The sequence below is a fragment of the Microtus pennsylvanicus genome, chromosome 13 (genome assembly GCF_037038515.1).
Source record: "Microtus pennsylvanicus isolate mMicPen1 chromosome 13, mMicPen1.hap1, whole genome shotgun sequence".
NCBI classification, from domain to species: Eukaryota; Metazoa; Chordata; class Mammalia; order Rodentia; family Cricetidae; genus Microtus; species Microtus pennsylvanicus.
Genome location: NC_134591.1, coordinates 74,923,370 through 74,994,929, shown reverse-complemented (window position 1 = coordinate 74,994,929; position 71,560 = coordinate 74,923,370). Strand labels below are relative to the sequence as shown.

General features: G+C 42.4%; 3 protein-coding genes across 4 annotated transcripts in view; all 3 read left to right on the top strand.

Annotated features, from left to right (window-relative positions):
* The window catches only part of LOC142833354 (arylacetamide deacetylase-like 4), an 86,120-nt gene extending 78,541 nt beyond the window's left edge, over positions 1-7,579 (top strand). The window contains exons 3-5 of the mRNA XM_075944635.1: positions 4,101-4,317; positions 5,189-5,252; positions 6,805-7,579. Of these exons, the coding sequence (XP_075800750.1) occupies positions 4,206-4,317; positions 5,189-5,252; positions 6,805-7,579 (951 nt within the window). The 5' untranslated portion in view covers positions 4,101-4,205. The remainder of the gene's footprint in view (positions 1-4,100; positions 4,318-5,188; positions 5,253-6,804) is intronic.
* A 13,745-nt stretch (positions 7,580-21,324) lies between these two features.
* On the top strand, positions 21,325-33,096 carry LOC142833939 (arylacetamide deacetylase-like 4). Of its 2 annotated transcripts, none has more exons than XM_075945832.1 (5): positions 21,325-21,492; position 22,118; positions 28,803-28,973; positions 29,734-29,797; positions 32,287-33,096. In XM_075945832.1, exons 1-5 carry the CDS (start codon positions 21,325-21,327, stop codon positions 33,059-33,061), a joined length of 1,179 nt encoding a protein of 392 aa, XP_075801947.1. In that variant the 3' UTR covers positions 33,062-33,096. The 2 variants fall into 2 exon arrangements, with proteins under 2 accessions (XP_075801947.1, XP_075801946.1); XM_075945831.1 differs by having other exon boundaries at positions 28,803-29,018.
* Positions 33,097-42,907: 9,811 nt separating this feature from the next.
* Positions 42,908-56,721, top strand: LOC142833907 (arylacetamide deacetylase-like 4). The gene is made up of 5 exons (XM_075945783.1): positions 42,908-43,075; positions 46,341-46,557; positions 49,587-49,650; positions 55,009-55,814; positions 55,969-56,721. Exons 1-4 carry the CDS (start codon positions 42,908-42,910, stop codon positions 55,781-55,783), a joined length of 1,224 nt encoding a protein of 407 aa, XP_075801898.1. The 3' UTR covers positions 55,784-55,814; positions 55,969-56,721.
* The last annotated feature ends 14,839 nt before the right edge of the window (positions 56,722-71,560 follow it).

The following is a 71,560-nucleotide window of genomic DNA, read 5'->3' as shown; positions in this document are numbered from 1 at the left end:
AAAGTGCACAGCCAGGCTGTCTCATAGGCATCGCCACTGTGTTCACACTGCCTCAGGAGCCCCTTGGGAAACTTCTCTGTTCCTCAGGGACCTCATCTGAAATGAAGTAATGGCTTCTGAAGAACTGTGCTGGTGAAAGCATTGTCTGGTACTTTGATAAGGCTTCATGGAGTCTGAAAAGATTATATATATATATATATATATATATGTGTGTGTGTGTGTGTGTGTGTGTGTGTGTGTGTGTAAATATATTCCTGCCCTGTGAAGATTTTTTTCACCACAAATAACAGATCAATTTAGAGAAATAAGTAAGTTTAAGAATCACATGCTAATTTGGGCTCCTGGCACTAAAATGAGGACCCTGGGTCTCCAGAGGCACAGAAACATGTGGATCATCCTAACCTTATTGTTTCACTTTAAAAACAATACTTATCTAGGCACCTGCGGATGCTGGCTTGCTGTGTGCTCACAGAAGACTTGGAGGTATCTAGTGTTTGCTGTGTAGAGTGTGTTCTATGTGGGAGACCCTGCCTGATCGTTCTAGCCCAGAGATTCCTGGGACATTGCCTATGAGGATAGTGAGCAGAATGATATCCAAGTGGTTGATGTTTATGTGACCCAAAAGAGAGAAAGGAGAGACAAGAAGTTTGTGTAAGAGGAAAAACTAGCCTGGAAACATTCTATGGTCCTCAAATGAGAAGTTTAGCCTTGCTTTGTGACCTCAACAACAAAACAAAAGAATATTTATTTTTTCTTTGAAAGTTTCATACATGACATTGACATTCAGATTTGTTGAACAGTCAATTATGATTTATTGTAGAGGTGAAGACAGGAGCGAACTAGCATGCATAGTATTATTTTTCCCATAGACCTCTGACTCAGTTGAAGGGAGACATCTAAATAATTCTACACTTACAATAGTGTCCTCAATGACCTCTAAGGGATTCTGGGCAGTGTAGTGATGGCCTCTAAGGAAGAAGCATCCATCAATGTAAGATGGAGGTAGAGGGTAATTTTCTATAGATTGTAACCCCAGAGCTTGGATATTCAAGTCATTTGGAACCTTCTGCAGCTTGCCAGGTAGGAGAACCTAATTCTGTACCTAAAGTCAGAGTACCCTTGTCCAATAATTGGTTACTGCCTGTAGGAACCTCAATTGTTTGCAGGGATATGAAGCATTTCTCTTGAGTCTCAGGAGCTGCCTGCTCTCTCTTGGAGGGAATGTTTCCGTACAGAAGAAATTCTGTACAACTCTCTACCCCTTTCTCTGCGTTTACTAACATCCTTTCTGACCCTTTCCTCCTCAGAGTTCGCTGAGTCTTAGAGGGGATAAGAACAACAGATGCCCTTTAAGGCTAATCACTGGGCCACTGTGCTCACCAGTAGTCACTTGTTCTCAGGAGGTTCATTGGTGGTTTTTGGTCCTCTGTGGGACACCGTCCGTTGCAAAAGGAATTCTGAGGGTGACAACAACAGTGCTCGATGGGCTTATGCACGAAGGATCAGAAGGCAGTTACTAAGCACATCACATACATGCGACAAAGAGTGTCGGGGATTCCCCTCTGGAAGCTATGGCCTCCTGAGCCACTGGGTTTTGTCTTGGCTTACAGTGCCAGACATGAACTCTCTCCTGTGTAGCGGGCCTCACATGCAATGGAAAAGCTGCCGATTGTCCCACAATAGTCATGTCGTTATTTCACCTGCAGGAACACCTGGCGCCTGGTACTATAGCAGGCGGGGAGCACAGCCGAGCAGGGCTAGCTGTGACAGCTCTCCTGCAGCAGCCCACATAGCACATATGGGCATTATTAGATAGCAAGTTAGAAGATAACTCCCACCTCCGTCCCAGCGCTCTATCTCCCTGCACTGCAACCAGACCAGGCGGTGTCTTCAGCAATAGTCTCACCATCTGGTCCTGGCGTGTACCCCACAGCAGTGGCAAGAGTCTCTTTGTTTTATAACACCTCAGGGGCATCCCTGGCCAACAAATTGCAGGTAGACAACCCATCTGTGGTGGTGTTTTCCTTTATCAAACATATGGCCTCTGGAAGAGCCCTTTTCACCTCTCCAGGTTGCCTCTGTATTTGACTCTGTTCTTTAACTGTTTTCCTAATAATTTATTAAAATGGGAGCCCAGTCCCAATTGGCCTGGGTGGTGTGTGGTTGTATCGTTGCTCCTGTTGAATTCACTCCCGTTTGGCGCATCATTTTGTGAAATGGCTATTCTTGCCGCATCAGTTCTCTGTGAGTGTCCATACTTACCACTGAATTGTGTGAGATGCTTGATGGTGGCTTCGATTGTTATTTGTGCACTTGGGAATGCTTGCAGGAAATCTGTTGTGGTTTCCGGGCAGTCATATTTGCATCCTCCCTGAAATGTATAAGTGCAATGCAGTGTACTTACTATCCTCTCTTGGGTCAAGTTGACGTGTTTATAGGCTCCATCCACATCTGTTGTCCCCAATGGGGAGGAAGTGCACACAGCTGTTTTTACTGCCCTACAATTATTTAAGCCTTCAGAAAAAGATGATCTTAGCCTGGTTAAAAGTCCCTTGTGCCTTTTTGCCTCAGTCCCATATGGCCCCTCTGTTTACCAAGTTGTAAAATGGGCAGGCAACTTGGGCAGGGTAGGGTGTGAAAATCTGCCAATATCCCAAGAGTTCAAGAATACCTGCATCTCTTTTATATTTGCAGACACTGGATGTTGTAGGACTTTTCTCAATGACTTTGTCAGGTATCATACATGTCTTACTTGACCCCATATCACTCCCAGGGATTTCACAGTAATCCTTGTGTCCTGTTGGATTGATCTTTCACCCTCCATTCTCTATTTTTGATGTGCACCTGTATTACATTTAGGTGGATTCTAGATTTGTAGAACACTAAGAGATTAGCAATCTGTCATCTGTGCAACTGACTTTTTACAGAGGATGGGTAGGGTAATAAAGCATGCACCTGGGTCACTATCCCATGAGAAATATATGGGTGTATAAAAGTAATTGTGGGCTATGCTTCTTATCATACATTATTGATGGTTTCAATTGAATACACATTGGCTTTGAGAAGCAGGGGCCAAATAAACACTAAAAAAAAATCATTAGTAAGTTGTAATAGTATGAAAATATTCTATTGATTGTCTCAATTATCTGGCTCTCTCATCCTGAAGCACCTCCATGGGGCCTTTATCCATTTTTTCACCTCTGTGGGCTTGCTCTGACCACATCACACAGTTTGCTTTAACTCAAACCAGTGAGGAATGGCTGTACCTATTCTTGAAGTTTGGTAAGCCCTAGAACACGAGTGCTTCCAACAATGGACGATCTCATGTCATCTCTTAGTAGAAAAGGCAAGCATACCTGTGCTCATGAGACAGTAAAACTAGATGACCTCAACTCTCAGGACTTAATTTCCTCAAGAGGATACCACATCATCGCCACTTAAAATGCCCAGCTCTTAAATCTGGCAATGGAACGTGAATGTGAGTTTTGATGGAACTTCCTTCACAGCGCCATCCTCATTTATTCGGGACCCTGTGGGAAGAAAAGTTGGAACAGGTTTCTTATCCAAAAAGAATGTGCTTCAGGGAGGGCTGCTACTTGTTCATTCCCAGCTGCCCAGCTAGCTTTGACCCGAAATAATCACACAGAAACTATATCAATTAAAACACTGCTTGGCCCATTGGCTCTAGCTTTTTATTGGATAACTGTTATATTAATTTAACCTATTTCTATTAACCTGTATATCGTCACATGGCAGTGGCTTACCGGCAGAGATTCGGCATGTTTGACTTTGGCGGCTCCATGGTGTCTCTCTGACTCTGCCTTCTTCCTCCCAGCAGTCAGTTCTATCACCCTCACCTACGTAAGTTCTGCCCTAGCAACAGGCCAAGGCAGATTCTTTATTCATTAGTGGTAATCACAGCACACAGAAGGGACTCCCGCATCAAGGATGTCCAGTGAGTTGTGTCCCCATGGCCCCTTTGCACCTGTAGTAAGCAGGCAAGGAATGGTGAAGACACCTGAGCAATGCTAATTGACTTCAGCAGCTACTCACTCACCACTCTGTCTCATGCCTCACTTTCCGTCCTTTGCCCACTACAGGGGAAAATCCTAGAGAACCTGAGAATCTGTGCCTTGCCCAGGTTTTTACAATGTGTCCAAAGTTTATTGCCACTGAAGAAGGATCCGAACATATTGGTGATTGACATGCATTTTGGAGCAGTCCCTGTGAGGCTCCTCAAGCCCAAGGAATTGTCTCCCAAACTCCGGCGAGGCATCATCTTCTATCATGGAGGAGCTGGAATATTTGGAAGCCTGGGTAAGAAGTTAGCATTCGAGCCGGGCGGCGGTGGCGCACGCCTTTAATCCCAGCACTCGGGAGGCAGAGGCAGGCGGATCTCTGTGAGTTTGAGACCAGCCTGGTCTACAAGAGCTAGTTCCAGGACAGGCTCCAAAACCACAGAGAAACCCTGTCTCGAAAAACAAAAAAACAAAAAACAAAAAAACAAAAAAAAAAGAAGTTAGCATTCGAGGTGGGGAGGAAGGTATCCTTCAAAGGTAGAATCTGGTGCATGTTCTCCTGTGGACTTGAAAGGAAGAGTTAATGGAGGTAGAAGTTGGAGCTTCTTAAAGAGAGGGTGGGCGCAGATTCAGGGCACATCCCAGTCAGTGGGTTGCAGCCAATATAGCAATGTGTCTATGTTGGTCTAAGTCTAGATTGGGGCAGCATGTCAGAGTAGGGCTGTGCTGGAGCCGGATGTGATTCCTTTCTTTCCTCTCCACTCATAGCACTGAACATTTCTGCCTTTTCACCACACTCTCAGATTCATGCACTTTCCTCAGCCTGGTTGGCACATGGTGGGGGAAAAATCCAGTCACTTTATCCCCTTCCCTGCTGAACCCAAACATAGTGTCCTGACTCTACTTCTCATCTTGGGTTTCAGCCTTCTCTTCCCTCCAGAAGGGTCCAAAAACACACTTTAGAGCATGCCATGGCTGCACTGTACCCCTCCATACCCCGTGACGCCCTTCCCAGTCTTGTCTCTGGTGTCTCTTCCTGCCCTTCATGCGGCGTCGACACTGAACTTCTCTATCTCTGGGTCCACCAAGAAAGCTGCTGTCCCGGGGTCTGTGGTGGAAAGAGCTTGGTTCTCGTCACAGCCGCTTTAATACCGAGTCTTTTCTTGCAGACTGTTACCATGGCCTTTGCAGTTTCCTGGCCAGTGAGACAGACTCCGTGGTGCTGATGGTGGGGTGAGTGTCCTGAGATGATTGGGGACTCATATATGCTAGGGTATTTATTGGAACCCTCTGGGTGACATTAGACTATAGAAAGGGGCCCTGAACTTGGGGTGCTATTTTTATATTTTTCATGTACATCTCCTGTAAAGGCGTAGGATGCCACCATACCCTAGGTCTTGACAATTTTTCACATGAAGTATCGAACACCCTTGGCTCCTTAAAGCTACAGCCGCTATTTCTCCAGCTTTTGTGTCTCCTGTTGTGATCACATTATTGACTGCCTGCTGTTGGATTCAAGTTCTTTTGTTAGCATTGCCACTCTGCTACCCTAGCCCTTCCTGCCATTCCTGTAGCTTCACCTCTGCTCCTGGATGGCCACTGGATATTCCCTGTGACTTGGCTGTCACCGTTCTCAAGGCTTCTGGCTTCTTCCGACGGTCAGTCATCATCACTATCAAACTTTCAGTAGCCTTTGTGGCTCTACCACCGTCATGGCTCAGCTCTTCTGTGCCTCTGCTCTTATTGGCAACATTACTTCTTTCTGGTAACCTCCTCAGTCTACTCTACAAAAGCAGTTAGGAAATAACCTCTAGGGAGAGGCTGTTTACCGGGTCAAATGTTGCAAACCAAGGCAGTGGCCAACATAGGAAGATGTCTTCCAGCTGGCTCACAAAGTTAACACAACAACTTGCTAATCTAATAAGGAAAGAGTGTGTGCCCTGGTGTCAGTATGCCTTCATATATAATTGTGTTTATGAGAAACATACTTTCCCTTCTGTACTAGGCCAGAGTCCTTCTGCTAGGCAGATAACCTGGGTAATTCCTGTTCTCTGGCCTCATATTACAAGGAAAATCTATTTCAAATTGTTTGAAACACTTTTGGCTGTGGCTACAACTTCAAGAGCTAAGGTTGTGTTTTAGTGGCAAGTGGCCACAATTATTGTGTAGCTTCCTTAATGTTTGTGTGGTGTTCCAAATAACCTGCGTTGTTATAAGTCTAGCTGACAGCCACACTAACAGTCATTTTCTCAAAACTGCCTCACACAGGAGTCTAAGAGCTCCCCATTGAGGAGTCCAATTGCCTAATCTCCTAACACCTTTGCTTAACCACAGGAACATTAACATTAGAATGAATGTCTTCGGTGTGGACTTAAACCCTGGTATAGACTTAAAGTGTGTTAAGGGGTGAATTTTAATATTGCTTACCATGTGCCTCCCACATCAGGGAAAGGTGAGTCTAGGAAGAGGTGAGACCAGCTGAATCCAACAGCCTTTGTCGGTTGCTTTGTTTCCTAAGATATCATCTTTGAACTTGCTGAATTCTGTAAGTGGTGTGCTCATCTATGGGAAGCAGTGTGGGTGAAATGGAGCATCCTGGTATCCCCGATTCTCAAGGATCCTCAAGTCCATGAAGGAAAAGTGAGGGTCGCTATGTTTACTTGTTAGGATCACTCTGAGGATAGAATCTGGTTTGGCTCCTTTTGAGAGTAGAGGATGACGATGGAAATGGCCTCCGGTGACCTCTTTGTAAAGAAGCTTGCTGTGTTTGCTCCCTCCTCCTCAGGTACCGCAAGCTTCCTAGCTACCATCATCCTGTCCTTTTTAATGATTGCCTGAGTGCCACCATCTACTTCCTGAAGAACCTGGAATCCTTTGGGGTGGACCCATCCCGGGTAGTTCTCTGTGGAGAGAGTATTGGAGGTTCAGCTGTGGCCACTGTCATACAGGTCTTAACCAGCATTCCCAGTCTACCCCAGATCCGGGCTCAAGTCCTGATTTATCCACTAGTAAATTTTGTCAATTTTCAGTTACCATCACATCAACAGAGCAAAAATGTGCCATTCCTTACCAGAGACATGCTGTTTATGTGTCTGTGTAAATACCTGGCCATAGATCTCTCTTGGAAAGATGCCATTTTGGCAGGTGCTATTATACCTCTGGATAAGTGGAAGAAATACAAGAAATGGCTTAGCCATGACAACATCCCCAGAAGGTTCTGGAGCCAAGACATACAACTGGAGTCTTTTGGACCTTTTGATGAGGCTGCCTACCTAGAAACCCAACATGTTTGGAGTTTAGAAATTTCACCTGTCCTAGCAGATGACAAGATCATGTCTCAGTTTCCTCAGACGTTGCTGGTGAGCTGTGAGAACGACATCCTCCGGGACGATGCCTTGCTCTACAAGAAGCGCTTGGAAGACCAGGGCGTCCCCGTGAACTGGTACCATGTGGAAGATGGCTTTCACGGATGCACGATTTTATTTGATAAGAAGTGTCTTTCTTTCCCTTGCTCTATGAAAGTTGTAAATGCTGTTATTGGTTACATAAAGGGTATCTGATATTAAAATTGAGCTTTCTGTGAACTGGAGCCAGGAAAACCTATGCTTCAGCTGGGTTCCATGTTTTTGGGGAAAGGAGATGCTGAAACAATCATGATCCAGGAAGAAATGAGGATGTGGGAACAAAGAACTCTTGGCTTCTTGCTCAGCCAATTCTAATTTGTGCTCTCTTCCTACACGACCAATATCATGTGTTGGATCCAGCCACAGTCTCTACTCTTTCAATAGGTACATATTGTAGTCATAAGAAATGGTCTTTGAAAGTTTTGAAAGCTTACTCAGGTCTTTGTAGAAGAAATGCCACACAGGCCCACTGTCACTGGTGAATCTTTATTAATTCTGAGAAAAGATTTTTTTGGACCTCATCCCTGATACTTGTCTTGCTGTTGCTCCTGAGGGCAAGGTCACTGCTCACCCACTTTGCTGCTACCTGTCCTGAGAAATGATTTTCAATGAACTCCCCCTAAAGAAGCGACCCTTAGCCTGAGTTCTGTCAGCTGTCTCTCATTGTCCCTACCTGGGCATGCTCTCCGGCAGTGCCTGGTGAGCCTACTCAACACAGCCTGAGGCAAGGAATGGTTCCCTGGGTGTGACTCACTCACACCACTCACTCATACCACCAAGGACTGATCCATTCTTGGCCAGGCAAGGAGCAGGATCTTCTGTCTAGATTGCTGTAAGGGGCATAAAAATGGGGGTTTGTGAGCTCTCCTGTCCTCCTGCCCTCAGGGCTGGCTCACCTGCTTTCCTGACAACAGGGTTGGCTCTAGTTTTCTGCCGCAGAGGGGTACAGTGTCTGCCCTCCTGTTTGCTACTGCTGATGAGGGACAGGGCTAGTTCTCCCACTGTTGTGACCCCGTGCCTACTCTCCTCATCTGCCAGAGGTAGGAGGGTGGTTGGGAGGAGGAGGGTATCTTTCCCCCACCCATGCCACCACATGGTAGACAAGCAGGGGGTGGACATGGTTAGCCCTGCTGTTCTCAACCTCCTCGGGGCAGCTCACCTGCATCCCTGACAACAGGGTCAGATCTAGTGTGCTGCCTAGGTGGGGTGATGCCTGTGGTGAGAGGTGAGGCCACATTTCCTGATTCCATGGGCCATTTCTCCTGCTGTGGTATCTACTGAGGGGCAGAATCACCTATCCCAGGGCCATTTCAGGGTGGGGACATCTTAGCCCAGGCTCTCTGATTTCAACAAGATTGTTTCCTAAGACCCCATGGTAACACAGGCCATTAACATGAACACTGACCCCAGCTCTAGAAATACTCTAGACCTTGACAGGGCCCTGGGGCAACAGCCTGGGCCTGGGTGTCACCCTGACCCTGGTGGCATCACAGGCTGCCCAGATCAGTATCCCACTGTGGTAGCATGGCTCTTGGACACAAACATGGTCTCAGGTGGTCAAGCAGATCCTGGGCATCTGGACAGGCCCTTGGCAGTAACAGGGACCATGAACATCGGTTCAGACACTGGCTGCTGTAAAACCACGAACCTAGACATGGGCAGGGTAGCAACACTGACCTGGATGATACCATGGCCCTGAATGACAGGGCAGGCCATTTAGATCAGCACGGCCCTGGTGGTAGCATGGATCCTGGACACCCTCATGACCACAGGTTGCAACCAAGACCCCGGGTAACAGTGTGGCCTTTGGTAGCAACATGGCTCACACACATCAATATTGATACCCTGGCTGTGGTAGGACCACACACCCAGACATGGTCCTCAGCAGCAGCCTGGGCCTTGATGTCACCATAGCCCTAGGAGGCGGTGCAGGCCACCTAGATCAGCATGGCCCCCAGAGGAGCATGGCCTTCAGATACCAACCTGGCCCTAAGTGGCTGCCTAGACTGCAGACCTCTGCACAGTCCTCAGTGATGATAGGAGTCATAGATCTCAACTCATGCCCTCTCAGCTGCTTCAGGGCCTCCGACCAAGTGTGGTCCTTGACAGTAGCCCAGACCCTGAAATGGTCTTGGATTCAGGTGGCCAGCAGGCCATCCACTTTAGCCTCAATGTGACCATCCTCACCTCTTCATATCACAGTCTAGGTAGAGTCATCTCCTAGGCCGCTGAGGGTAGGAATGATATCCATGGAATCGGTGCACCAAGACTTTTCTATCTGCGGGGTTTGGGGAAAGAAAGACACGAACACACTTTTCTGATGCATTCCTTCTTTATCTCACATGTGCGTCTCATAAAGTTCCATCTTCCTTTGTCCTCCATAGCTTAAAGAACCCACAAAATCTTTCAGGCATTACATTTGAAGGTCCCATTCCATTTCTGAAATAAATAACAAAAACAGAGGCACGCGGCAACTCACATGCAATATATTTAAATAACATGTCGCAGAGCAAGGAAGGAGCATTTTTTCCTTTGTCAACTCCCTGATTGGTGGGCTGTAACTTGTAGCTGCAAAGAAAGAATCAGTCATTTTGTTATCTATCTAGAGAGGTAGTCTTAAAGTCTTAAAAAGGATTTTGAAGGAGTTATACAACAAAACTATTAAGGAGTCTAAGAAAAATAAGGAAATTGTGTACTATATCCTATACTTCGGAGTGTATAAACATTTTAAGCTATTGTTTTGTGATTTGGAGTCCTAGAAGCCAGGTTTACTTGTACTCAGAGATTACCCTGTTTGGTGTGTAGTAGATTCTTTAGTTTGGACTCAGAATTACTGTAAATCCTTTTAATATTAGTTCAATCGGCACTCTCCAAGACACAGCGACACTAGAAGCATTTTAAATCTTAAAATGTATTTTCCGCTCTGTGTGTAGCTTTAGGTCATTAAAAAGGAAACTTGTAACTCTTTCTCGGGGTTATGGAGTCAGATTATTTTTTGCAGTCCTGGCTAGTAAGAAAATCTTTACCGATGGTATATCTGAAAAAAGTCATTTTTGTTTCTGGACCTCAGCTACTTGGCAAATTGCTTTGTGGAAGGTTCAAGGCCCTCATTACTATATCTAGGCTGAGCAAGATATCCATCCAAGGAGAATAGGTCCCCAAAAAGCCAGTACATGCAGTAGGGATAAATTCTGGTACCACTGCCAGTGGCCCCTCAGTCTGCCCCAGCCATGTAACTGTCAGCCACATTCAGAGGGACTAGTTTTGTCCTATGCTTGTTCCTTCCCTGTTTGGCTGGAGTTGGTGAGCTCCCATTAGCTCAGGTAGACTGTTTCAGTGGGTGACCCCATCATGGTCTTGACCTCTTTCCTCATATTCTCATTCCTCCCACTCTTCAACTGGACTTTGGGAGCTCAGTCAAGTGCTCCAATACAGGTCTCTGCCTCTGTTTCCATAAGTTGCTGGATGAAGGTTCTATGGTCATATTTATTCATCAGTCTTACTACAGGGCAAGTCAAGATAGGGCCTCTTCTTCTTTATTGCTTAGGGTCTTAGCTGGAGTCATCCTTCTGGATTTCTGGGAATTTCCCTAGAGCTAGGTTTCTGCTAACCCTATAATGGCTCCCTCAATAAAGATATCTCTTTCCTTGCTCTCATCTCTGCTCTTCTTCCATCTTGACCATCCCATTCCCTCAAGCTCTCCTCTACCCTCCCCTTCTCCCGTCCTCTTCCCCTTCTCCCCTCCTTCTCCCCAACCCCCATGCTCCCAATTTTGTCAGGCGATATTGTCTGTTTCCAATTCCCAGGTGGATTTATATGTTTTTCTTTGGGTTCACCTTATTACTTAGCTTCTTTATGATCATGAACTATAGGTTCAATATCCTTTGTTTATAGCTAGAATCCACTTATGAGTGAGTACATACCATATTCATATTTTGGGTCTGGGTTACCTCACTCAGGATAGTGTTTTCTAATTCCATCCATTTGCATACATGTTTCAAGATGTCATTGTATTTTACTGTTGAGTAGTACTCTAATGTGTAAAATGTGCCACATTTTCTTTATCCATTCTTCGGTTTAGTGGCATCTAGGTTCTGGCTATTACAAATAATGCTGCTATAAATATAGCTGAACAAGTGCCTTTGTAGTATGACTGAGCATCTTTTGGGTATATGCCCAAGAGTGGTATTGCTGGATCCTGAAGTAGGTTGATTCACAACTTCCTGAGAAACCATCATACTGATTTCCAAAGTGATTTGTACAAGTTTGCATTCTTACCAGCAATGGATGAGTTTCCCCCTTACTCCACATGTTATTTGTGGCTATTGTGAAAGGTGATGTTTCTCTGATTTCCCTCTCAGCTTCTTTATCATTTGTATATAGGAGGGTTACTGATTTTTTTGAGTTATTCTTGTATCCTGTCACATTAATGAATGTATTTATCAGCTGTAGGAGTTCTATGGTAGTTTTTTTGGGGTTACTTATATACACTATCATATCATCTGCAAATAACAAAAGTTTGACTCTTCCTTTCCAATTTGAATCCCCTTGCTCTCCTTTTGTTGTCTTATTGCTATTGCTAACACTTCAAGAACTATGTTGAAGAACTATGGAGAGAGTGGACAGCCTTGTCTTGGTCCTGATATTAGTTTCTCTCCATTTAATTTGATGTTAGCTGTCGGCTTGATGTATATTGCTTTTATTATATTTAGATATGTTCCTTGTATCCCTGCTCTCTCTAAGACCTTTATCATGAAGGGATGTTGTATTTTGTTGGAATCTTTTTTTTGCCATCTAACAAGATGATCATACAGTTTTTATTTTTCAGTTTGTTTATATGGTGGATTACGTTGACAGATTTTCATATGTTGAACCATCCCTGCATCTCTGGGATAAAGCTGACTTGGTTATGGTGGATGATGGTTATGATGTGTTCTTGGATTTGATTTGCCTTCAATCAAATATTTGGATTTAATATTTTATTGAATATTTTTGCATCAATGTTTATGAGGGAGACTGGTCTGTAATTCTCTTTCTTAGTAATGTCTTTCTGTGGTTTGGGTATCAGGGTTATTGTAGCCTCATAGAAAGAGTTTGGCAATGTTCCTTCTGTTTCTATTGTGTGGAACAATTTGAGGAGTATTGGTATTAGTTCTTCTTTGAAAATCTTGTAGAATTCTGAGCTGATACCATCTGGTCCTGGGCTTTTTTGTAGTTTGGAGACTTATGATGACTGTTTCTATTTCTTCAGCAGTTATAGGTCTGTTTAATTTGCTTATCTGGTCTTGATTTAATTTTGGTAAGTGATATTTATCCAGAAAGTTGTCCATTTCCTTTAAGTTTTCCATTTTTTTTAGAGTACAGGTTTTTGAAATATGACCTGATGATTCTCTGTATTTCCTTCATGTCTATTGTAATGTCCCCCTTTTCATTTCTCATTTTGTTAATTTGGATATTTTCTGTCTGCCTTTTAGTTAGTTTGGATAAAGGTTTGTCTGTTTTGTTGATTTTCTCGAAGAACCAACACTTTGTCTCATTGGTTCTTTGTTTTGTTCTCTTTGTTTCTATTTTGTTGATTTCAGCTCTCAATTTGATTATTTCCTGATGTCTAGTTCTCTTGGGTGGGTTTGCTTCTTTTCGTTCTAAAGTTTTCAAACGTTCTATTAATTCACTAGTGTGGGATTTTTCTCAACTTGTGCTAATTTTTTAGGAGAGATTAATAGCAATTAAGTTTATAAAGAGAACTACTTAGATCATTCCCCACATTGTAAGTGATACACCAATAATTAGAGCTCATACATTTCTCTACTGATGTGAGAAAATCAAGAAAGGGTGTTTACAAATCAGAAGATTTAAATAAGGTGGAACAAAGCCCTTATAATTCTGTCCAAAAGGCAGAATTATATGCTTATTCTCATGGCACTGAGGGATTTTAAAGAACTTCTCAATATAGTTATTGATTCAAAAATATACAGAAGGAGTTGTCTTGCATATTGAAAGTGCTGAATTTATATCAGATGATACAGAATTGACTTCATTATCCATACAGGTTCAACTGTCTGAGAAATAAAACTCTCTGTCTTAAATATTAGATAAAATATGATTATATCATTTTTTTCTCTTACCCTTTCCCTATTCTCCCCATCTTGATCCTCCTATGCCACCTCCTTACACCTAAATTTTGGCCTCTTTTTCTATAACTATGGTTGTTATATTTATATATTAATACTTGCTGAGTCATTCAGTGTTCGTTGTATGTACTGAATTTTAGGGCTGTTGTTTGCAGGGTAATCCTGGACAAGGAAAGACATTTTGTAGTTAATATATGCTCGGAGGAGCTATTGCTTTAAGGACTAGCCTTGCTATTCCCCATCACGTATCTATTTTATCTAGCCTGTGTCTGCGGCCCTCTTGTTCTGTGGAGAAGGTTGCCCTCTTGTGGTTTGTGTCTCCTGTATTGACAGAGATACCCTGAAAGGTTATGTTTGTAAGTTGTTAGTTTTTCTGCAGTGAGCAGTTGAGTTTGTGTAGGATCCTGTTTGATTTCTCTGGCTGCTGAAACATGTTATCACAAACATACTGGCTTAAACTTCCATATTAGGTGAGACATCACGACCATGGATTAAGGAACTTTTTCCTGGGTGAGGCTCACCCATTGCACTCTGTGTGTGTGGAGCCCTGGCATCTCCCCCAATGTGGGAAACTAATTTGTGGCAGTGGAGACAGGCATTCCTGCTTCCCTTTAATAAAACTAAAACAAATGTCCTGGCTTAAAACAACACATGATTTCCTTTGCAAATTGTAAGTCCAGGATTCCTTCTGGAGGTCATTGGGGAGAAGGTGTTCTCTTGTGAGTTAATTCTTTTGCACAGATAAAACCAACAGAGGAAAGGCCTCACAGCCGCCGTCCAATTCCAGTTACACCTGGTGGTCTTTAGTAGTCTTTTGTCTGGCGGGAGACAGGTGCAGTGAGGGCAGTCTCTGCAGCGTTTGTATGCTCAGGGATGAGTGAGGAAGAATCTGTAGGCTAGGAAGGTGGTCATCCAATTGATTTGTAAACATAGGATGTCTTTCCTGCTTCTAGTGCCCCCTTTAACTGCCCCTGTCTCTTTTCCTTGTCCTAGCACATTGAGGGCCAGTCAGCCATCTGGGAGGATCTTACCAGGAGTGGAAATTGGTACCTATATTGGTCCACAGGCCTTAGGGCTGCACCCGGATGAACAGCTTGCAGACAGGCGGTACATCCGCAGCACTGGCATCTTCAAGTCTCCTGGGAACAGCAGTGTTCTTTCATGCAGCTTTCCTCATTCAAACTCGTTTTTTTTTTTAATGATAAAATAATTTGCCAGGCAAATTTGGGAGCTTGGGGGTGGGGGTAGGGTGAGGGTAAGGGGAAATGGGGAAAGAGAAGGGAGAAGGGGAGGATGGGGAGAGCTTGGGGGAATGGGATGGTTGGGATGGAGGAAGGGTGGATATGGGAGCAGGGAAGTATATATCTTAATTAAGGGAGCCATTATAGGGTTGCAAGAGACTTGACTCTAGAGGGGTTCCCAGGTGTCCAAGGAGGTGTCCTCAGCTTGTTCCTTGGGCAGCTGAGGAGAGGGCGCCTGAACTGGCCCTATCCTATTTCAAGGATGTATACTGTTTGATAAGAAGGCCCTTTCTTTTCCCAGATTCCTGAAAAGCATAAATGTAGTCAGTTACATCAAGGGTCACTCACCCTAGAGTCTGAGCGGTGTAAAGTAGGGAAGGGCTGTGTTAGGGCCTCTGGTTACTTTTGTTGGGGAAGGAGCCATTTGTGATCTAAGAGCTGAATGCAAGGTGAAAGCAAAGAATTTTGGCTTTACATTGAAGAAGATCCAGAGAGGGTATTTCCCTCCGACATCAGTTGTCAGTGCCACATCTAACCATATCATCTACAACTGTTACTTAGGTGAAGTAAATATCAAAGTGGGTAAATCGTGTAGGCTTTAAAAATGAGAAGATTAAAAATTCACATAATAAGAGCTAATTAAAGATAAAAGGCACTAGCTGGGTTGTGGTGGCACACTCCTTCAATCCCAGCACTCAAGAGGCAGAGACAGGCCTGTGAGTTTGAGGCCTGGTCTACAGAGTGAGTTCCAAGATTGGCTCCAAAGATACAGAGAAGCCCTGTCTCAAAAAACCACCCCCACCCCCCAAAAACCAAAAAAGGCACAAATATCAAATTAAAATTAAATTAAAAAGAAATAACTAACTGCATAGAGTTATGCAGAAAGAGAATATTATAAAATGTTTAATAAAATAAAGTAACCATATTTGGATATAAACGTAAACAAGAATTATGATGCCAGGTGGTGGTGGTGCATGCCTTTAATCCCAGCACTCAGGATGCAGAGGTAGGCGGATCTTTCTGAGTTTGAAGCCAGCCTGATCTATACAAGCTAGTTCCAGGACAGGCACCAAAGCAACACAGAGAAACCCTGTCTCCAAAAAAAAAAAAAAAAAAAAAGAATTATGACAGAACATATATTTGAGTATCTGAGATTTCTCATTATTAATGCTTAATTCAGTTAGTTCTGACTTTTTGAGTTGTAGATAAAGCATAGATACCAGTTATGGAAATTTAGTTATATGGCTATTTTGTTGAAAGTAGCAAGGAGAAAACAACTTCTCTCACCAGAAAATAACCATATGATTAATTCCCAATGTCCTGCAACCAAATTGGGTAAGGTCTTTAACAAGTGTCTTTCCATTTAGTTATTGCTTTACTTTGGATTTTTATTGCTACGAAGAGATACCATGATCATAGCAATGCTTATAAAAATATTTAATTGAGAGAGCTCGCTTTTACAGATTCAGAGGTCAGTCAATCATCATCATGGCAAGGAGCATGGTAGCACGTGGGAAGAGGTGGTGCTGGAGCTGAGACTGCTACCTCTTGTAGGCAACAGGAAGTCGACTGACTGTCACACTGAGTGAAGCTTGAGAAAAAGGTCTCAAAGCCCGCCCCCACAGTGACACACTTCCTTCAAGACCACTCCTCCTAATACTGTCACTTCCTTTGGGAACCATTTTCTTTCAAACTGTCGCAGTTATGATGGGCACAACTGTCATGGAGGTTTTGTTGAATATTTTTTTGTGGAGAAGGGATGTGGATAGGAGCATGTTGTGGTGCTTTAGCTTGCCCTCAGCGCTTCGAAGATAGTCTCTAGCTTCTTCTTAAATAAAAAAAGCAATCTAGTGGCAGCTGTGCCTGAAAGAAGGCTGGGAAGAGACTTAGGAAAAGGATGTCATAGCCAGACTGGGATGCTGTGGCAAAGGAAGGAAATCGGAGGTGTAGAATAAGACAGGAGGTAACCAACTCCCAACAACTACAAAAAGGAAGCTCATTTTTGTAGTTCACCCCGACAAAACTGTATGGGGAGACAAGTCCTCTGAGGTGTTTCCCCATCACCTCTAGGGATGGCCATTTGTGCAGAGCGGGTCATAAGGTGATATTCGCTTGTGTTGTTCACACCTTTGTGTGAGTCAGTCTTCTTTATTGATTCTTAATGAGTGTGACAAAGGTGATTTCATGTTCATGTTTCCATTGTAGCATGAATAATAAAAACTGAGAGACAGAAATTGGGGTTCAAACCAAAATTAGAAAAGCAAGGCAGTCAAGCCACTTGAGAAGTCTTACCTCTCCCAAGGCTGGGCCATAGCAAGCTAAGCTGCCAGCCTCTCTCTCCTCTCATTTTGTATTCCCTATAGTACTTGGATTAAGGGTTTATGACTCCCTAGTACTGGGATTAAAGGTGTAGGCCACCTCCACTTGGATTTATTTCTGCATTGACCTACACTCTAGTGTAGCCCGGAGTGACCTTAAACTCACAGAGATCCCTCTATTCTTCCTCCAAAATCCTGGAAATAAAGGTGTGCGTCCCCATTGCCTGATCGTTAGTGGCTTTAGCTTTGCCTCTGGTCTTCAGGCAAGATTTATTTATCAAAATACAAACAATATATCATTACAAGACCTTGTTTGCTATGGGGCTCAGTCTGTTTATGACCATTATGCCCTTCAAAACTATCAGTCATAATTGAAAAGGGAAAATTTTCCTTGATGAAAACAGACTAAAGATTTCACAACCATTAAGCCAGCTCTACAGAAGGTTCTTAAAACAAACACATTCATGGCCACATGGAAGAATAAAGCACACTTGAAAATATTTAAGCAAGTGGGAGGAATAGGAAAACACGGAAGATTGTACATTCAACAGAATGGTAAAAAAAATAACAGACACATTTCACTCTAAAAGTTTATAGTCTTAGTTTCTTAATTAAATGACACAGAATAGCATCTTATATTAAAGTCTCCAAGAATTGTACCTCGCCATATAGGACAGACAATACTTATGACAAAAAGATGGGAAAATATATTCCAAGTAAGTGAATCTAGAAGACAACAGAAGTTGTTCTAACAGCTGACACAGCTGACTTTAAACCAAATCTAGTCATAAGAGATAAAGGTCACTGCATAGTGATTAATGGGAGAATCTATCAAGAGAACATTTGGTTCTAGACATGTACACACAAAACATGGGTACACCCAATTTCATAAAATAAATATTACTAAAAGGCCAAAGTAACAGGTTATACCCAATGCAGTAATAGTGGGAGATTCTTATTGCCTCCTCTTACCAGCCAATGGGTTATACAGGATCCCTCCTATAGAGAAATGCCTGAAATAAATGACATAACAGATCAAATAGATTTGACATCTATAGAACATTCAATCCAACATGAGAATACTCTTTTGTTCAGAAGCTCATGGAATTTTCTCAAAAAAAAAAAACCAGACCATGTATTATAACACAAGACAAGTATTAACAAACATGGGAAAATTGAAGTAATTCTTTGTGTTCTACCTGATTATAATTGAGCAAAACTACAACACAACACTGAGAGAAACTATAGAACATTTACATGTCCCTGAGATCAAATCGCCTGTTATTGAATATTGAATGGAAAATGATGAAATCAAGAAATTTCTGAAATGAATAAGAATAAAAATACAGTATATCAAAACCATAGAATACATTCAAAGCAGTCTAAAAGGGAAATCATAGTGTGGAATATTTATATTAAATGTCAGAGAAATTCCAAATAGATAATTTTGTGCTCTGTCTTAACACTTTAGAAAAACCAGAGTAGACCAAACCCAAATTCAGTAGATAAAAATAAAAATATTAAGATCAGGGGAGAAATGTATGAAATAGAGATAAATAGAATACAAAGAATAATTAAAACAAAGTATAGAGTTTTTTGTAATAATAAATATGATTGACCAACCATAGTAAACTAATCAAGGGAAAGAGAACTCGGATCAAAAACTCTTAAGACCAAAATAGAATTATCATCACAGGTATTTAAAAAATTCAGAAAATCGTTAGCGCAATCCTTAATAGATCATATCCCATTGAGTAGGAAATGATAAGATAAATGGATGAATTTTAGATGCATATTATTTATCAAAATTAAACATTAGAGATAAATAATTTAAATCTATGACAAGCATCAAGATTGATATAGAAAAAAATCCCCCAGTAGAAACAGTTTTGGACCAGATGCATTCATTGTACAGGTCTACCAGACCTTCAAAAGAGAACTAACATCAAAGCCTTTCAAACTATTTCATAAACTAAGAAAGTTGGAAATGAAACTGTATGAGTCACCTTTCTGTTGCTCTGATAGGCAACCTATGGAAGGAAGAATTTATTTGAACTTGTGGTTTCAGAGAGGTAAGAATCTGTCATGGTGGGGAGGCGTGACAATCTGCAGCAGGCATGGTGGGAGGAACAGGATGCTGAGGGCTCACATCTTGAACTCTAGTCAGGAGGTAGAAAAAGCAAACTGGAAATGGTGCACGTCTTTAAACTCGCAAAGCCTACATCCAATGACTTACCTCCTTCAACAAGACCATGCCTTCTAAACCTCCTCAAGAATTCCATCATCTGGGGACCAAGTGTTAACATACCCAAGCCTGTGGAAGGGGACATTCTTTTTCAAAACACTACAATTATTGAACTCTTTTATGAACTCAGCATTATCCCAATAGCAAAACTTGATAAACGCACACAATCAAATTATATACATCAATTTTGGGGAGAAAGATGACATTTCTATTGTTGAGATGGAATATTGAAGTTGCCCACTGTTAATATACTGGGATTAATATGTAACTTTATATCTAGTAATATTTGCTTTATGAAGTTGGGGGTAGCAGTATGTAGTGTGTGTATGTTTAGAATTATAATATCCTATTCATGAGTTGTTCTTTGATTCAGGAAGAAGCGTCCATTATCTCTTAGTATCAGTTTTGGTTCCAGACTATGTTTTTCATAGTAGAGTAGCTATAGTGAAGTCCTCTTGTTTTTTAGTTCCATTTACTTGGAATAATTTTTCCATCTTATCACCCTAAGATGTTTGTTTATTTTCTATGACTAGGTGTGTTTTTCTTGAGGGATCAAGGAGGCCAATCCTATTTTTTCTCTTTCGTAAAAGTTATCTATCACATTGTGTGTTTGTGATGTGTCTGCGAGTGCACACTGTGTTCTTGTGGAGGTCAGAAGACACCTTTCAGCAACTGGGTCCTGTCGTCTAGTTTCTGCCACACTGAGTGCTCCAGGAGAGCTGGTCCGTGAGTGTCTGGATGACTGTCTCTGCTTCCGGCTTCATGAAAGGAATGATAGTATTTCAGGTGCATGCCACTGTATTTGAGTTTTTTTAAATGGGGTATCCAGGGATTGATCCCAGGTTTACAGGTTTGTGTACCAATTGTTTTACCTGCTGCACCACATCACCATCCTGGATAACTTTTTAAAATTACTTTTATTTACATGTGCATCTGTTTGCATGTCCCAGTGCATGTATGAAAGCAGAGGAGAAGTTTAGGTACTTGAATTTCCTCTTTTCTCATCATGTGAGTCTTAGGGATTGAACTGATGCCATCAGCCTTCACCCCAAGTACCTGTTCCTGTTAAACCATGTCTCCAATCCTAAACTGATGATTTTTTTAGCCAGAAAATTCTCTGCAAACCTCTGCATCCTAGATGGGGTACTGGACAGTGGGAAGGTAGTGAGCCAAGAAGTTGGGAATGAGATGTGTTTTCCTCACCCTAATAGACTCTGGTGGGGAAAGGGGGCATTTCTCATGTGATGCAGTTGAAGGGCCTGCACATTAAGACTGTATAACCCATGTCAACCCTCTTCCCGGGATTCCCCAGTAGCTGGGATGTATGAGTCTCATAACACTGTGAGAAACCCACCTCTCAAATCTACTGTTGTCTGAGGTTTTCTGTCCTGCCTGGTCCCCCAAAAGAAATCACACAGAGGTCTACATTAGTTATAAACTAATTGACCTAGTATCTCAAGCTTCTTATTAACTCTTATAACTTATATTAGCCCATTATTCCTATCTGTGTTAGCCACATGACTCAGTACCTTTTTCAATGAGGCAGTCACATCCTGCTTCTTCTGTGGCTGGGCCAAGATTGTGGGCCAAGCTTTCCTCTTCCCAGAATTCTCCTGTTTTCATTGACCCACCTCTACTTCTTGTCTGGTTGTCCCACCTATACTTCCTGCCTGGCTACTGACCAATCAGCATTTATTTAAAATATAATTGACGGAATACAGACAATTGTCTCACACCAATCCACCTTGGTGGGCAAGATATGATTTTCTGTTCTTTTGTTCCCCAGGAAACAAGTACCTCTGTTCTTTTTGGATGGCTTATGTGGCTATCTGGAGTACAGGTCAGTTCAAGAGCATGCTTGAAGCACTGGGTTGGAAGATGCAGTGTATAAAAGCAGCTTAGCTGTTTCTTTCAGAGCTTTTGAAGTTAGTTCTTCAGGACAGCAGCTCCTAAGGGTCTCGGGGCCATGGCTGTCCTGTGGCTGCTACTGTTGGGTGGACTGACCACATTCTTCCTGGGACACTTTGTATGGGCTGTGGTTAAGCATTTTCTCACAACAGAAGTTCCTTCCTCTTTAAAGCATCCAGTCAAGTTGAGAGTCATGCATTGTTTTGTGCTCTTCCTCATGGCCTTGGTGAGTTTGCTTTTGGGGACACCACGGATTGGGGGTGCTGTTTGTAAAATATTGTTTCTTCTATTTTCATTTCCCTTTTTCTAGATTCCCACTAGAGAGAATCTGAGGAATTTCAGAATCATGGGAATTTCCTATGTTTCTTCTTTCTTCCCCTGTTCTCCCTGTTCCCTTTTTTCTTCTCACTCATATTTCCTTTCCTTCCTTCCTCACCATTCCCTTTATCTTTTTTTTCCTTTGAGACAGTCTCACCATATAGTCCAGCCCAGCCTTGAGCCCACTGCTTCCACCTCCCAAGTGCTGGGATTACAGGCTGCATGACACACTCGCCTCCTGGGTTCTTTTCTGGGGATTGCAGTGAATTTCAGATGGCGTTGCTGCCCACCAAGCGTTCATCATCCGAGAGGTTCCACCAATACCTTCAACCACAGCTCCATCCTCTTCTTTCTTCCCATCTGCCTGACTGCAGGTGCTTTTGGCATCAGTGTGAGAGACCCTGAGACCATAGATTAGCTTGTTCAACTCTGTCCTGGGCACAGGGCAGGTATTGTTTACAGGGCAAATCATGCCTGTGATGATCACTCAGCCTTTCAGCGCGGCTGCCCTGGAAAGCTGAGCTCTGTGCCAGGGTTGGGGCTTGAGATTGGGGTCAGGGATCAGCACCTGCCAACAAGCGCAGCACATATAAAAAGAATATGGGAGACAGGCAATTTGAAAAAATCCGATGCTCCCATACTGGGGTGTGGGGTTACTTGGTAGGGGCCAAACAGAACAGTTAATACCCCAGGGGATTGTTTAAAGGAAAGAGGTCGGGGAGAAGGGGTGGGAAGCACTCAACCAAGCGATCTGATGAGCATTTCTTCTTGGCTCTCATTGGCTGTGAGAACCTCTTGTTTAACCTGTGTTTCAGAATCCTCAGGGGAACAAGGGCATTTTTTTCTGATCAGGTAGGTGGAAGTATTAGATTTCAAGTCATAAATCTTCCTAGGCTCTGATAAGTGGTAAAAATGTATGTTCCTATGCTGTTGGGAATATTCACGAGGAAAAATGCAACGTGTTGGGGAAGTAAAAAGACTGAGAATTTCAGGCTAGGCTAGAGCCCAGCACCACAAAAGAGGGCTCTGCATCTCCAAATGCCCCTCAAGCACCTGGATCTTTCTATTCATTAGAGCCCATTTATTCATGGCCCCCAAATTCTCTGAGTTTTGATCATACTGTAAGAACATACGGACCAGGGTGCTTGCTGCAAGATAGTGTCTTCTAGACACGCCAGGGAAGCTGCACCCATGAAATCTCAGCTATGGTTGATGAGATTTGACTGCCTAGATAAGGCCTGCACATTAGCAATACCAGGTGCCGTGCCGATGTGGGTGGGGGAAATTGCACAAAACCTCAACGTTAGATGAAGAGCTACAGGTAAGCAACAGCTGCAGAGAGAGGGAGGATCCGTTTTCTCCAGGGCGAGCTCTGTGTTGGGTCATCAACCCCAAGTGGTCAGCCCTAAAACATGTCCATAACAGCAATGCTAAGTGGACACAGTAGGTGGTATATACACATGCAGCATGCATGTGTGATATGTGTAACATACTAATTAAAGAAGAGGTGATAAATTTGAGAGGGAGTGAGAGGGAACAGGGACTAGAGAGCTAGAAATGATATAAATGATATCAATACAGTACTCATGTATGAAATTCTCCAAAATTTAAGCAGAGAGAGAGAGAGAGAGAGAGAGAGAGAGAGAGAGAGAGAGAGAGAGAATAGCCCCCTAAGCTAAATATTCACAGTTGACAGATACTACAGGTTTTCACCTAAGATGAGGTGATGGTCTAGGATTGGTCCTGTAGCATGTGCTTCATATAAGAGTGTTGTGTTAAGGAGCGGCGGGGCTGGGCTGTGTCCCACCGCCCAGCTAGCTTATGCCCAGAATAATTACACGGAAACTGTATTCTTTTAAACACTGCCTGACCCATTAGTTTCAGTTTCTTATTGGCTAGCTTTTACATATTGATCTAACCCATTTCTATTAATCTGTGTAGCCCACAAGCTGGCTTACCAGGAATGATCTTAACCTGCGTCTGTCTCGAGTGGGAGAACCATGGCGACTCCTCGACTCAGCTTCTTTCTCCCAGCATTCCGTTCTGTTTACTCCGCCTACCTAAGGGTTGGCCTATCAAATGGGTCTAGGCAGTTTCTTTATTAATAAGAAATTACTCCCACATCATTTCCCCTTTTTCTGTTTAAACAAAAAAGAAAGGCTTTAACATAATAAAATTACATATAGCAAAACAGTTATTAAGCAAGAATCACAGTTACAATATTTATATCTATTTTATCTTTTATCATAACAATGGAAAAATATAACTACCTATCCATTCTTCAACTCCATCAAAGACTCCAGAAGGATATAATATTACCTAAGTAAACAAGAACTAAGAAACTTCAAACTCTAGAAATAACAAAGACATCTTGCTGCCTGGACAGTCACCCAAAGTTCTTTTGTACCGTTGGGGCATCCATCTTCAGCCTTCAGGCCCATAGTATCCAGCAGACATTTTTATCAAGCAGGAAATTACTTTCTGCTGTGTCCTGCAGAATGTCTCGCAGACTCTTTCATGAGTCATGAACCCCAAAAGATCATCTCACCTTTAGGCAAGTTCAGCAGTCCTCTCTCTGAGGGTTCTCTGTGTCCAGTTTATGCAATAGTCCAGGCAAGAGCAGTTTCTTGCCCAAATGGCTATCAAACTCCATAAGGATCCTCTTTGATGCCCATCTTCTTCTTGAAGTAGATTGGTGCTGCCAGGAGCAGAGTGTCTCATTGTCATGAAAAGTCCTAAGTTATTAAAATATTTTAAATGCCATATTCTGTAGCCTTTGAGAGATATGAAGAATGCCTATCTGAAATATATCTCTATATATCTAGAAAATCTAAGTAACATGACTACAAACTTGACTATTATTTATGATTATCCATCAACAACCTATATTTTCTAATTATACATTTTAAAAATGAACTACACAATCACACCATATTTAAGATCAAAAATACATATACATATAACAAAATTGACCTTAAAATCCATACCAATGCAAATTATTCATGCCTATATCATACCCCCCTTTAAATGTAAAAGAACATTTATAAACAATTTTTGGGAATATGGACGCAGTTTTTTCTCTCCAAACTGCTTCCTGCTGAATGGGGGCGTCGTTAATTAGGTCTTTCATGGTATAACCTGTGTGCTAGTTTCATCTCAGTTGGCAGTTGAGTGAAGCAATTTTTTGAAGATGTTCACAACAACCTTTCAGGAGGGCGTGGTCTATCATACCAAATTGTAATAGAAGAAATCCATAGGGTCTGGTCCTCTGTGAAAACAAAAGAAGACCCTCTCCAAAGCATCATATTCTTAGACCCAAATTTTGAAATCGTAATACCCTTATATCCATTCTGGTTTAGCTTGGCAGCCCATGTAATGAAGTGTCTCTCTGTACTTAGCTCCTTTAGAGTCAAAAATTTTAAAGAAAGCACAATGTACATAATCCAGACTCTCTGTGAATTTTCCATTTTTACATGGCTTATTTTTCTTTATTTCTTTTAGTCTCTTAACTATCTGTACTCTGTCTCTTTAAAGACTTTACCTTTTTTTTTTTTAAACCATTAACTTTATTCTCTATATTCTTTTTCTTCTCTCTCTCAAGCCTACGTACATTCATCCAACATTATGGTCTTTTATGTCTGAATCTGTTTTATTGTGAATCTGTAACATTTTTTTTTACTATCCAGGAGCATTTATTAAAATGTTAAGCAGTTCTTAAAAACTTAAGTTGCACCATGTACAGGTAATACGGTAATAAGGTACAGCCTGTTTCCTTCCCAATCTAAACCTTAACTGCGCTGTTTTTATGGTAATTACGGTAGTTCCTACCTGAGACCAGCACAGTTCAGCATGGCGGAGCTGAGCAGCTCCTGCCTCAGAGCCATTTGGTGCCCCTGAGCCACACACAGTTCCAGGCACACAGCAGTCCACATTGCCATCAACCAAGCCGTAGAGCTTTACTCCAAATGCTCCATTCAAAAGCTCTGTCTCCCACAGGGGCCAGACAGAGATCGCAATGGCGGCACAGCCCAGAAAGCCGGCATTTTAAAACAGCCAGTTTTTTCCTGCTGCTGAGTCAGGACAATTTCTTTGCGGCGAGCAACCCATAAACAGCAAAAAGCTGTCTTAAATTTTCTCTCTCTCTCTCTCTCTCTCTCTCTCTCTCTCTCTCTCCTTTTTAAGCCCTCTCAGGTTTTAAGTGGAGTTCATTAGCACGTTGGGTGCCACTCTGTTGTGTTAAGGAGCGGCGGGGCTGGGCTGTGTCCCACCGCCCAGCTAGCTTATGCCCAGAATAATTACACGGAAACTGTATTCTTTTAAACACTGCCTGACCCATTAGTTTCAGTTTCTTATTGGCTAGCTTTTACATATTGATCTAACCCATTTCTATTAATCTGTGTAGCCCACAAGCTGGCTTACCAGGAATGATCTTAACCTGCGTCTGTCTCGAGTGGGAGAACCATGGCGACTCCTCGACTCAGCTTCTTTCTCCCAGCATTCCGTTCTGTTTACTCCGCCTACCTAAGGGTTGGCCTATCAAATGGGTCTAGGCAGTTTCTTTATTAATAAGAAATTACTCCCACATCAGCTCTGTGTTGGGTCATCAACCCCAAGTGGTCAGCCCTAAAACATGTCCATAACAGCAATGCTAAGTGGACACAGTAGGTGGTATGTACACATGCAGCATGCATGTGTGATATGTGTAACATACTAATTAAAGAAGAGGTGATAAATTTGAGAGGGAGTGAGAGGGAACAGGGACTAGAGAGCTAGAAATGATATAAATGATATCAATACAGTACTCATGTATGAAATTCTCCAAAATTTAAGCAGAGAGAGAGAGAGAGAGAGAGAGAGAGAGAGAGAGAGAGAGAGAGAGAGAGAGAGAATAGCCCCCTAAGCTAAATATTCACAGTTGACAGATACTACAGGTTTTCACCTAAGATGAGGTGATGGTCTAGGATTGGTCCTGTAGCATGTGCTTCATATAAGAGGATCCTGCCTCTTCTATCCAGTCCAAAGCCCCTCGGGCATGCTGTCCGGGAGGGAGGCGAACAAGAGGAAATCCAGGTGTTTTAATGTACTGAAGATGTGGACGAGAGGATGAGAAGTTTAAGGAGAAGAAACCTGGAAAGATTCTACAGTTTTCAAAGAAGAGCCTACTCTTGGTCCCAGACAAACACAAATTTGAGAGCCAGAAGCCAAAGGAATGAGCTTTGTAGTTTCCCAATTTCCCCTCCTCCTTAGGTCACTTCCATGGACGTCAGTTTCGAGTTTGCAGACAAGGGAGTTTGGAGTGCAGTGAAAATGCCCAGTGCTTACCAGTTAGCTGGCAGGAGGGCTCACACTTGAAATCATGCTTGTTTGATTGCAACCATAAATTCTTTCCAGTTCATCGGTTACATTTTATTGAACAACTCTGAACAAGGCACTTCCACATTGACATGCCTCAGTTTCCCATTTTGTCACAGAGCAAATTCTTGTGCTTGACTTAGAAGGCTCAAGCAAGTTGGTAACTGAAACAACTTGGGCTAGTCCTGACACATTATAGGTACCTGGTAAGCACCTGTTGCTCTAATTTTTGTTGTTAGCCCACCATGGTGCTCTCCTTATGACAAAGAAGTACCCTAAGCATGAAGTCCATAGAGGATAGAATCCAGTGACTGTGAGCATTAGGCACATACACTGTGAGACCCTGCAATGTTTCCTGAAACATAGCTATAATTTATATTAGCAAAGCCATATCAGAGTGAGCATATTAGCTTAAAATCAAATTGGAATGGCCAGTGCATTGGTTCACTGGGCAAAAGCTCTTGCCATGAAACCCGATGAACTGAGTTTAAACCATGGAATCCACATGGTGGAAGAAGACAATTGGCTCTAAACTGTCCCCTGACAACCTTATATATGCATTACCCCTTTCTTCCAAATCAAGAAATAAAAACAGGGCCACAGAACCCATTCGGGGAGTGTGTGCAGGCCTTTTTATCCCTGTGTTAGGGGCCATATCACATCCCTAGTTATCATATGACTTCTTCCAGTCAATGACACACACAGACTAAGCGTCCCCTGTATCCCAAAGCTGTGGGTAGCGGTGAGTTGACACTGCTAAGAAATGTCTTTGCCATCTCAGTCTGGGTACAGTCGTCCAGAGAGCAAAAGACGGTCAATGTTTTGGCTTCCTTTATTTTGCTGCGATGAAACGCTCTGACCGTAAATGATTTAGGGGAGGAAAGGATTTATTTCAGGCTGCAGCCTCCAGGTCGCTGTTGATCACTGGAGTTAGGACAAGAACTCAAACAGTAATTTGAAGAAGCAGAAACCATAAAGGAACACTGCTTGATGGGTTTCTCAAAAGATCATGCTTATTCAGCTTTCCGATATAGCCCAGGCCCATTTGGCTAGGGAATGGTAATGCCTATAGTGGGCTGAACCACCCTTTAACATCAATTAACAATCAGGACAATCTCACACAGTAATTTCCTCGGAACAATCTGATCTTGCAATGTACCAACTGAATCTATTCTCAGGCAATTTTTGGTTGTGTCAGTTGACAACTAACTGGGACACTGAAGTCAGGGCTATTGCCTGGGACATTCAGTTTTGTCTCTCTTAATGACTAATGGCCACTTAGCCCTAAGCTGGTTTTCCTTCAGGCCAAGTCTTATTTTTTTTTATGTTGCTCTAACAGTACCACAGACCAGGTGATTTACAGACAATAGAAGGTAGTTTGTCTTACAGGGTTTGTTTGGAAAACCCACGAACTAGGTGTCATCAGTGGGCCTTCTTTGTATCATCCTGTGGTAAAAAGACAAGTGTGCCTATGTTCATTTGTCAGAAAATTTCAGCCAAACTCACTCCCCAGGACACTATCCCTTCATCATGGACTTAATCCGTACATGTTCCGTGTCACCACCATTTAAATGATCAATCTTTTAACACTGACAATGACAGCGACATTTCAACATGAATTTAGAGGAAAAGAAATACTTGGGTCCCAACAACATCATCATCCAGTGGAGGTCTTTTAGGAAGAAAAGTATGAACTGCCTTCCTCATATGAAAGAGTTCAAAGTCAGTTGTATGCCCATGAGACTGTTGTACATGTAGGAGGCAGGTGAGAAATGGTGACTATGTTTGAACTATGGTAAGTAGTTGCAGCATCTACCTTCTTGCTCTACAATCCCCTGCCCTCACCCCTTCATTTTCCTCTAACAGGAAACACACTGGAGAAGCTGAGAATTTGCACTTTGAACAAGTTTGTTCAGTTTTTTGGTGATATAGGGGTCATAAAAAAGGACCCTATTGTGCTGGTAACCAACATGCGTTTTGGGTCAATCCCTGTGAGACTGTTCCAGCCCAAGGCGATGTCCTCCCAACTCCAGAGAGGCATCATCTTCTACCATGGAGGGGCTGCTATCTTTGGTAGTCTAGGTAAGTAGCTTCCACGTGGGACAGGAGAGGAAGGACCCCATGACAGGCAGAGTCTTGTACACATTCCCATGAGGACCTCTTGGGGTGGGGAGAGTCAAAACAAGTGGAAGTTAGAACTTCTCTTAGAGACTGTAGACGGAAATACCGGAGATCAAATCAGCCAATCATGTAGTAATCTCCATGGCAATATTTTAGTCTGTGTCCAGGTTGGGACAGCAATATCTGAGTGGAGCTGTTCTGGCACTGGGTGTCACTCCCTCTTTCCCACTCACAGCGCTGGTTATTCCTGTTTTGTTTGTTTGTTTGTTTGTTTTTTCCACAAAGGCCCCATACTTACATGCATCCCTGAGCTCAGCTGGATCGCTGTTGTGAGAATCTATCCACCTCTCCAGCTCTGCTTTCCCACAGTGGTGGACTAGATCCACTTTCCATAGTTCCCTTTAGTCTTCTCTCCCTAGAGAAGGGCCCTTAAAAACACACTATAGAACCCACTCCTGCTACACTTCATCCTTTCCCATGCACCTTAATGTCTCTCCCATTTGGTCATTTTGACTTCTCCTTGCTCTTGATATACGGAAGCACGTGAAATTCTCTGAACTTCAGAGAGGGGATGTCAACCATGTTCATTATGGTAGCTGCTATTTATGGGGCTGCGGCATTGCTAAATTCTGTGTGTTCTCATCACAACTGGTCCACGCTGGACCTTCTATTGCAGACACATACCACAACCTGTGCAGTTTTCTTGTCCGGGAGACAGACTCAGTATTGCTATCAGTGGGGTAAGTGGCCTGAGAGTCCTGGGACTGTTGATGACTTCTCCATTGGAGGCAGCATTTATAGTGTGGGTTTTTTTTTTTTAAACTAAAGATCTCCAAAAGAAGCCCAGGGATGCTGATTCTCTTACACATGGTCCCATATACATGGGCACACTATGATCCGAACAATAGAAGTCTGAAAAGATGCCCCCAACTTGCAATGCAAATATGAGATTAGAGAGTACCATGCCCATATCAAGGCTGGGTGAGGCAATACAGTAAAAGAGAAAGGATCCCAGGAGCAGGCAAAAGAGTCAGAGACATCCCCACCCCTACTTTTAGGAGCCCCACAAAAGCCCCATGCTAAACAAACACAGCATGCATGCAGAGGGCCTAGGGCAGACCCATGTAGACTCCATGATGGCTGCTTCAGTCTCTGGGAGCCCCTATGAGCCCTGTTTGTAGATTCTGTCAACTGTGTTCTCCTTAACCCCTCTGGCTCTTACGATCGTTCCTCCCCCTCTCTGCGGGTTCCCGAGTTCCACATAATGTTTGGCTGTGATCTCTGCATCTGCTGCCCTCAGTTGCTGGAGGAAGCCTCTCCGATGATGATGGGGCTAGACATTGATCTACAACTACAGCAGAATATCTTTTTTGCTGTTTTGTTAGTCATGTTTGGTTCTATCCTAAGTCTCTGCGCTATCCAGATTCCTGTTCCAGGCGGTGTCTGGCATGGGCTCTTTCTCATGGCTTGGGCTTCAAATTAGGCCAGTCATTCTCACAATGACTTTTAAAGTCTATGTTAAGAAAAATCTTAATACGAGCCACTCTGCCAATACAAAGAACTCCAATTAAACCAAATTAGACCAAATCAAATGCCTGTGTTTAATTAATGACGTACTCCCAGGTGGCCGGGAGCATGGCAGCGCAAAGACAGAGGAAGTACACGTGCAAACCCAAAACCACGTGTTCCTTTTTCCCCACCCCTCACAAGCCTAAATACCCTGTGGGAATGGTCCTGACCCTCCCTGGGGAGGGGTCAGTGTTTGGCAAGCTAAGAATTGGAGACCAAGCGCTTGGCAGTTTGGGGTTGCAGTTCCAACTCAATATTACATTCTAGCCTCTTTGGATATCGGGGTGTCAGAGGGCTGGGGTCTCACTTTTGACCAAACAGTATAAACTTCTAAACTTTTCCTCAGAAAAACAATATAATTGAGATTTTCACAGCAACAACCCTACTCTTGGCACAAGCTCCACATCAGTTACTCTTCTGTTGCTTTAATAGAAACTCTCTGACTATAAACAATTTAAGAAAGAAAGGGTTTATTTTGGTTTATGGTTCCCAAGGGTTAGAGGCCATAAGGGCAGGAGAGGGAGGGATGTCAGCAGGAAAACGGGGCAACACATCTCACCTGTACATGGAAAGCAGAGGAAACCAAAACAGGAAGCAGGGTGAAGCTATGGACTCTTAGAGTCAGCCTTCAGTGACGTACTTCCTCTGTCAAGGCCACATCCCCTAGAGGTTATAACCATCCCAAACACCAGCACTGAGACCAAGTGTGTTTAAATACACGAGTCTGTGTGGACATTTCTCATTCAACTGTCATATGTAGTTGTAAAAAGTCTATGTGTTTTAGTCTTAGCAGACCTCGCAAATGAATAGCTATATCCATGAGACTCTTACATTGTTCCTCTTGTAGCAGTCCCAAGAGTCCCTCCAGTAGACTATTAGGGCCAGGGTCTCTCCTCTGGCTTTGATGAAAGTGGTGGGGAGAGTCTGATGCACGATGTTCAAAACAGTGCTGGCTGGGCTGCAAGGGTGAGAGCTGGAGCTGTGAGTTAGTGGCAAGTGGCCATGGATGTCCGAAAGCTTTCTCAAGGTGTACGTGGTGCTCAAAGTGCCCAGCACAGGCACAAGAGTAGTCTAGTTGGTTGTGTGACTATTAGTCACTTTCTCGTGGCAACCAGGGCAACAAGGAAGAGTTTAAGAGCTCTCAAATAGGAGGTAAAACTACCCCCTTATCACACTTTTAGCTTAACTACAGAAGAATAAACATCGAAAGGAATGTTTATGAACAGACCTTAGTATTAGCATCAATATCAATTTGAAGGGTTTCTAGCTGTAGTTTTAACAATGATCAACATGTCCCCAGTACATCAGGAGAGATGTCCCCTGAATCTGTGTCAATAGAAGTAGTAGTTCCAAATGACTTTTCTGGGTATTTGGTGGCTAACTGACTTCTAAAGGCAACAGCTTTGAACTCACCTTATCCTGTGTGTGGTTGACTCATCCGAGAGAAGCATGGTGTGGGCAGGAATGGAGAATCCTGGGTTGAATGAATGACTCTGGGTATGCTCCTCAAGAAAAATGATGGTTACCATGTTTACTTATTAGAAACACTCTGGGGATCGAGTCCAGTTCAGTCCCCTCTGAGAGTGGAGGATGGGGATTGGAATGGCCTCCAGTTATCCCCTTGTGAATAAGCATGCTGTGTTTGCTCCTTCTCCCTTAGGTACGGCGAGCTTCCTCACTACCACCACCCTGTCCTTTTTAATGACTGCCTGAGTGCCACGATCCAGTTCCTGAGAGGCCCGGAAACCTATGGGGTGGACCCCTCTCGGGTGGTGCTCTGTGGAGAGAGTGTTGAAGCTTGGGCTGTGGCCACTATCGTCCAGGTCTTGCTCAGTAGCTTTAGTCTCCCTAAGATCAGGGCTCAAATCCTGATTACTCCAATAATCCAGGCCATTAATTTCTGCTTACCATCTCATCAGAAGAGTAAAAATGTCCCATTTCTTACTAGAGAATTCATGATTTTCTGTGTGTGTAAATACCTGGCCATTGACGTCTCTTGGAAAGATGCCATGTTGACAGGTGCTGTCATACCTCTGGACAAGTGGAAGAAGTACAGTAAATGGATCAGCTCTGACAACATCCCCAGAAGGTTCTGGAGTCAAGACTTACAGCCTGAGTTTCTTGGATGTTTTAATGAGGCTGCCTATCTAGAAACAAAACACATTTTCGATGTACAAATTTCACCTGTCTTAGCAGATAACAAGATCATTGCTCAGCTCCCTGAGGTATTCCTGGTGACCTGTGAGAATGACATCCTCCGGGACGATGGCTTGCTCTACAAGAAGCGCTTTGAAGACCAGGGGGTCCCTGTGACCTGGAACCATGTGGAGGATGGCTTTCACGGGTGCCTAGTATTGTTTGATTGGAAATTTTTGTCTTTCCCCTGCTCCGTGAAAATAGTCAACACTGTTGTTGGTTACATAAAGAATATATGACAGTTACCCTGAGCTCTGAGTGTAATGAAATAAAAGGTTTCCCGTGCTGTGGGCTTTGCTGAGTTTTGTTCTGGGCAGAGAAGCTCACATCATGCAAAGTCTAAGAGAGCAGGATGAAGTAGAAATCAAAGACCTGGTAGCTTTATAAGAAGGAAAACCCAGCGCATGTGCTTAGAAGGCGAATTAGTCCATGTTCTATCTTACACTGTCATCTGCTGCTGCCATTCAGGGGACAGAAACATCAAAGTGAGGAAATAGGCCTGGGACTTTTGATATGAGATTTAAAATTTCACAATAGCAGCTAATTAAAGATGAAAGACACGAAGATCAAAATAAAAATGAAACTCAATGTATGCAGCTAAACGTGAGGATTGTGCAGAAACAGAATACCAAATTTTCAATAACACCAGAAGAGAAACTACATCTGAGTGTAAATTTAAAGAGGAATTCCAACACAGCATAATCAAGAATTTGAGGTTTCTCATAATAGGTATTAATTTAGTCATGGCTTTTTGAGTTTTTGAAATATCAGAGATACAATTATTGAGATTTAACTATGGGATACATTTCTCCTGAAAGTCCTCCTTTCCCTTCTCCTGTGCTTATTTTTAAGATTTTAAAATCATCTACCACCTTCTCTCTCTCTCTCTCTCTCTCTCTCTCTCTCTCTCTCTCTCTCTCTCTCTCTCACACACACACACACACACACACACACACACACACACACACGTGCCACATAGGAAAGAGAACATATGTTTTTGTTTTTTGGATCCTAGTTTAACTCAATATTCTATTTTCCACTTATATCCATTTAAAATATTTTTACCATTCTATTTTTTTTTGATGTCTGGATAAAAATCCATTGTGTAAGGCTGGTAAGGTGGCTTAAAGGGTAAAGGCACTTGTCACCAAGTATGATAACCTGATTTTGATTCCATGGACCCATACGGTGGAAGTAAAAAAAAAAAACCCAACTCCCCAAATGTCTTCTGACCTCCATCTGTGTACTATGGCAGGTGTCCCTCCCCCAGACACACAATAAATGAATAAGGTAATAAAAAAAACATTCCATTGTGCCTGTGTACCACACTTTTGTTATCTGTTTATCTATTTATGGGCATCCTGCCTGATACCATTTCTGCGCTGCTATAAATAGAGCAGCTATTAGTTGGATGTTCCGGTATCTCTGTAGGTGTATATGGAATCTTTTGGGTGGATGCCCAGGACTGGTATATGTGGGTCATTTGGAAGTTTGGTTTTAAGCTTCCTAAGAAACCTTCACACTGATTTCCCTCATGGCAGTACAAGCTTATACTTCTTCTTCTTTTTTTTTAAATTGATTTTTATTGATCTTTACATTTCTCTCTGCTCCCCTCCCTGGCTCTCCCCTCTCCTCTTCAACCCTCCCCCAAGGTCCCCATGCTCCCAATTTACTCAGGAGATCCTGTCTTTCTCTACTTCCCATGTAGATTAGATCTATGTAAGTCTCTCTTAGAGTCGTCATTGTTGTCTAGGTTCTCAGGGATTGCGATTTGTGGGCTGGTTTTCTTTGCTTTATGATTAAAAACCACCTATGAGTGAGTACATGTGATAATTGTCCTTCTGTGTCTGGCAGTTTGTACTTCTACTGGCAGTGAGTATTCCTGTTCTTTCATACCCTCTTGGGTTTATTTATTTATTTATTTAAATTTGACAAGAGCTATTCTTGCGAGAGTAAGATGAAATCTCAGTATGATTTAATTTTCCTGTCTCTGATGGCTCAAGATTTTGAGCACTTTACCAATTATTTGTTGACCTTTTGTATTTTCTCCTTGAATAATTCTGTTTTAAGCTCCCCAGCCCATCTTTAGAAAATTCTTTCCTTGTTTAATTTTTTTGGGTTCTTTGTATTTCCTAGATATTTATCCTTTATCAGGTTTCCATTTACATTTATATCATCTGGCAAAGATTTTCTCCCTCTCTGTAGGTGACTTTCTCACTTAATTAACAGCTTCTTCTGCTGTACCCAAGCGTTTTAACTGCAGGAGGTTCTCATTGTTGATAATTGGTCTTCTTTCCTGAGCAATTGTTTCCAATTGATAAGTCATTTCCTATGCCTGTGTCTTGAATAAATTTTCTAACTTGTCCATGAGTTTCAAGCCCTGTATTAAGATCTTTGATCCACCGAGAGTTGATTTTTGTGCAAGCACAGCAATAAGAACCTAGTTTCATTCTTCTACATGAGGATACTGGTTTTCTGGCATCACTTGTTGAAGAGGCTTATCTTTTTTCTGGTAAGTATTTTTAGCATCTTTGTCAAAAGCCAAGTGGCTGTAGGTTCATGGGTTCATATCTGAGTCCTCTAGTCTGTTCCCTGGATCTTCCTGGTTTTTTTTTTTTGTTTGTTTGTTTGTTTTTGGTTTTTCGAGACAGGGTTTCTCTGTGGCTTTGGAGCCTGTCCTGGAACTAGCTCTTGTAGACCAGGCTGGTCTTGAACTCACAGAGATCCGCCTGCCTCTGCCTCCTGAGTGCTGGGATTAAAGGCGTGCGCCACCATCGCCCAGCTCCTGGTTTGTTTTTGTGTCAGTAATAGCACACTGTTTTTATTATCATACTTTTTGTACACTAATAAAAACCTTACTGAGAAAAAACAATAGAAACACTCCCATTAACATCAGTCTCAAAAAATACCTAGGAGTAAATTCAACCAAGGATGTGAAAATCTTTATAATGAAAACTTTAAGTTGCTGAAAATAGAGATTGGGGGAAAGACTAGGAGATATACCTCTCACACTCATGGTTTGGTAGAATTAACATTGTAAAAATGACTATCCTACCAAAAGCAAGTTACAGATTCAATGCAATCCTAAGCAAAATCCCCATGACAATCTCCACAAAACAGAACAAACCATCTTAAAATTCATATGGAATCATAAAAGACCCCAGATAGCCAAAGGAACTCTAAGCAAAAAACAAAACAAAAACAAAAAAAAAAACAAGGTTGGAGGAATTAGTACCAGATTTCAAGCTATATTACAGAGCTACAGTAATATAAAGAGTATGTTATGGACAAAAATCGGACAGCTTGATCAATAGAACAGAATAGAAAATTCAATCACAGATGTCATCTACAGCTTTCTATTTTTGTCAAATGTGCCAAAAAATATACATCAAATGAAAAATATACACCAATGAAAAATATACGCCAAAAGAAAAATATACACCAAATGAAAAATATACACCAAACCTCAACAAATGGTGCTGGAAACCAGATGTTCACATACAGAAGAGTGAACCATATCTATAAATACATAAAAAAACCTGACTCCAAATAGATCAAAGGTCTTAATGTGAAACCTGAATTGCTGAAACTTCTAGATCAAAACACAGAACAGTAGAGGCCCCCAAAGAGTAGTTACAGAAAAGGAATTTCTGAAGAGGACTCCATTTGCTCAGTAATCAATACCAACAATTGACAAATGAGATCCCACAAAACTAAAAGGTGTCTGTGCAGCAATGGAAATAGCCAACTGAGTGAAAAGGAAGCTCATTGAAAGGAGATCACTTTTACTGGGTATCCACCCAATAGAGGATTAATGTCCAGCGTGTTCAAAGAACTCTCTACTTAATTTTTGATTGGATAAGCTGTCTGTTGATAAAAATAGAGTTCTGGAGTCTTCTGCTGTTCTTAAGATGGATTAACCTGTGATTTATTTTTACCTCTAGCATATTTGCAATGAAATTAGGGTGTTCATATTGTGTGTGTATATGTTTAGGATTATAATGTACTCTTGATACATTGTTTCCCTAATCAGTATGAGATAAGTTTCTTTATCTCTTCTGACTAGATTTGGTGTAAAGTCAATTTTATCAGTTATTAGAACAGCAATTTCTGTTGCTTCTTAGTTCATTTGCTTGGAATGTGTTTTACATTCTTTTGTCTGTACTTTATGGCACATTTATTGGAGACAACGAATCATTCATTTTAATCCAAACTTCTCTTTTGTGTCATTTGAATGAGGGGATTGAGACCATAAATATTTAGAGTTATTATTAAAATATGTGGATCAGTTCCTGTCATCTTGTTGGCTGTGCAGTGTTTGTTTCTTTTTAATTCCTCCAAACTTAACTTTTATTCTGGTATGATTTATTCTTCTATGTGGCCATAAGAGCATGTTTGGCTTTCTGTCCAGTTTGAAGAATTCCTTCAAGAATCTTGTAGAGCTTGTGAAGTTGTCATGAATTCCTTAAGCCTGTTTTTATTGTGAAAAGTTTTGCCTTCTCCTTCAATTATGACTGGTAGTCTTGCTGGGTATAAAATAGTCAGGTTTGATCGCTGTTGTTATTCACCACTTGAAGAACATCATTCCTGACTTTTATAGTTTCTAATGTGAAATCTGACATTATTCAGACAGGCCTGCATTTGTATGTAACTTGTTCTTCCTTTCTGTCACTTTCAATACATTAAATATTTAGTTGTTTAGTAATAATATTGCAAGGGGAAGTTACTTTTTGGTCTTTCCTGTTTGATGTTCTAAACTATTCCTGTGTCTATATAATTGTTTCTTTATCTAAGTTAGGGAAATTTTCTGCTATGATTTCATGGAAGATATTTTCTATATGTTCAGAAAGAAATTTCTCAGTCTCTTCTATTCAAACTATTTTATAAAACTTTATTGATTCTTTGCAGATTTTACATCATGTATCCTGATCCCATTCATTCCCCTTTCTCTTCGTTTCTGTCCCCTTACCTTGCAACCTCCCTTAACAAAACAAAATTTAAAAGCAAAACTAGACCAAAACAAAACAAAAAACAAACAAAATAAAAAACAAATTATAAAAATCTTAGCATGGACGCTGCAGCGTGGCTCAGTGAGTCACTATCCCCTTTAGTCCATACATCTTTCATTCTAAGTGTTCATTGCACTGAGTCATTGGTCTGGTTTGAGGCCATAGGTTTCCACTACACCCTCACTGGGATTCCTGTTGGATAACCTATTGTTGCCTTGTGTCACGGAGATCGTGTAGCTTTGGGTTTTCAGGACCAGTACCTTCACATGCTCCAGCAGTTCATAGATGAGGTGTTGGGGTGGAAAACCTTGTAACCCTGGTTCTAGGCCTGGGTGATAGCTGGGTTGGTCAGCCAACCTGCCTTTCACTCCCTATCATCCCCCCCCGCTGGGGTGAGCTCGTCAGCTCTGTCCCAGCTGGCTCACCCCATGTATTGGACAGCAAGGAGTGGGACCAGTTCTCCTGGTCTCCTACCCTCACATCCCAACTACTTTTAAATTTTATCTTTTCAGTGTCCTTAATATCTTGCTATTCCATATCCTAACTTTTTATTACTTTATTGTTGTCCTTGTTTGGATGTTCCAATTACTCTACCTTGGCTTTGAGCTCGAATATTCTATCCTTGTCCATGATTCATTCTCTTGGTGAAGTTTTCCACAGACTTTTAAAATTTGACTTATGTTTTTCATTTCCGTCAGTTAAGTTTGGTTATCTTTAAATATTTCTTCTGTCTTCTTATCGAATTCATCTTTCATATCATACGTCATTTTCCTTTTTAAAAAATACATCACTTGTGTTCCCTTAGGGTTATTTCAAGAGCTTATTTTCTTAGAGTTTCTTAAACATACACATAATTGTTCTTTTAACTTCTTTTCTTAGTTACATCTAAGCTACCTTTAGAGGAGGCCATTATTGTGGAATTGGTGATTTTTGGAGGAATTAAATTTTGTTGGCTTTTAAAAAATATTATTTGTTGCCTTTCTGCATGATGACTTGTGCATCTGGAGCTTGGTGACTGGATTTTTAAAAATATGCTAACTTATCCCTGTTCTATCAGGGCAAGTGTATAACACTGTGACTGAGGGCAGAGGGCAGGCAGATCCGGAGCTTCCCATGCACATTGTTCTTATCTGAGTGACAACCAGAGCTGGAACCTCTTAGGTGTGTTATACTCACTGGGACAATGCTAGGGCTACAGCCTCTTGGTAGGTCTGAATTGTTCCCATGTGCTGTGCTAACCGGAGCTTAAAGGTTTCTTTGAAGAGGGCAGCTTGCATATGCCAAGTTATGGTGACACTTCAGTAGCTGCTTCAGGAGGCAGGAACAGAGTCAGTTCCAAGGCTTCAGGGATAGGACCAGATTATGTCTACTAACTTTGAAATTCTTCACCCTGCAGAACTCCTCAAGTTAGATCCATCTGAAGAGCCAATGGTTCTACAGAGTTGAGCTGGCTCAGTTTTCATCTTGATTTGACCCTGAAGTGTTGGATGACTCTTACGAGTAAACAGAGATTTGCATGGGTCAGGAGCTGATGTGCTTTATAGGTATTATCACTGAGTGACTGGTATTCTTTCTTTTCTTTTTTTTTTTATTGATAAAAGGAGAATAATAAAGAAAAAAAAACAAATTTCCACCTCCTCCCAGCCTCCCATTTCCCTCCCCCTCCTCCCCCTCCTCCCACTCTTCTCCCCCTCCTCCCACCCCTCTCCCCTTCTCCCCACTCCTCTCCCCCTCCCTCTCCAGTCCAAAGAACAGTCAGGGTCCCCTGCCCTGTGGTAAGTCCTAGGTCCTCCCCCCTCCGTCCATATCTAGGAAGGTGAACATCCAAACTGGCTAGGCTCCCACCAAGCCAGCACATTAAGTAGGATCAAAACCCCGTGCCATTGTCCTTGGCGTCTCATCAGCCCTCATTGTTCGCCATGTTCAGAGAGTCCAGTTTTATCCCATTCTTTTTCGGTAACAGTCCAGCTGGCCTTGGTGAGCTCCCAGTAGATCAGCTCCACTGTCTCAGTGGGTGGGTGCACCCCTCGTGGTCCCGACTTCTTTGCTCATGTTCTCCCTCCTTCTGCTCCTCATTGGGACCTTGGGAGCTCTGACTGGTATTCTTTATGAAGTCTGAGGCTTGGAGGACCAAGCTTCTTACTCGACACCCCGCAGCTGCAGTGGAAACACCTGGCTCTCTGTCTTCTCTGACACTGGTCTCCGCATGGTCTTCACATCCATGATGATGTGAAGGTGTCGAAACAATCATTGATTTTTCTTTCCAGGAGTGCTGAGAATTGTTCTCACATCGGCAAGCTTCCCTTAAGGTTCATTCTGAGATCTGTGCATATTAATGGTATCTCTGATTACACCCTCCTTAGTGAATCCATACCCTTGATGAACAAGGATGATTTGGGCCTCATTCCTGCTGCAGAAAGACTAAAAGGTAGCATGACCTCTTCTGAAATCAAGGACACTGGTCAGAGTGCAACTCACTTTGCTTCCAGAAACAAATTCTCAGGGAAGCTATGGGATGATTTTAGTGGGAATTTTCAGGAAATAGATGTGAGGGAAGAGGCAGAGAAGGGAGAGAGTTAGCTGGAGGAAGCACAAGTTTTTCTGGGATCAAGTTGCTAACTGGAATATAAGCCAGCCTCCCTCTAACGAGACAGGTTCTTGGAGCCAAGGAAATGAGGACAGCTCTGAAGTCCACCTAAGCATGGAAAGTACATTTTCTAAAGGAGGAAGATGCACACCTTATAAGCCATTGTCTATCTACATCAGGCTTTCTTTTGGGCCAACAGCCAGCTCCCAAATCATGACATAGAGACTTATTATTAGTTATGAACGCTTGGCTTTATCTTTCGCTTGTCCCATTAACTCTTATAAGTTAAATTATCCTATTTCTTTTCATCTGCATTTTGCCTTGGGACTTTTTTACCTTCCTTTTATCCTGTATGTCCTACTCCATGTCTGTCTGTCTGACAGCTGCCTGACTTGCTGTCCCTGGGCATCCCCCTCTCTTTATCCCTTGTTCTCTCCTCTCATTCTCTCTTCTCCTCTCCTACTTATTCTCTTTGCCTTCCAGCCCCACCTGTCTGTCTACTGCCTATCTATTGAGCGTTCAGATTTTTATTAGACAAATTAGATGCCTTAAGCAGGCAAGGTAAAACAGCAACACGTCTTTACTTAGTTAAACAAAAGCAACAAACACATGCAACACACCTTTACATAGTTAAAGTAATATTCTGCAACACCAACAAATGTAACACCTCTTTACATAAAGCAATCTTTCACAACAGCTGTCAGTGTTACTAAGGTCATTGCCCTTGCTTAGCCTATTCCTCTTTAATGTTCACAGGGAATGGTCAGGTGACCTCTGTACTTCATGCTGTGAGTGCCCACCATAGATTTCTGGTTGGTCCGTGTTTGTTAGATGCATCTCTAATAGCCATAAACCCCACTATTACCCACAACATTGAAGTTATGGAGTTGCCGATGCTCTTCTATGTAACCATAGCTTTTCTTGGATCAACTCTCTCACCTGTGATTGATGGATAAATGATATCTTGTTGGTGGACTGGTTATGCTGAGGTCCCTATAAATATTTCTTCCCGAAAGACAGTAGAGGGAGGATCATCACTCCTGAGAGAATTCATTTGGTGAAGACTCCTCTGACTTAATGTTTATGGATTTTACGTCTACTTTATATACCAACAGTATTATAGACAAATGAAAATGCATAAACATGAGTGAAAACTTGCATATATTTGAGCCTATGATAGCATTATGCATCATAGCAAAAAGGTAGAGGTAACATAAATGTCTCTCAGTGGATAAATGGATGATGAAATACCCACAGAAATAAAAAAAATCAATACCGGAAATGTGAAATATATATATCAGACTATTATTTTAAATGAAAAAATTTTGTTCACTGCAGAATTGTCAAAGTTGTGAACTATATGTTAATTTGGTAATGCTGTTCCAAAAAAACAAAACATTACGTAGGCCCATATACGGAGGTATCTAGGGTAGCCAGACTCCTACAGAGTAGAATCATGTTTACCTGGGAACTGGGAGGGAGGGGAGTCCAAGAATGTAAATACTTTGTTGTAGGAGGTCTATTGTATGGGACACATTCAGTTAGTTCTTTTGTACTGGGCACTTAGAAATGGCTCTGACCACAAATTTTATGTTATATGCTTAATATTTTATTATATTAGTTTACTTATATTGTGTGCATGTGTACAGGCACACACACGTAATGGTATGTGTGAAAGGGTCAGATGACAATGGGGAGTAGTAGTTTTCTCCTTTCATCATTTAGATCCTGGGGACTGAACTCAGATCAATATATGCTTGCTGGCAAGTGCTTCAACCCACTGGGCCAGCCTTGGTATATGCTTTTAAATGACAAACAAACACAGGGAAATAATAATCTATGTGCTTTTCCTATCAAATTTTCTGTAGACTCAGAATATGTAGCCTATACAAAACTCTGCATTGCTGCTCAAGTGTTGGTATGCCTGGTACCTGTAGGCACATCTGGGCTTGGCTTAGAACAGTTCACCCATCTCTGGGCTCCTCTGCCTTCTGCATTCAGAGAGCAGAGAGCCCATCCAAGGTAAAATCGTCAGAAATGAGAAAAGACTTGCTAGTTTAGCAAGTGTTTACAAACTGGATGGCCTCAAATTCCTTAAGCAAACTGTTGCAGAAGAGCCTTCATATCTCCTGGAACTCAGCGAAGGGTCAGGCTGTGGACTCCTGTGCTCTTCCCTGTGCTTCAGTGGGTGGACAGATGCTGGGAAAGCTCCCATCCCGTTCCACTTTGTAATCCTGTCTTTCAAACGACCTTGGGGATCCAGGTCATCTTTCTTTTTTCCCTTTGTTCCCTGGGGAGCAGGTTCCTCTGGATCCTGTTGACCTGTGTGGACATCCCAGAGGCTAGGTCAGGCCACTAAGTCAGGTGTAGTCCGAAAGGAGTTAGTGGAGGTGGTAGGCCATAAAACTGAGTCAGTTGTTCCCAAGGAAGATCTTTGGGACAGTTGCTTCTCAGGGCCTCCGAGAGCAGGTTGTTGGAGCCTCGGGACCATGACTGCCCTGTGGCTGGTGCTACTGGTGAACTTGTCTACCTTTTTCCTGGGAGTCTTCATCTGGGCTGTCATTCAGCACTTTCTCATTGCGGAAATTCCCTCCGCCTTGCAGCATCCGGTCAAGTTCAGGTGTATGCACTGTATAGCGCTGTTCTTAATTACCATGGTGAGTCTGCTCTTGGGGGGGAAACCCTGTTTGCAGGTTTCTGCTGTGGAATATTTGATCACACTGTGAATCCCAAGATTGTGTTAGTTAAATAAAAATGTGAGGTCAAGAGGGAGAGACGGCAGCTATTTGACAGGAAGTAGACAGAGAGTAAAGAGGGAGTCAGAAAAATGAATAGAGAAACACAGAAAGCAGAAGGGAGGGACTTTGAGTTTGTTGGTCCCCCTTGGATTGGAACAGGGGAAAAGAGATCTCTCTCTGAGACGCTGGGGAAGGGGCAAGGTCAGCTAGTTGCTCTGAACCTTTCCAAGCTAACAGTTTTTCACCCTAGCCTCTGACTCCTGCCTCTTTCTTGGTAAAATCATTAGATATAAAATTAGACAAAAACAACAGGGTTCTCCTGTGTAGTTTGCCTTTCTTCTTTTATTCTCTCCTCTCTATTTCCCCGTAACAGAGGTGTTACATTATTGGATCTTAGATACACAGAAACATCATGTTTGTCTGTATCCATCCCTCCTTCCTTTTCTCTTTCTTGTTCTTTTTATCCCTTCCCCACCTGTCTCTTGTCTTTGTTCATATATATATGTATGTGTATATGTATACACATACATATATATGTGACAGCATTTCCTTAAGCTCAGGATAGCGTTGAACTCACTAAGTAGCCAATGGTATGGGGCTCCTGATTGTCCCACTGCCACCCACCGCTAAGTGCTGAGGTTCTAGAGGTGGACACTATCATGCTTGGTTTATGAGGTTTTGGGGGTCAAACCATGGCTTCTCGCATGCTAGGTCAGCACTCTATCCACTAAGCTACACTCCCAACTCTTCTTTATAATTTTTTTAGATAAGGGTCTCATGATTTTGAAGTGGTTATCTTTTGGCTCCCACCTCCTGAGGGCTAGGATTGGAGGCAGGTATCGCTGTTAACCTACAAGATTCTTTTCTGAGGCGTGAAAAATGATTTCACACCCAGGTTCTACTCATGATAGATTCATGGCCTGACAGGTGTGACAAATCTTTCAGCAGGACCCCCCTCCTTCCTCCCACTTACTTACTTCCAGGCATTTTGTTGCATCGTTGTGAAGACCTTGAAGCCACAGATTATTTCTTAGCATAGTTCTGAGCAGAGGGCAGGTGTCCTTTGCTAATCAAGTTATTCACGGGATGATGCACGTATCTAGCCTTTCAGCATGCCTGTACTGGGTGACTGGACTCTTAGCTTGGCTTTGTTGCTGGTTGGGGATAGGGACAAAGGCCCGTCCACAGGGACAGTAGGTTTGGAAAGGACATTTGGTCTTGCGTGGGAAGCAGGATGTCCCAATCTTGATTAAAGATCTGTAGAGGCCAGACAGTTCATAAGTGATTGTGTCAGAGGGCAGCTACAGAGGAGGAGGTGGTGAGGAAAGGGGTGAGAAGCAGCTGCAGCCAGGCTGCCTGGTAAGTGTCTCTGTTCTGCTCTCCCTGGCTGGGAGAGCCCTTTGCTTATTCTGTGTGCATGCCAGAGTCTTCATCATCGAGGTAGGGAATATTCTCGGTCTTGTGAAGTTATTATACACATTGCGTGGCATGTGGTAAAGGATAATAAGTTTTGATATGTGACATTACAAAAAGTAACGTGACACTGTGTTGTTGAGATTTTTTTAACTCCACGATGGACCACACCTATCAGAATGAGCAAGCCTTGCTCAATACAATTATTGAAAGCTTCTGACCTTAACCCCTTATTCATTTTTATCTTCAAGTTCTTTCCTAGAAGTCAAGCTGTTTCAAGGCCTGGGACTGCATGGAACTGCAGGATAATTTAGAGCTCTGGAATGACAAATAAGGGCCTTAGATGGCTAAGTTCCCCAGAGACACCGTACTCTTCCAAACCTGTAGTACTTCCCTTCTACAGAGTTACACCTACATTACAGCTGGGGGAAACGTGAACTCTTTCTTGGGCAAACCAAGCCCACACAAAACAGTACAACACTCTGGTGTATCTAATGGGTTTTGTTCCAGACACAGTCTTTTCAAGTTTCTCAACCAAGAACTCACCTCCTGGGAGCCTCCTCCTGAAGGAACTATCTCACTCCACCCATCATGAGCTTTATCTACACATGGGAGTATCATCTAATCATCACTTAAAAGACAGATATTTTTTTAAAAATTATTTCTTTTATTTTTGAAATTATAATTTTATAATTTCCCATGGTGATCCAATACCAAAGACGTGTCTTTTAAAAATGTGAAGCGGCCTACTCCACTGGTGGGACCATCCCTGAAGAGGTAGATGAGCAAGCAAGGGGGCAAGTCAGTGATTAGTTTTCCTTGGTGGTTTCTGCTTCAGTTCCTGCCCAGGTAAATGTCTTGACTTCCTGCCTTGGCTTCCCTTAATGATCAGCTATAACCTGTAAGCCAAGTAAAACCTTTCCTTCCCCAGGTTGCTTGTGGTCCACTTGCTTATCACAGTGTCCATTTGTGCTTTATCTTTTCATAACATATTCATTTATCTCTTTTTCCATTCTGTAGGTTGAGTCTTTACTTGATTAAAACTTTCTTTTTACGTCTGTAAGTTTTTTTTTTTTTAATTTCTTGAGTACCCATTTGTCAATAGCTGGCCTTAATTCCAGAGACTGGAGTATTCTGCAAGAAGTCTTTACCCATGCCTATATGTTTCCCCCAGTGCTCCTTCTAATATTTCTACTGTTTCAGTTCTTACAATACAGTCTTTGCTACATTTGGAGTTGACTTTTCTACAGAGTGAGGTAGGGATCTAGGGCCATTCATTAACATGGGGATATTCAGTTTTCCCAGAGCCATCTGTTGAAGAGGCTCTTCTTTCTCTTTTTGTCACCTTTGTTGAACATTAGGTAGCTGTGACCATGTGGAGGTATATTTGGGTCTTCTACTCTATCCCATTGATCTCTTTATCTGTCTTGTGAGAAGGCCATCTCAAAACAATGACAATAAAGTTTCAACATGAATTTTGGTTGAGAGAAATAATCAAATTACAACCATATCATTATCTAATCTGGATATTTTGGTTAGAAACTCTGAAAACCCACATTCTTCCTAAGCAGAGTCCACAACCAGTTGTAGACATGTGAGTCCATTGTATGTGCAGAAGTCAAGAAACAATGAACTAATTTTAGCAACGCTAAGTGGGGACAGCATCTACATGCCTACCTTATAGTCTCCTATGTCTCACTTTTCTTCTTCTTCTTCCTCCTCCTCTTCTTATTCTTCATCATCATTTTCATCTTCTTCTTGGCTCCTACAGGGAAATATATTAGAGAAGCTGAAAATTTGCTCCATGCCCAGGTTCATCCAGTGTATTCATGACTTAGCAGCCATAAAGAAGAATCATAATTTGATGGTGACCAACATGTACTTTGGGACAATCCCTGTGAGATTATTCCAGCCCAAGGCAGTGTCCTCCAAACTCCGAAGAGGTATCATTTTCTACCATGGAGGAGGAACCATATGTGGTAGTTTGGGTAAGTGGCTTCTGAGTTGGGTGGAAGAGGAAAGTCCTCATGTCTGTTAGAGTCTTTCAAAGGTTCCTATGAAGACCTCTTGGGAGGGAGTTAAAGTAAGTAGAATTTGGAACTTTTAGGGAGAATGAATTGAGGGCTTGGAAATCATAACATTCAATGGCATAACAATATTTCCTGGGTAATATAGTTTTAGTCCAGGTTTGGGCAGTACTACATACTAGATCTCTCCCTTTCCTTCCCACTCACAACAGTGGCTATTCCTATCTGCCCTATAATGACCCCAAGTCCATGTGTTTCCCTTAGCTCTGCTGGATCACTGTGCTCAAAACCCATCCATTCTTGATCACTCTATCGTCTCTGCCCCCTAAAGTTGTTTCCTTGGTACAATTATCATCCTTCAGTTTCATCATCATCTCACAACCAGAAGGACCCAGTGCTTATCACTGGTGTAATTCAACCTCCTCAGAGTCCTTAACACATCTCCCACCTGGTCACTTATGATCTCCTATTACCCTTTCTGAGCTGTAGCTGTGAACTTCTCAACACAGCAGGAATCCTGGTTGAACTTACCTGTGGTACCCACCCTTTTCCAGAGCTTCACTGTCCTTGTTTACTCTTCACTGTCATCAGCCTCACCTTCTTCCCCGAGATGCTATCGTTATCTACTGCAGATAATGATATTTCAAAATCTTAAGTGAGAATGGCTCAGTAGATATCAACTGAATATCTACTTAGCCCCAAGTCCTCTCCAGGCATTGGGGACACACTGAAAGATAAGTAAGAACCAGTCCACAAATTTCGGGGTCTGTCCATCAAGGGGGGAAGCTAAACCACACGGGAGAACACAAATGAGGAGGTGGTTTCAGATATGGGTAACACAGGAGTGGAGTAGAGAGTGATTCAAAATAATAACACCTCAGTTTATCTAATCATACAGTCTCTCCAAGAAGGTGATATTTGAGACCGGGATGAAGGGATGGAAGGAAGCAGTTCTTCTGAACTGGGGCAAAGCAATGTGAGATAGGTTAGGGATCTGGGTGAGGTGAGGGAAGCCTGAACTCAGCACCCAAACAAAGGACTCCAGAAGCTCAGTCATCAAAGCAAATAATACTGTATATTAATACAAGATTTTTAGAAAGCTCTGATGCAAAAAAGTAATAAAAATAAATAAAACCTATGAGAAGCTGTGTATCTAAGTTTATAAGAGGGCAGGTGACTGAGGGCTGAGTCACCTGTGCAAGTTGGAAACAGCATATTTGAACTTTTGTTGCACCTGTGTCTGCTGTGTTCCATGGGGAAGGAGAGAGACAACACTTGCGGGTTCCAAAGTCTTTAGGATTTAAGAGGTCACGACATAAGTGGAGCCGCTGATTGATCATAGTTGGTAACAAGGACTCAGGAGCCTTATTTCTCCGGGCAGCCCCAAACAGGGGCAGACGTAGGATTTATGAGTACAAACCCCACACACCCTTGTTGTCAAGTCACAATTACAGTTTTCACCAATCAGGAGTCAAAGATTAGGGACTTTCCTTGTTCATTCCATCATTGTCAGCTGACGTAAACGGTAAGTTTTTAGTCTAACTTTGGCTAGAGAAGCCGATCCCCCCTCCCCACTCAGCTGAGACTATCCCATGTATTGGTCTCAGCGTTTGCCCTTCCATCCACGCTCCCCTACGCCCTCCCCCACTGTCCTTTGACAGTGGACAGGTATAGAATATTTGTCCACAGGAGCAGGGTTCACCCCGCTGCTATGACAAACAGCATAACCAAAGGTGCCATAGGGAAAAGCAGGATTTGTTTCATCCTACAGGTTACACTCCATCACTGAGGGAAGTCAGAGCAGTAACCCGAACAGAAACCATGGTTGAGCACTGCTTGCTAACTGGGTCTCAGGCTCATGCTTAGCTAGCTTCATTATGCCATCCAGTGTAGGGATAAGTCCCGCCCCTTGGGGGGCGTGTTCGCCTCGGGCTAATGCGCATCCCCTATGCTCCTATTACTACAATCCAGGACTACCTGCCTGGGGAGCGACCCTGCCTACTGTGGGCTGGGCCCCCCTATACTGATTAAGCAACAAGAAAATTCCCCCCCCCCCCAGACATGCACACAGGCAAATTTGATCTGGGCAACCCTTCAAATGAGACTTTTCCTGAGGTGACTCGAGGCTACATTAAGTTGCCATTTAAAGTTACTGAGGATACCTCCAATGCCCCTGGTGCATATACCCACCTAGCAAACCCCCTGAATATTGGTACTAACTAACTTAATTTAGAAAATCCCAGTGCTCGGCTGGATGGGAGGTGTTACACTCCACTAATCTAGCACCTAGGAAATGGAGACAAAGGGATCACAAGTTTGGGTCCGCCTGGGTTATATAGTTAGGACGTAGACACATACAAATAAAACCACCACTCAAGTAGGTAACAAAGTAACAAAGTGAGACTAAGGCAAGATAGAATCTTCATGGATATTCATTAAGAAAATAAAAAAATAATTTTAGTGACGGAATCTCCTCCCTGGAGCTGCTTCCGGGATATGATAATTAAGAGAGTCTAGACTTCTGTCCCAACGCCAGACAGAAATTGGACCATTATCAACTGTACACTAATCTTAATGGAACTGTCTACTAGAATAAAGTTATCATCTGGTCATCATTTTCCTCCTCATGAATGCAAATCGATGAGCCTAGTAACACTCCAGGGCTGGCTCTGCAGACACATGTAGCCTTAGGGACATCCATTTCAGATCTCCAATCATTCTAAATCCCTAGTTTACCCATACTGCATAAAATTCAGTGATATAGAAAGTGAACTGCAAATTTCAACCAAATCTTGCTATTCAGAGGTCTGGGAATGATGTCTGGCTTTGCCCACACAGAGCTGAAAAGGTCACCTCAGAGGAATCAAGAATACGGAGATAGACAGGACCTTATTATCATGTCTATCATGACTGTTGATATTTCTGGGATTGTGGTGGGACATGCTGGGCTCTTGGTCACACTGCTTTAACACCTGGGTTCCTCTTTGCAGACAGTTACCACAACCTGTGCAGCTTCCTGGCCAAGGAGACAGAGTCGGTGGTGCTGTCAGTGGGGTGAGTGGCCTGAGACATTTGGTAGTTTATTTATGTGAGGGTGCTTTGAGGGGGGCACAGATTTGGTTGACTAGGCCACAGAAAGGGATCCTGGCCTCTTGTACATGTTCCCATGAACATAGCCACAACACTTTCAAAACAGTAGAAGTCTAAAAACATATCCATCCCTGGGAAGCACACTGGTGAACTGGGACAGAAGCAGCACACTTCTACAGAACACTGGTCTCCTCTGGAGGAATACAGAGCCATAGAGGAGAGAACTGGGAAGGGCACACTGTGATGTGAAGGGACCCAGGTAGCGTAAAATTAGAAGAGACCCCTTATGTCCTCTTTGGGGAGTTAAATTAATTAAAGTCAAAAGAATGCTTTCTAGGATACACAGAGACTCCCCAGGAAATTCAAAATGTGGAACGAAAGAAAAAAATGACAAATATTGAACACAAAATGTCTCTTTGTTTGGTGGGATGATGTTGACTTTGGATTTAGTGGCGCAATCAGGGTTGGCTGGTGGTCAAGGTCAGTTGAAGTCATGAACGTTGTTGGTTGATAGCTATAGTGTTCCTTGCAACAACAACAAAAATACTCTTGAACTTTTGGGAGCCAGCAGAGTCCAGCTCTACCGACTTCCTGCCAAGGTTCAAGTCAGTTGCCTCAGCATAGGGAAAGAGACTTTGAAAATTTCTAGTCTGAGCAATGAGCTCACACACTTGTAGCTCTGGTCATGTTTCTTTATTGTTCTGTTTTAATTCTAATTTTCTTGTCCTAATTGTCTATAATTTCCTACCTCTAATGTTCTGTCTCAATTCTAATTACAATTTCAATTTTCTGTTACAAGTCTCTGTTCCGATTCATTCTTGTTCTAATTATTCTACATTCTTTTTTTTCTCTTCTTTATTTACCTACATTCAACCCCAAAGAAACATACAGAGGCCTACATTAATTATAAACCGGTTGTCCTATTATCTCGGGCCTCTTATTAACTCTTATAACTTATATTAGCCCATAATTCTTGTCTGTGTTAGCCATGGGACTTGGCGACCTTTTTAGGTGAGGCAGCCACATCTTGTTTCCTCTGTGTCTGGATGACAACTGCAGACTGAATCTTTCCTCTTCCCAGAATTCTCCTGTTCTCCTTGCCCTGCCTCTACTTCCTGCTGGGTCACCCTACCTATACTTCCAGCCTGGATACTGGCCAATCAGTGTTTATTTAAAATATAAATGATAGGGTACAGACCATTGTACCATAGCACTCCTGCCTCCCCCTCTTTTTAAAACAAAAACTCTGAATCGAATCTCCTTTGGTTAGCTTTTCTCCTGACCATTATCCATAACAGCTTGTAACCAACATTCTAAACAAAGGCAAACATCTACAATCCTTTTTTTGGGGAAAATGTGGGTGTAGTTTTCTAGGCTACTTCCTGCTGATGGGGGGGGGGTGCTGATAATCTTATGGGTACCTAAAGAAAATTTAGAATTATGGTCATGTCCTGAATGGAAAATTCTGTGAGGCTTGATCATCTCAGCCAGTAGTCTTGAAACTGTTCTTTATGCATAACTCAGGGGTAACTCCAACAGAGGTACTCTAAAATGTTGGATCATCTGGAACATCTGCTCCTATTGGATATTCTTCAGGGGGGTCTTCCTTGATCAACCCTGATTTTTCTTAGCCCAGAATGAATCCACAGCATTTCATTTCCTGTGGAAACAAAAACAAAATCTCTTCTCTAAAGTAACATACCTTCTGACTTACATTTTGAAGTAAAGGCATTTCAAAATACATATTAGATTAATACAGCAACATTTATAATCAAATATCTTTTAGCAGCGTTTGCGTCTTCCTCAGCCATCAAACAATTTAAAGACAACACAATAGCATTATCCTTTTCATCTTTCATGTGCACTTTTCATCTTTATGTGGCTTTATTTTAAACTCTATTTCTTGTCTTTTTCTTTTTAATTTTTTGGCTTTTTGAAACAGGGTTTCTTTGTGTATCTTTGGCTGTCCTGGAACTCACTCTGTAAACCAGGTTGTTCTTGATCTCACAGAGATCTGCCTGTCTCTGCCTCCCAAGTGCTAGGATTAAAGGTGTGTGCCACCACACCTTGAACTCACAGAGATCTTCCTGTCTCTGCCTTCAAGTGTTGGGATTAAAGGTGTGTGCAACCACACCCAACTACTCTCTTTCTTTCTTTTTTATTTTAAGGACTTTATCCTTTTTCTTTTCTTGCCAAGCCTAAATATATTTTTAAACACGCTGTAAACTGTTTAGAGGATTTTTCTTCTGAAACTATCTTTACGGTATCTCTCTTTTTTTCTGACCACATGAGTCTTTTATTTGCTAAGTGATATGGCTAGGATTAAAGCTGTGACTTTGATGGCTGGATCTGGTCCATTCCTTAGCTTTCTGAGAGTCTGTCCTCAAGGCAGAGGTACCGGCCAGAGCCATTTTTTTTTTTGCCACAACTCTATGCCATTTTAAGGTCCCTGCCACCACCAAGAAATGTGCTGTGAGCTATTCATAAACACCATTTAAGTGTTTGGTGGCAGGGCCTCTTAAAAAAGCTGCAAGGTTTTGCAGCTAAAGCTATGTCAGGAAATATCTCTTGCCTCTAGCAAGCAGAAGAAACCCAAGAAATTGCTGCTATCAAGAAGCCAAGCTTAATGCTGTTAATTACTGTTAGAATTACTTCCCAAGCTCTCTCAGGATTTCTGTGGATGCAGTTGTCCACATGTTAGGCACCATATGTTGACAGAAGTTCTGTCCCACCAGGTCCCACATCCATTTAGTCCCAAATAAACACACAGAAGTCTACATTAATTATAAAGTGACTAGCCTACTAGCATAGGCTTCTTATTAATTAATTCTTACATCTTACATTAACCCATCATTCTTGTCTGTGTTAACAACATGGCTTGGTAGCTTTTTTGGTGAGGCAGTCACATCTTTCTTGCTCGGTGTCTGGCTTCCTCTCCATCTGGGTGACAACTGCAGACTGACTCTTTCCTCCTCCCAGAATTCCCTTGTTCTTATAGCTCCACCTCTACTTCCTGCCTGGTCATCCCGCTTATACTTCCTGTCTGGCTACTGGTCAATTCAGTATTTTATTAAACAAGTATAAGAAGCAAACCTTTACAGGGCAAAACCATTGTCCCACAGCAGTTTCTGTGTGGTTATTTCAGGGCTGAGCAGCCAAGAACAAACAAGCAGCCTCCTACAATAGCATAGGAAGGGTAACATCTTTCTAGACTCCAGAGACCTTCTCCTACCTGGATGGCACAGTGTCTAAACTTTCAAAATGGGAACTTACATCTCTGAGATCCCCTTAATGGAACTACAGAGAAGTATGCAGGTACTCGGCCTGAAATCTTAAAGGGAATTCCTCCGTGTGGCATTCTAGATACTCACAGAGTTCTGACTCATGGACCAGGGAAACTGTGCAAGAATGGCAAATGGAGATGCTCAGCTACAGAAGGGGCTTGAAACTGCCTGAGGGCTGCTATGAGCTAAAGTTCTGAAACTGCCAGCCACCTATCTTTAGCTTCCCCCCTTAACCAATCTCTCTCCATTCTTAGTACTTCCTTACCCACTCCTCCTTGTACCTCCCCCTAACTCCCTTTTCTTCTTTTTCTCTCCCCTTCCTGACCTCCCTTTCCTGGAAGCAAGGTACCTTGACTCTAAGTGAAGGCTCTGCATCGCTATTGATGGGGAGTGGTGGTATTAATCATCTCCATGAGGTCATTTTCTTCTACCAGGGGGGATATTTGTGGTATGTGAGGAGCTCTTCCAAATGATTTGATGTGGGATTTCCCTCTGTATGCTGTGGTTACTATTAATGAATAAAGAAACTGCTTTGGACCTGTAGCAGGGCAGAACTTAGGTAGGCAGGGAAAGCTAAACTGAATGCTGGGTGAAAAAAAAAAGCAGATTCAGGGAGGAGCCATGGAGCCACTGCCAGAGTCAAACATGCTGAAACTTTGCTGGTAAACCACTGCCATGTGGCCATATGCAGATTAGTAAAAATGGGTTAAATTAATATGTAAGAGTTAGCCAATGAGAATTTAGAAGTAATGGTCCAAGAAGTGATTTAATTAATACAGTTTCTGTGTGATTATTTTGCATCTAAGTTATTTGGGAAGCCAGGAACTAATTAGCGGCCCCCTTCCTCCTACACTGACTCTTTAGGGCTTCATAGCCCTTGAGTTCTGAAGTGAATGGTGGCAACAGAGAAGTAGGAGCCACACAGAAGGTGCCACCTCTGGGGTCACAGTCCTCCTTATGCAGGCCTCTAGTAATTGGAATTTTAATCCGATGGTGTTGAGGGTTAACAGCTCCTGTGTATATCTGTAAAGTCAATACCCCCTAGACTTTGATAACACCTATGCTCTAGTTCTCAGGCTAGTCTGTCTAAAACCTCTGGCCCTCAAGGCAGCAGTTACTGCTTCTGTTGTTTTCATTTCCCAGGTTTTGGCCACTGCTTCCCATCTCCTCTATTGTCTGCTGTTGTCTCCTTATGCTATAGTTGCCCATGTGTCTTTGCTTCTGTTCTCTGCGCCCATTTTTGAAGCTTCACTTCTGATTCTGTCAAGGCCACTTTGCATTTTTTTTTGTGCTGTTAAGGCTTCTGGCTGCTTCCAAAGGTCAATGACTCCCACTACCGAGGTGCCCAGTGGTCTTTGTGCCTCTTCTACCATTTCTGTCACTACGTGATGCTCTCTTGCCTCTGGACCTGCTGCAATTCTTCTGCCAATCAGTCAGAGCATTGGCAAAGAGTCTAAGAACTCTTAATTATCAAGTCCAATTACCCCATCCCCTAACACTTTTATTTGTTTCCAGGAAAATAAACATTAGTAAATTCACTTATAGCAAGACCTTATGTTAATAGTATTTTATTGATAGCTAGTGTTATTAATAACAATGTTATCAGTATGACATTGACATAAATTTTGAAGAGCAATGGTTTTTACAATGCTCAGTGGATGCTTGAGACATTTGGGAAAACTCAAATCCTCAACCTGTCTCAGTGGGACTAGCAGGGCTCCAGTCACCTTCTCTGGGTCTTTGCTGGGTGTCCTATTTTCTAAAGCAATTGCTTTGAGCTTGCCTGATGCTCTTAGGGGCTCACTCATCTATGAAAAGCAAAATGTGGGTTGGAATGAAGAATCCTAGCCTCCCTGACTCTAGCAGGTTCTTCATGTCCACAGAGGAAAAATGAGGATAGTCATATTTACTTGTTAGGGTCATTCTGAGGATTTAATCAGGGTTTTTGTTCAACGAGAGTGGAGGATTCTCTTCAAGTGGCCTCCAGTGACCCATATGCACACACATCACTGTATTGTGTTTGTTTATTTCTTCTTAGGTACCGCAAGCTTCCTGACCACTGTTACCCTTCTGTTCACAATGATTGCCTGAATGCCGCCATTCACTTCATGAAGGGCCTAAAATCCTATGGGGTAGACCCCTCCCGGGTAGTAGTTTGTGGAGAAAGTGTTGGAGGTGGTGCTGTGGCCATTGTCACCCAGGGCTTGCTCAACTTCCCAAGTCTTCCTAAGATCTGTGCTCAGGTGCTTATTACTCCAGTCACACAGATCATCAATTTCCGATTGCCATCACATCAACAGAACCAAAATGTCCCATTCCTCACCAAAGACCTACTCATGACGTCTGTGTGTAAATACCTGGACATTGACTTATCCTGGAAAGATGCCGTAGCTAGTGGCACCAGAGTTCCCCCAGACACCTGGGAAAAGTACAGGAAATGGCTCGCTTTTGATAACATCCCCGGAAGGTTCAAGAGCAAAAGCCTTCTGCCCGAGTTTCCAGGACATTTCAATGAGGCTGCCTATCTGGAAACCAGGCATACTTTAAAAGCAGAAATTTCTCCTCTCCTAGCCGATGACCAGATCATTGCTCAGCTTCCCCAGGCATTCCTGGTGAGCTGTGAGAATGACCCCCTCCGTGATGATGCCTTGCTCTACAAGAAGCGCCTCGAAGATGCGGGTGTCCCTGTGACCTGGTACCATGTGGAGGACGGCTTTCACGGATGCATCATTTTGTTTGATAAGCAGCCTTTCTCTTTTCCCTGCTCCATGAAAATTGTAAATGCTGTCATCAGTTATATAAAGGGCATATGACAGCCACTCTGGAATCTGAGGGTGGAACAAGGTGAGAACTATCTGTTCTGGGGCTTTTCCCGGTTTTATTTTGTTGAGTAAGGGGATGCTTGAGCCATTCGTGATCCAAAAGGGAAAGACGATGTGGAAGTAAGAACTTGTTGGCTTTGTGTTCAAGAAAGACAACTCTGTGTGCTTCTTTCTAGAACCGACAAGATCCAGCGTTACAACTAGCAACACTCTCTACTGCTTGATTTACTTGAAATAAATGTCAAAGTGGAAAGAAAAGTCTTTCTTTGAAATTTTCTGAAAGCCTTAACAAAGAGGTTGTGTAGAGCCATCATTTGGTCACAGCATCACTGCTGAGTGTATCCATGACAATGTAAAGAAAGGGTTTTTCTTGTTGTTGTTTGTCCCAAGACCAAGTTCACAGCATTACTTGTATTGCCTTTCTCTGTCTTAAGAAATGTAGTTTCATAGACTCCCTCCTTAGAAGATGACTCTTACACTGAATTGTGGGATGACATTAGTGGGAACATTCATTTATTTATTGATATTTCGGAGATATATTTAAAATTTAAATGACACAGAAAGTAATAATAAAATAAAAGACAATTTAAGGCAATGTACAAAAACACGTGGCAAAATCGAAGATTCAGAAAGCCTATAGAGTCAGATACAGAAGTCCAGTTGTATGACATGACTATTAGTTACACTGAAGACAACTAAAATACAACATATTAAAAAGAGCTTTAGAGTTATACTGTGTACATGTACATGGCAGAAGTATTCTTTTCTTGCTAATTCTCACGTGGAATCTTTACAAAGATCATATTTTTCACGAGAAACGGAGTAATACTTACCTTTGGTATAGATCATTAAATCATATCTTCCTCAATTTGTATGTGTGTTTGTGTGTATGTGTGTGTATGTTTGCATGTGTATATCTGTGCTGCATGTGTGAATACGTGTATATGTGTGGTGTGTATGTGTGTGATGTGTATGTGTGGCGTGTAGTGTGTGTGTGTATGTTGTGTGTGTGGTGTGAATGTGGTTGGTTATGTATGTGTGGTGTATATGCATGCATGTGGTGTGAATGTGTGTGTGTGCTGTGTGTGTGTACTGTGTGTATGGTATATATATGTATGTATGCATGTATATATATATATATATGGTGTATGTGGGGTGTGTATGTGGTGTGTATATGTGCTGTGTCTATGTATGAGGTGTGTGTCTATGTGTCTATGTGTGTGGTGTGTGTATGGTTCTGTGGGTGCATTACATACCCACCACCATCGTCAGACATCTACACACCATTCTTTGAAACTTTAAAGATTATAGCGTTTACCTAGCAAAACTTAAAGAGTGAGAACAACATTTAAAATGTAAATAATGAGATCAAGTCTTTGTAACCCAACAGGAAGGCAAGAGAAACAATGACAACTGCTGGAAATGTCCTTAATCAGGGTTTATACAGTGCAGCAGCTTAAAGGACATTGAGCCTATAATTTGGGATCCTAGAGAAGCTAAATAAGAAGGTGAAGCCAAAGAAAAACATATAGTTATCTTCCTGGATATTGGAAGTAGACAAGATTGCCAGGCAAAAATTGGGAGCTTGAGGGTGGGGGTGGGGTGGAGGTAAGGGGAGAGGGGGAGAGAGAAGGGAGAAGGGGAGGATGGGGAGACCTTGGGGGAATGGGATGGTTGGGATGGAGGCAGGGTGGATATGGGAGCAGGGAAGTAGATATCTTAATCAAGGGAGCCATTTTAGGGTTGGCAAGAGACTTGACTCTAGAGGGGTTCCCAGGTGTCCATGGAGATGTCCCCAGCTTGTTCTTTGGGCAGCTGAGGAGAGGGCGCCTGAACTGGCCCTATCCTATAGTCACACTGATGAATATCTTGCATATCATCATAGAACCTTCGTCTGGCGATGGATGGAGATAGAGACAGAGACCCACATTGGAACACTGGACTGAGCTCCCAAGGTCCAAATGAGGAGCAGAAGGAGGGAGCATGAGCAAGGAAGTCAGGACCACAAGGGGTGTGCCCACCCACTGAGATAGTGGGAACATTTAAAAAACAGAGATTCAAGACAATGAGGGAGGAGTAAAGGGGATGGGTGAACATCGGGTGAGTTTTCCCCTGGGATCACATTTTTTGGTGGAACTCCTAACACAGACCCGAGTCTACCATGTGCCCTCAGAATCACAGCTATGATGTGAGTGGTAAAGGCCACCTGGTGTATGGAAGGCATGTCCCGAGGTGAGGAAGGTGACAAGCTCATGTGTTATTCTAAGTCTTCCAAAGGTCCCTACCTTTGCTTAACCAACACCACTCTCCCTGTTGAGAGGGAATTTGAAGGAATCATCCACTGAAAGGTGGTTGTGGTTGTTTAATGGGGTCATGTTTTATAAATTAGACAACATTATAATTAGCCCAAACCCTACTTCTGTCCAAAATACTGAATTAATAAAGTCACTTCCCTGTCTTGGTTATAGTACCCACAGCTGTAGTTTCAGACCGCTTGTTCATCCCAGCCACCCAGAAACAAAAGGTGCCAATTTGTTGGAGGAGAGAGCTGCTTGTTGGTTTCTGGCTAGCTTAGACCTGAAATAATCACACAGAAACTGTATTATTTAAATCACTGCTTGGCCCATTAGCCCTAGCTTCTTGATGGCTAACTCTTACATATTAATTTAACCCATCTCTATTAATCTGTGTATTGCCTCTTGGCAGTGGCTTACTGGCAAAGTTTCAACATGTCTGATTCTGGTGGCGGCTCCATGGCTTCTCTCTCTCTACCTTCTCTCTCCCAGCATTCAGTCCAGTTTCCCCCACCTACCTAAATTCTGCTCTATCAGTAGGCCAAGGTAGTTTCTTTATTCATTAACCAATAAAAGCAACGCATAAACAGAAGGACCTCCCACACCATTTCCCCTTTTCTGATTAAATAAAAAAGGAAAGCTTTAAATTGAACATGGTGAAATTACATATAATAAAAGAGGTATCAAATAAGAATTACAGTTACAATATTTATATCTGCTTTATCTTTTATCATAAGCAAGGAAAACTATAACTATAACTTCTTCAACTCCATCAAAGACTCCAGAAGGATATGATATTACCAAGGAAACCGGAAGTACATTGTGAGATTTAAAGTTTCAACAATCAAACGAACTTGTCAAACTTCACTTATCCGAACACAGTTTAGAGGACTAGAACGATAATGAAGGCCATAGGGGAAATGCTGAGGACAGACGTGCACTCTGTTCAGGAGGTAGAATGATCTCCAAATCCAATGAGGTATACAAGATATCATAAGGCGCCGGGCGGTGGCGGCGCACGCCTTTAATCCCAGTACTCGGGAGGCAGAGGCAGGCAGATCTCTGTGAGTTCGAGGCCAGACTGGTCTACAAGAGCTAGTTCCAGGACAGGAACCAAAAAGGTACGGAGAAACCCTGTCTCGAAAAATCCAAAAAAAAAATGATACAAGATATCATAAGGCGTGTGTCATCTGGACGTGGAATTCAGCTGGAGGACACCTCATGCCCATTGTTTATGGGACCTGAGTGAGATGCTTGCCATCTTGGGTATCCCCTTCCATTCGGTAAAATGAGCATGGCCACAGTACTACTTTGCAGCCTCAGGGTTAAGTGACTCAGAATGATAAAACACTAAGGGTGGTGCCTTGCCCCCAGGGTGTGGGGAACTCATGGAAATAATAAAGTATCAGTCCTTGCTATTGGTTCCTTTTGTGTTGCTATGACAGAATACCGCCCTAACAACTCAGATGAGGAAACACTTATTTGGCTTCATGGTTGTGGATGGATTTCAGTACAACCTGGTGAGGCAGGCACGGTGGAGTTCTCAGTGGATGGAAGCATGTTGTGGAGATGTCTCATGTCATGGTAGGCCAAGAAATAGAGAAAGCAGGCAGAACCAGAGGAGGGTTTCGTCTTCAAAGCCCTTCTCTTAGTGACCTGACCTCAGTCTCCTGAGTTCTACCCAGTCTTTGACATAGAGCCACAATATGGGAACAAGCCCCTAAGTCATCAATATGTGGGGGATATCCCACATCTAAACCAAAGCACATCATTTCCAGTTCTCAAAGACTCCTGTCCATCAAAGAACGGAAAATACGTTTAGTTCAGCTTTAAAAGTTCCCGGAGTCCTAACAAGCTCATCATTGTCTGAAAGGGAAAAATTTGTCTCTGTTGAGACTCAAGGCAATCCTTTGGATGTGAGACCCTGTAAAATCAAAGAAAGTTATGTAGTTACAACAGACAATCACACAGAGTAAACAAGCCCACTTAAAATGTTAGAACGAGGAGGTATCAAGGAAATATTGAACCAAAGCAAGAAGAAAAACTCTCTCTCTCTCTCTCTCTCTCTCTCTCTCTCTCTCTCTCTCTCTCTCTCTCTCTCTCTCTGTGTGTGTGTGTGTGTGTAGGACAAAGGTCAAGCTCATATGTCTTGCTTGGTTGTTCTCCACCTTAACTTTTGAGGCTAGACCTCGCTGATGTATCTAGATTGCCTGGCCAGCATGCTCTCGGGATCTTCTGCCTTCTCGGTGCTGGGATTACAGGTGCATGCTGTTAAACCTGGATTTTTACATGGTTGCTAGGGATTGAACTCATGCTGTGTAGCAAGCATGAGCCATTATCTTAGTTCCCATTCCTGGCTTCTTAGGTGCACATTATGTCTCTATATGAGTTCCAATGGGCTTGGGATAGTCTTGTCATTTGCAGCACATGTGGTCTCTCTCGGGGGTGGTTACATTCTGTTTGCAGTTTTCTGTGGCAGATGTCCGGTTTTCCTAATACTTCTAGTATTCCGAGGTTTCCACTGTAACGTGGACTTAACTCACAAAGCATCACCCAGAGCCCACTTGGGAGAATTCCGCAGAGATGTTGACCATGTTATATTGACCTCACGGGCTTTCACTTTTCCATGAACAGTTGGCACAGGCTTCTGCCTTTCACTTTCCTACAAACGAGCCTTCATGACCCCATAGCTTTTACCTTCTACGTTATTGCAATACTGGCACCAGCATGTTAGTAATACTGAGTTCTGCTGCCAGCTTATGAAGCAGGCTCTCTGGCATCGTGGCTGCAATTGTTTCTAAATAACTGCACAGCTGCATCATCAACAACACTTCACTAAGTGACTTTTTCCCAAGTAGGGCACATGTTCATTTGGCTTTTTTAAATGATCATCTGTAGGGATAAGTCCCGCCCCTTAGGGGGCATGTTCGTCTCGGGCTAATGTCTGCCTATAAATTTGGCGAGCGTGCTCCCTAAGGGGCGGGACTTATCCCTACACATAATAAAGACAACTCTTTCCCTGGCCAAATTGTGTGTTTCAAGATTTTTTTTAAAAGAAAAAAACAATCTTATTTTATATACCAATCCCAGTTCCCTCTCCCTCCTGTCTTCCGACTCTTTCCACTTTCTCCCTACCCCACCGCCATCCACTCCTTAGAGAGGGTGAGGCTTCCCATGGAAAGTCAACAAAGTCTTTTACATTACTTGAGGCAGGACCAAGGTCCTCCCCTCTGTTTCTAGGCAGAGCAATGTATTCCTCTGTAGGGAATGAGCTCCAAAGAGCCAGATAATGTACTAGGAACATAGATGGGGTGGAAGATCTTCAGGTTCATAAGGAGTTAGTTATTGTCAGTTTAATAGCTGCTTAGCAGAAAGAATAATTCTTCTTTAAGGGTGTAGCCAGTAGTAGGTTTCCCATGCTCCAGGTGAGGGCCCCATGTCTATGTAAAGATTTGCACCACTAATTGGACTTGATGGGTTATCAGAATAACAATGAAAATGATAACAGCAGCAAATACATAAATTTAGGCGAGGGAAGTGTGAGGAGGGCATGGAAGGAGGAAATGGAAGTAGATATGGTCATATTTAGTTATCTACATGTATGAAATGCAGAAGTCGTGGCTTCACTTTCATGTAGGGCTAAAGAAAATCCCATTGTGCAGATGTACCTTATTTGCTTCACCCATTCATCTGCCGATGGATAGCTAGGAAGGTTCTGTTTCCTAACTCTTGCAGGTAGTGGAACAATCAGCTTGCATATGCAAATGTCTCTGTGGAATATTAACTTAGAATTCTTTAGGCTCTTCTTCTTTCCCTTTTTGCTTTTGCTGATCATTCTTATAATCATTTTAGCATATTTCCCTGGAATCTCGTCTACATCAATGCCATTTTTGACCATTATGAGAGTTATTAACTTTTGAAAAAAAAATTGTTCCATTTTGAAAACAAAAATGATTGTGTTTCTGGGTTGGAATTTCTGCACCCTGGCATGTTACTAGTTGAAAGTCTTAATCTCTTGTATTCTTTCCACCGAAGGCTTCATAAAGTGAGGGTAAACCAGGTTGTGGCAGGGTTGAGTTATAGTTTCTCTCCAGAGTACATGAAGTACAGTTTACTCGACCTCTCACACAGTGTATGTAGGGCAACATGCCCAATCTTCTTCATGGCTCAGAGAGATAAGGATTAATTGTAGAGCCAACCATAGCCGTGGAATAAACCACTATGATGATAAAACAATATCACAATAAAAGCCATAATTCTGACAACTTAAAGATAATATTGTATGCACTAAAAGTTAATAAGTTAGTAAGTTCATAAATTAGAAGATAATAAGAGAGGTAGCACTAGCAAGTAGTATTGGAAAAATAGAGAAAAACAAGAGAGAGAGAGAGAGAGGGAGGGAGAAGCAAACAGAACTGGGCAACAAGAAAGAAGAATGAAGGAATCAGGACAGATTGTACTATAGGCAAAGTGAGGACAAATCCATACCAAGGAACCAGTGAACTAAAGTTAACAAACAAGCAAACAATAAATTAGTGCAAAAAAAGACAGGGATGTAGGTGGGTTAAATATGTGAAAATAAAGAGAAAGCAGAACTGATTGAAGAGATGAAGGGAGTTTAAAATGGGAAGAGGAGGATAGTAAAAATTAAGTATTAAAGACCGAGTATGATGGCTTATATTCATATCCTTGGCACTCAGACGGTTCAGGAGGGAGACCACAATCCTATATGCTTTGTGGGGGGGGGGGAGAGAGAGAGAGAGGGAGAGAGAGAGAGAGAGAATTTAAAATTATGACTTACCACACTTGTCCCTCTTTTGTTCTTCCCAATGATCTTGTGGACCCAGAGACCTATGTTTCCTCCTGTGCTTGTTTTGCCACAGCCCCTGACTCTATTCATTTGCCTCATACCCCTCCCTCAGTTTTCTTGTTGGTTGCTTGGGCTCAAAAGATGTCTTGTCCCTGGTTTGGATTGACTGTTCTCTTGTTCCACTTTTGTCTCTCATGGCTCTTCCAGAGTGGCCTTCTCCAGCATCTTGTGAAAGACTCCCCCTGTCACTCTCAGATAAGACCCGAGGCTCCTATCTCCATACACAGCATTTTTCTTGCTAAATGTCTTGGGTGCACTTATCACTTTTATGGCTCTACTCTGTGTTTCTTGTTTACTTTATGTCTGTCCTCGTTAATGATGGGAACTCCAAGAGCTCAGGGAAGACCTGTGGTGTCTATGGATTCTCTGTGTCCAGCTCAATGTTGTTGTTTTTTATTTCCTAAATGCATGCATACATGAATAAGCAGATAGAGGGAACAGTGAGTATTTGCATAAAAGGGTTAACTTGTGAATGAATATTGTTGGAATTTTGGGTGAATGGATCCACGAGTGCACTTCAAAACTGGCTTACATTTAATGACCACCTTCTCATAGAACCACCACCAGGATGAAGGCTGCTTACCTTCACTTGATAGGAAAAACAGCTATGGATGTTTTATAGCTTATAAGTGAGGCAATGTTATCTTTTCTCTGTCACAAGCCACGTATGAATATATCATATAAATCTATAAGAGTCACCCTTATCTAAGAACACTCTTTCCCATAAGAGGCCCAACCCTCTACACAATTAGTTGTGGAGTTCTCCATAACAGAATAGGTCTATGTGTCTCCCAACAATGCTTTAGGTATACACACCCATCTAGCATGCTTCCCTCAACTCTGTTATTACTTGGTAATATTTTAACAACCCTGGTGTAGAAACACTACCACCAGAGATGCTTGTAAAATGGGTTGAGCTAGTCTGGACAAAGTACTGCCCAGTGCCTCTGTGTGCTCACAACTGGAGCAATAAGGGGCAAAATCAGAGCTACATTCGCAGGGTCTATAATAGCACTAGGTTACTATGCTTCATTTTGTGAATGCTAATGGACCTGTCTCCTAGGATTCCAGAAATACCACTCCACTGACCAAAATACCCCATGCAACCATTTTTTATTTTCTAGTCAACACAAATATACGAAATTATTAATACTCCCAAGTCAAGACAAAAAAACTTGAGCAGGAAAGGGTTTAGTTCATTGTCAGGCTTACAGTCCATCGTTGAGGAAAATTAGGGCAGGTACTCAAGGAACTCAAGGCAGGAAGGAACCTGGAAACAGCAACTGAAGCAAAGGCCGTGGTGAAATGTTGCTTTTCCGTTTATTTCCCGGAAAGCCTATTTTCTTATGCAATCCAGGAACACCTGCCCAGTGGTGCCACTCCCTGAAATAATCTGGGCCCTATCACGTCAATCATTAACCAAGAAAATGCCCTACGGTCTTGTCTACAGGCCAAACAGACAGAGGCATTTTCAAGTGAGATTCCTTTCCCAAATGACTCTAGTTCCTGTCAGTGGACAAAAATCTCACCAACAGAGCCTGCATTGCACACATGTGCAAAATTTCTAAGAATAATTTTAACATACAAACACCAAAATTCAAAAAGAATACCCACTCTTTCTGATTCTTTCCAGTGATAACAGGGTTGAGTACAGCATCTACCACACTGTTTATCACTGTTACTCAGTGAATGGGAGTTTTGCAAGGACACCCAGTACAAACGATAATGAGTCCTGCAATGCTTCCACCCAGACTTCAAAGGAAACTCTGGGAGTCTACAGCAGGGTCTATGGGAGCGTGGCAGGATGAGATCCCAAGTAAGGGAACTTCTGATAGGTTGAGGTGTAAAGTTCTAAGTGAAGCTGAAGATGCAACAGAGATTCCAGGATGTTGGAGATGCCAGGAACATGGAATGGGTTCGTCAAGGAAAGGCACAGGCAATGGGTGGAAACATTCCAAGAGAGATCATGTGGCCTGCAGCTGGCAAGGTCATAAGTGCTCTATCCTACTACCAGGTTCCTAGACTTGAAGATACATAATTTAGTATTTTACTTGCTGGGTTTGGGGCTTGATTTGATTCCACCCATCCTTTCTATATTCCCATTCTTTCCTTCTACGATAAGCATGTTGATGGTTTAATCTTTGCTACTGTATCTTGGGAGTTAACATTTGTTTTATTTTTTTAATTTTACAGGGGTTCACAAATAAGAGTTTGCCTTGAATATCAGAGGCCATTGAACTTGTTATAAGTGTTGAGTCTAAGTAGACTCTTGGTGATAGAGTGAATGTACTTTTCATTATGAGATGGACATGAACCTGTTGGTGATGTGTGAGTCCCCTCTGTGTGCTGTAATTACCATTAATGAATAAGCAAGGCAGCACTTAGGTAGGCAGGGAAAGCTAGGCTGAATGCTGGGAGAAAGAAGGGCAGAGTCAGAGAGAAGCCATGGAGCCGCCAGAGACAGATGCTGGGAACTTTAGCTGGTAAGCCACAGCCTCATGGCAATACACAGATTAATAGAAATGGGTTAAATTAATATGTAAGATGAGCCATTTAAAAGCTAGAGTTAATGGACCAAACAGTGATTTAAATAATACAGTTTCTGTGTGATTATTTTGGGCTGAGTAGCCAGGAACCAACAAGCAGCTCACTCCCTCCAACATGCAATGTTATGGTGTAAGGAGATTTATTAGAGTGCTAGGTTGACAAGGAGTGGTCCTTTGAAGGTGACTCCCTGTGAGGAGAGTGGAAGACAATAACCTGTATTCCACTAACTATTTACATACTATTGAGTAATGTAGTCTCTTCTGAAAAAGACCACAAAACTCTCTTCCTCATCCTCCCATCAATTCCTGTATCAACTCTGAGATTCCATCTTACCCCTGTAAGAATGGCCAAGATCAAAAACACCGAAGACAACTTATGCTGGAGAGGTTGTGGGGAAAAGGGAACACTTCTGCATTGCTGTTGAGAATGCAAGCTGGTACAACCCCTTTGGATGTCAGTGTGGCGATTTCTCAGAAAATTAGGAAACAACCTTCCTCAAGACCCAATGATATAATACCACTTTTGGTACAGAGGACCTGGATTCGGTGACTTACAATCATGTTGATGTTCACATCAATCTGTAATTTCAGTTCTAGAAGATCTGATACACTTGACCTCAGCAAGCATCAAGCATGCATGTGGCATGCATACATATATACAAGCAAAACATTCATATGCATAAAGTAAATCTAAGAAAATTTGAAATGACTACTTTTTTCTTTAGTGCTAACTTGGCCAAGATAACAACCTTTAAAAAAATATTTTTCAAAAGAGAATGGCACACATGGAAAGAAATATCTTCTTTACCTCTCTGCCACAATTACAGGTTAAAATCACCCTGAAATGCTTGTATTCACACACACACACACACACACACACACACACACACACACACACACTAGGTATGCCCTTCAAAATAAGTGAATAAGTTCAATAAATGTAAAAATGAAGTAGTTACAGATTTTGCTACTCAGTTGCCTTCAGGAATTCTAAGGGGCAGGTTGAGTTTTGCCCCCTGATGTTTTACACTCAAACCTGAAAACAATGACCAACAACTGACATGAGATACTTGCATGAATTTTGAATGCATTCTTAGTACAACGAAGTTGAAAGTTCATATAGCTACATTTTTGAGTTGTAACAAAAGCAAAAGTGGTCCAGAAAGGACATTTGTTATACAGATGTAGGTTCAAGAGCAGAGGAGGGCCAGCTGAAGTAACCCTTATTTCTTGGTCCTGATTAACCTGTTGAGAACGTAGGCAGGTCTTTCTTCCCTTTCTTGTGTAACCTCTTCTGTCTTATCATAGCTGATGAATTTCTTAATGTGGCTTCACATTGCTGCCAGACTTTTCATTATCAGCCTAACTCTATGGCGACCTGCGGTGGTAGTGTGATCCTGAACTGAGAGTGATCTAGGAAGAACTCACACTCTGGGCAGACTGGCATTGGAACATTGAGCAATTTTGAGTCACATATCTCCTAGCTTCCAGTGCCAGAGCCTTTGTATTCTCTCAGAGGTACAAGTACTCAGGCCCAAGAATGGGTTCTTCTATACTCTGGTCAAACTTTTTCATGACTCAGGCTATGTTGAAGCCAGATTAGTGTTACAGCAAACCTTTAACTTTTTCTTCAGCTTGTCAGAATTAGACTGATTTTAGCTTTTGAGGATGCACTATAGCAAGGAGGCTGAGGAAATCAATTTCCTAAATTGGGAAGACCAAAAAGAGAGGGCCTCTGGAATGGGGAGGCTATCCCTCCACTCTATATGCAGGATCTTCAAGAAGACCTGGTGGGTTGGAGTGTCCTGCAGTTCAGTAAGTATACAGGGTTAAGAAACCTAATACAGGATGACTTGGGCCATCCCCCACTACGATGACACTATCAGGAATTTTCTCCTGAGAGCTGTTAGAAGGTCCAGCTGTCCAGGTTCTTTGAAGAAGGGATTTGTGCTATACTCCACATGGCTCCAGGGACTGGCCTGAGCGGTGAGGGATTGATGAAAAGTCAAACACGCAGAAAAGCTGGATCAGGTAGACCAGGCTCTCTTATGGAGAAGCCAAAAAGGCCTGGAAGCTTAGCATGTTGATTGCATACAGTTGAACAGGTTGGCGGGGTTATCACATACTGATGAACAAGGAGGTGGGATTATTGCTTGCACATAAACAAGGAGGCAGGGTTGTTAGATGCAGCTTTAGTTCACCTTAGCAGGAGCTGTCTCTGTAAGGGAGCCGTCTGCAGGCTGTAAACATGAGGGTAGGAAGAAAGCTAAGGTAGACACTTTCTGGACACATTATCAGAATCTGCACATGGAGCAGAGAAGGGCCTTGCCTGGGAGAGGATTTGCCACTCCCCCGGGTCTGAGGCATTGGGGTCCTGGCTGGCTGACAGGTTGATGTCAGGAGATATTAGGTTGCTGTAGACACCTCCAGGGGAATTCCGGGTCCTCAAGTCCTAGAATGAAGAGTTCTCCAGAGACAATCACAGCAGAAACACAGAAAGATTATTAGGAAAAGACGCACTTCTGAGGGAAGACACAGATTGGAGTGGAGAGAGGTTTAGCTGCTCCATGGACCCATAAGTACTGGAGCTTTTAAATCACATAGCACAGGATTTGGGGTTTATTTGTGTATAGCACAGACTGTTTGCATAGTGCAAGTTTTCTTCTACTTGTTCAATTGCATATACTTCTATATGCAGCTTCATGAATCCCAAGACTCATCATCAACTGAAATCTCTACCCTGGAGTATACATTTCAGCCTTGTAATGAGCTGCAGGTCACTTTCTCGAGTGCTTTTAGGATTGCCCCAGTGGACTGGATTTAGCCTTGGCTGGGGCAGCGCGGAGGTGGTAGTTCAGCTTTTGTCTTCGCCCATGTGTTTTTCACATAGCTGATTTTCTAAGGCTTTGTGTTAAGGCCTCCTTTTGGGTCTCATTTTAGTACTTTATTCTGCTACCGCACGTCTTTGACAAGGTACGTGTTGATTTATGGCTCAGTCCCCGTGTTGGCTAAGTGATTTGCTCACACTTTCACCTGGTGAGTTATAGTGAGTGTGAGAGTGCCACCTTGTGGGCTGTGGGTAGATTTCTGCAGGCAAATGTGCCTTTGAGCTATGCCCCTATGTGTAAGTCTCTGCTGGCAAGAGATCGTTATTGGCCAGTAGAAGCCCGCTCTGCTTTAATAGAGGACCTGCATGCGGGCTTAGCATCTTTCCTTTCCTGTGGTTGCTACAACCTATTGTCACAAAAATTAGTGGCTTAAACCTAATGAATACATCGCCTTGCAAGTTGAGGTCCTGTGGCACTAGATGTGAACACAGTTGTTGGATGACACCAGCCATGACTAACATCTGTGCATCCCAGACAGGGAACCAAAAACATACCAAAGTAAGGACACTACTGAAGTCCAACTTAGAGGACTAATGAGTTTTATTTGGATTATTTATGGGAGCAAGGGTGACTCTAAGACTGTATTACCAAAGTCTGCCAGCATGGGTGACAGCTCACACGAACTGGAACCCTGGAACTCACTGCATGGTCTGCAGGCAGTTGGATAGGTTTCATGATGTGTTTTTTCTAGGCAGATCAGTTGGTCTGAGCTTCTTTCAGGCAGCTCAGCTTTTCTCTACCAATTTCAGACAATTCAGCTAGTCTGAGAGTGTCTCTCAGCAGCAGGGAGGGGCCTAGTGTATCTGGTCAATTTCAGGGACTTCCTGAAGTGTTTGAAGCTTGTCAAAATGTCTATGGTACCCTGACCATTTGATGTACAGGCAGAGAAATGTCCTGTGGTCCTGGGCTGATGATGTTCATACTCATCTATATCTAAGCTATGACTTGGTTCATTCCTGTTGTAATAAGGGCAGCGGGCCGCTTCCTGCCACCCGGCTAGCTTTACCCGAAATAATTACATGGAAACTGTATTCTTTTAAACACTGCCTGGCCCATTAGTTCTAGCCTCTTGTTGGCTAGCTCTTACATATTGATCTAACCCATTTCTAATATTCTGTGTAGCCCACGAGGTGGCTTACCAGGGAAGATCTTAACCTGCGTCTGTCTGGAGTGGGAGAATCATGGCGACTCACTGACTCAGCTTCATTCTCCCAGCATTCTGTTCTGTTTACTCCGCCTATCTAAATTCTACCCTATCAGAGGGCCAAGCAGTTTCTTCATTAGTTAACCAATGAAAGCAACAGATTAGAAAGAAATCACTCCCACATCACATTCCACTGCCATGCCCTACACAGAGCCCTGTTAGCCATATGGGGCAATAGATATAGGGAGTAGGGTAGGATAAAGGACCCACCAAAACTGATCACCTGACTTTAGAGGACTTGAGAAAGGCCATTATCAAACTCACTAACCATGAGTTACAAGAAATAACAGAGGGAGCTTCCAACAGCACTGCTCTCTTTTAGCCTAGGCCAGATGAAACAGCACACAAGCACTAACATGGATTCTGAGAATCTGGAAGGCTAAACCCATCCTTACTGAACATTTTGTAAGCAAGCAGTTAGATAAAACCTTAGACCAGAGAGAGGTCTCTGAGTTCTTACTACTTTATTAGACATAACTTTTATGTCTTCCAAAAAGGAAACCCCATGAGTCATGGATGCCAAACTGGAGGAAGAAAGAGACAAGAGACAAGCCTAATTAATAATCCTAGCAACCATTTCTTCCTTGTCCATCTCAAGACATCTTATATCTCAATGTAGTTAGTGGCCACAGTTCAGTCTAAGATGACAAACCCACACTCTGGTCAAAGGCCTCTTTTCTGCTATCCTTGTACCTTGAACATTTCAGCTGAAGTGTCCAAAGTTACTGGACTGTCAGCCTACCCCAGTATGTGCAAGCTGCAAAGTGAGGGGTCACTGGAAGACCCTTTGTGAGAAAAAGCCAGCCTCTATCTTAGAGCCTCAGACTTAAGTCATAGCTGGAAAAGAACCAATTCTCCTGACATTGTTCTTAGACTATGAAGAGCCAAACAATGAAAAGAAAGGTCTACTTCACATTTTGGACTGAAGTTACACATGATCCCATGTTCTCCATCTCAAGGTTGAACCTTGGCTAACTGTAGATGTATATTGCTTTTGAATATGGGAGTGGTCACCTTCTTTGTTTAGATTTTCCAGTCTCCATCCCTTGTCACGAATATTGAGCACAAACCCTAAGCAACATTTCTACCCCCTTTAAGTTCTGATTGACAAATATCTTCATTCCTTTCTGGTCCTAACTAGTTGTCTTCATCTCTTCTTTTGTAGAAACATCACTCCTAAACCTAAGACTCATTTGAGATTCTTTGAGAATTTAGAGGTTCTGTGACCTAAATACCTGGTCCCCTACCCTATAATGGCTTGACAATGTCTGAAATCTCACATGCTGGCCCTACAGTCTCTATTATAGACTCTCACACCAGTCGTTCAGTTCCTTCTGAAGTCTGGTCTACATCCATTCTTGGGCACTCACTACAATCTTTCCTGTCACAATTACTCTTAACTATCCAACAGTTTCCCATGAAATGTCGATATCCTTTAAAGCAGTGATCATGACCCCTTTGGGCCACAAGTCAGATATTCTGCATATCAGATATTTACATTGCAATCCACAACAGTATCAAAACTACAGTTATGAAGTAGCAACTAAATAATTTTATGATGGGGGAGTCACTACAACATGAGGGACTATATTAAAGGGTCATGGCATTAGGAAGGTTTGAGAACCACTGCTGTAAAGCCTAAGGCATGAAAGTCTTTATAGATTTTGGCTGGTAACTGACTGACTCCACTGTGGAACCCTCTATGCAATATCTCTACTGTAGCATTAAAACATCAGATGGATCCTATGGGATGGTACAGCACCTGTGGGCCACGTGAGGTTGTGGTCCTTAACCATGCCACAAATTCTAATCCTTAAACCTTCTTAGAACAAATACCCTCCAGCACCTCTTGGTTTACAATGTTCGATTTCAAAGGTGCTTTATTTTGCATTTCCATATATCCAGATTCTCAATTCCTAGGCAGCTTTAAGAACTGGACCCCTTCACCTAGGCTACCCTGAAGCTT

What these genes read in the sequence shown, in the direction of transcription:
- LOC142833939 (XM_075945831.1), top strand. Translation starts at nt 21,325, where the DNA reads ATGGCTGTCCTGTGGCTGCTACTGTTGGGTGGACTGACCACATTCTTC. An exon ending in TGCTATCTTTGGTAGTCTAG is followed by an intron (nt 29,019 to 29,733) that starts GTAAGTAGCTTC and finishes CTTCTATTGCAG; the next exon opens with ACACATACCACAACCTGTGC. An exon ending in TCAGTATTGCTATCAGTGGG is followed by an intron (nt 29,798 to 32,286) that starts GTAAGTGGCCTG and finishes CTTCTCCCTTAG; the next exon opens with GTACGGCGAGCTTCCTCACT.
- LOC142833907 (XM_075945783.1), top strand. Translation starts at nt 42,908, where the DNA reads ATGACTGCCCTGTGGCTGGTGCTACTGGTGAACTTGTCTACCTTTTTC. An exon ending in CGCTGTTCTTAATTACCATG is followed by an intron (nt 43,076 to 46,340) that starts GTGAGTCTGCTC and finishes TGGCTCCTACAG; the next exon opens with GGAAATATATTAGAGAAGCT. An exon ending in AACCATATGTGGTAGTTTGG is followed by an intron (nt 46,558 to 49,586) that starts GTAAGTGGCTTC and finishes TCCTCTTTGCAG; the next exon opens with ACAGTTACCACAACCTGTGC.